The sequence below is a fragment of the Crinia signifera genome, chromosome 11 (genome assembly GCF_055691185.1).
Source record: "Crinia signifera chromosome 11, ASM5569118v1, whole genome shotgun sequence".
Taxonomy (NCBI): Eukaryota; Metazoa; Chordata; class Amphibia; order Anura; family Myobatrachidae; genus Crinia; species Crinia signifera.
This window is the reverse complement of record NC_139227.1, coordinates 110,005,107-110,077,195: the sequence shown is the minus strand read 5'-3', so window position 1 is coordinate 110,077,195 and position 72,089 is coordinate 110,005,107. Positions and strand designations below refer to the sequence as shown.

Here is a 72,089-nt window from a genome sequence, read left to right as displayed (position 1 = left end):
ATTGATTAATGTCTTAAAGTGATGCCTCTAATGTGTTGGGCAGTGAGGCATTAAACACACATTAGTTAAAACAGCAGGCAAAGGGTTACAGGGTCTCTCATATACTTCTTCTTGCGATTGTTTGGACGGGAGTACATCGGACGTCGCAAGTAAAATTGTACATATGTGTACGCGCAGAACGGTCGTATGTTTTGGACGGTCGAACGTGTATTCGGTCGAACGAACGGTCGCAAGAAAAATGAAATTGTACATATGTGTACCCAGCTTAACACCAAGACATGTCTCACTTAACATAAGGTTGGTCCCACAGTCATGTACCGTCTGTACAGAGTCTCTATCCCCGAGCCGTACATTCTCTGCACTTCAGCTGTTGTTGAACACATTGGGAAATGTAGTTGGCTGAAGAGATTAGATTCACACAGTTTTAGAAGTTTGCAAAGAAAATAGTTAGGAACTTAATGTACCTCCTTTGGCATCCAACCCCCTCCACACACGCTTTCAATTTATCTGTCTAGGACCGTTCGCTTCCAGTAATTCCTTAGTATCAGAGGATGACTCTTCTGGAGAACAGCCAGTCTTACTTCCTACCTGTCAGGCTATGTTATTGCTGCCTTTTCCTGCTTCCATTATCACTTGTTGAAGAATTATGGAAACTTTATATCTTCTTTCGGACAAACAGTTACCACCTAAGTATGCACGAGCCAGACACTCAGTTATGAAATTGGATACACATGGCAGTAACCTCAGATGAGTCTAGGTCACCTTCCTGTACTCCTCTATGAAAGTCTGGTTTATTTTATTACTCGGAAATATGAAATGAATAAGGTAGATCAAAGTGATCACCCAAAATACCAGGCGGCCATGTTCCGATGGACATTCTGTAGTTTCATAGGGCTATGTGCAATGTCTGATGGTACAACTGCGTCGTATGATCAGAGGCGGTATAACACTGCAGTAGGAAGAACATTGGCTGTGGCATTATCAGAGGGATGCGTTCCACTGCTCGGCAATACATTCTGGAGCTTGTCGTAAGCGCGTAACTGGCAGTGTCCTGAGCACATCTACTGAAGGTGAGAATTGCCTTGGAATATCCCAGACTCTGTACTGAATTTACTGCTTATTAATCCGATTTTATCTACCAGTAATTGAGCCTGGGCCAATTTATATCACACACGGGGCTTTCCCAGATGTATTGGAAACATCGTCCTTATTATAACCGCATCTAGGTATGGCCACCTAAAGAGGTCTTATCCACTAAACATAACATCAGATTGCGAAACCAATAGCAACACTGCCGGGAGGAAGACTACTTGCCGGTTGATCTACTAACAGAAAGAATAGGAATACGTGCTTCATTGTGCCAAGAATCCACTTACCATCCCACTAAGGATTGTTTCCTCTTGTGAAAGTTGCCTTTATATATTCTTGTGATTCGCAAACCCCTGATGAAGTCCCATTAAGGGACGAAACGCGTTGGGTATATTCTTCTGCTGTTACCAAGTATCTGAAATGTCTCAATGATAACCATAAAGATGTCAATTGTCACCTTTGTTTGGAAAAAGAGACTTTTTAATAAACATTTTAAATTACATGGACTTTTTACTGTATGCTAAAGTGAATTAGCCTAAGGCTTAATTGATCTAATTGTGAATATCAACACTAGGGCGCCAACCCACAATTGTATTCTATATTTCCCCTTATCCCCCACCCAACAAGGGATCTTGTGAGTAAAGCAGCCCTCACATAATTACTTCAATTCCGGTGGCGCGATACAAGAGTCTCTCTCTCTCTCTCTCTCTCTCTCTCTCTCTATATATATATAGTTGCTGTTAGACTGCTGCAGTACTGTAAGTGGGTCTCGGTAATATTGATTGCAGAGCTCTTGGAAGAGGTAAAACGCATTTGGCAAAGGGAAGGCAAACAATGGAACTAGATAAATGGCATCTCTGCAAAATGACTAATTAGTGCCATGAACTAAGCAAATTCCTCTGTCAAATATTGTTTTACAGTCATTTTTTAATAATCACATAAGGAAATTCAAATTGAAAGCTGTAGGGCTGAAATTCCCCAAACACCAGTTTTTAAAGGTGGCAGATTTCTAGATTTTACAGTTAATGCCTCTCCGCCGAGCACATAAATTAGTTCTGATTTCCACTGTCTTCTGTGCTGCTGGCACCAAATTACCAAACAGCAAAGACCTTGTCTTATACTAAATCATTATATCCTGAAATGTACATCTGACGCCGACACAGAAAGCTCCAGAGGCCCATAATGATATCACATGTGTGATAGTATGGCTGCTTATTGCATCGGGAAACATTCCAGGCTAGCCATTACCAGTATATTACCCATAAGAAGAATGACTGCAAGTACCATAGCCACGGAAGACAAGTCACGAACTAGGACTCGTATAAAATATGATGTTAACTCAGATAAAAAAAATTGATGCAGTATATTTCACCCTTTATTCAGTGGTGTAGCTAAGTTTTGGGCGCCCCCCCCCCCCCACGTCGCCGCCCTGCCAAGCACCCCTACCCTGCCGGTGCTATAGTTACGCCGCTGCCTTTATTTATTTCCCAACAAGCATGAATCACATAGATGAGGCCATTTGCCCTATTCCATGTGCACGTGTGTGATCTGAAACCTCTACTGTCTCCTTTGTAGCTGAAAGTTCATAATCAATTAGTGTATTTAGTAATTAGTGTAGTTCTTTCACTGTTTTAATTACGCATGGCAGAATCATTTGCAGCCTGTATCAGCGTCGTCAAAATGGTCATACTGCATACTTGAAAGTAGATGTGAATTTTCAAATCACATTCTATCTATTATCTTCTAGAACAGTGGTCAGGGAACAGGGTTAAATGACCCCAAACCGGGTAAAAAATGTAATTACTGGGCGTAATGGATGGTCGCACTGCCGAGACACAGCCGGGCATGCATATTAATCTATATGAATGCCCAGCTGTGTCTTGGTCACGTGACCGTCCATTACCCCAGGAATTTAATTTCATTGCATATAGGACCTATATATAGGTTCTATATGCATGCCTGACTGTGTGTGTTACAGTACTGTAGTGTACAAGGACCTGACGCAGTACAGTGTGGGCTATGTGTGTTACAGTACTGTAGTGTACAAGGACCTGACGCAGCACAGTGTGGGCTGTGTGTGTTACAATACTGTAGTGTACAAGGACCTGGCGCAGTGCAGTGCGGGCTGTGTGTGTTACAGTACTGTAGTGTACAAGGACCTGGCGCAGCACAGTGTGGGCTGTGTGTGTTACAATACTGTAGTGTACAAGGACCTGGCGCAGTACAGTGTGGGCTGTGTGTGTTACAGTACTGTAGTGTACAAGGACCTGACGCAGCACAGTGTGGGCTGTGTGTGTTACAATACTGTAGTGTACAAGGACCTGACGCAGTACAGTGTGGGCTGTGTGTGTTACAGTAATGTAGTGTACAAGGACCTGGCACAGTGCGGGCTGTGTGTGTTACAGTACTGTAGTGTACAAGGACCTGACGAAGTGCAGTGCGGGCTGTGTGTGTTACAGTACTGTAGTGTACAAGGACCTGACGCAGTATAGTGTAGGCTGTGTGTGTTACAGTACTGTAGTGTACAAGGACCTGACGCAGTGCAGTGCAGGCTGTGTGTGGTATAGTACTGTAGTGTACAAGGACCTGGTGCAGTGCAGTGTGGGCTGTGTGTGTTACAGTACTGTAGTGTACAAGGACCTGACGCAGTATAGTGTAGGCTGTGTGTGTTACAGTACTGTAGTGTACAAGGACCTGACGCAGTGCGGTGCGGGCTGTGTGTGGTATCGTACTGTAGTGTACAAGGACCTGACGAGGTGCAGTGTGGGCTGTGTGTGTATTACAGTACTGTAGTGTACAAGGACCTGACGCAGTGCAGTGCGGGCTGTGTGTGTGTTACAGTACTGTAGTGTACAAGGACCTGACGCAGTGCAGTGCGGGCTGTGTGTGTGTTACAGTACTGTAGTGTACAAGGAAGTGACGCAGTGCATCAGGCCCTTGTATATAACACGCTTCCCTGCGTGATGCCCTGGGTACCACCTCCAAGTCGGCCTGCTTCTTCAGTAGAGTTGACTAGTTGCTGCGCCCTCTCTGCAGCGCGCAGTCTGTACTGCCGCTGCTGCGCTGTTTCTTTGCCTGGTTATAGGCTCCTTTTCAGGGTACAGTATACCCATCTGTAGTCTAGGGGAAAACATTGCACAGACTGTCACTATATCATCTTGTAATACTGACACTAATAGTGGCCTGGACGTCACATTATCAGTGGTTATACCACACACAGCCTGGCAGCCATGCATAGTCATCATCATCATCAATGTCTGCCAGGCTGTGTACCATACTAGCAGGACATATCATCAATTTATGTGGTTACAGTGCGTATTACAATTATATGATTTCCTTCCTCCTTTCAAATCAAGGGGGTAACGTCGGTGTATCGAAATATATTTTGGGGTAAAAGGTAAAAAATTTCCCTGACCATTGTTCAGGTGCTAAATAAGGGGGGAGATTCAGACTTGATTGCTCAGATCCCTCCCCCAGCAGATGGTGTGGGTTTGTCAGACTCGCTGGGGCATTAGCTCAATGGTGGTCAGAAATGGGCGGGCAGGGGACCGGAGAGATCATTGTATGGTGAGTGGCCATTGGATAATTTCTCCTCTGTGCATCCTAATGAGAGCGAATATGTAAGCGTACATGCTAGTGTGGGAATTCGCTTGGCGGGGGTGGGGCGTTCGGCAGCGCTTACTTTTTCGCTAAGGAAGTTAATATACGCTACCAAGTAAGCAAATCTGAATCAGACCCTAAATAAGAAGTAGACTCTGATTGGTTGCTATGGGAAACACCCCATCTTCAATAAAACTCCCATCTTAGTAAATTTACCTTGGAGAATTCACAGTGGAAGACAAAAATGGGGTAAAAAAAAACACACAACCTTTCTAGAGTTTGCCTGAAAAAAAGTTTAAAAATAATAAAAATATAAACAATAACCTACTAAGTAACATTCATACATGAAATGAAACAAGGTCACATAAGTAACAAACGGTAATATTTTCTGAGGCTCTCTCTTGGTTTCTTGGCTCTTTTACCATCGGAACTGCGATGGAGGACAAGTAATTCAGACTAAAGTAGCAGAACTATTTACACCTGTCCTGTTTTCAAGTAGCGCTTAATCTCAAGGAAATTGCACGGAACTTCCAAGGATTCCCTAATGAGGCCTCCTGCCTGGGCTTAATCTCCTAAACACATTTGATCTCCTTCTCAAGAGTTATACTTAACTGCAAGACGCTGAATCCCCTGTAATTGCGGCCATGGTCTATCAGAACAGAATCTAGCGAAATTAAGCCATTTTGTAGAGTAATTAGCCATAGACATACTAAGCAGATGATGTAAGGGTGTAACGTTCTACTTACAGAATCAACCCTTCTTGGGCCAAATTACTTTTTCGAAACGTATCACACAAATGAAAAACAAATCTCCTGACCTTTTCTGCGGAGTGAACAAATATCTATGATCTTGGCATTAATTTACTGATATTATAGCAGCTATTTGTGCCTCTTCTGGATGCACCAAACAACAGCGAAGCTGCATTAGTGGGATGCCGGACGCGGTCCCGACTGTCGGAACCCTATACCACACCTGCTTTAGTGACTGCAGGCTGCTATTTCAGGCATAATGCTAGCAAGATGCAGGGGCCATGGGGGTGCTGTTCCCAGGCCCCTGAATCTGGGCCACGGATTCTCTATGACCTCTGCACTGTGCTCAGTGGCAGGAGTTGGCACTGCAGTCAGAGCAATCTTCGGGAGCAGCTTGCATCCGATGAACTGGGAGTACGGGTCACAAGGCACGGCACAAGGCACATGAGACCATGCCCCCTACCCAGGGTTGCCTACCCTCCTGAAATTACCAGGAGGGTCCCAGAATTGCATAATTTTAGCCCCGCCCACTGCTGTGCAATGTCTGGCACCGGCCCCCCCAAAGAGTGAGAATGCTCGCCGGGATTTTATGGAGGTACGGGGTAGGGATGGGACATCGAAAGAAAACATCGGTCAAATGATGTTTTTCAACATTGGTAGCAAAACATCATTTAGACCTAAACATTGATACTGTGAACCCGATGTTAACCGATGTTAATGGATGTTTCGATATTTTTTCAAATAAACTGGTTACCAAAGCATATAATACACTAATAAGCTTCTGAAATGATAAATAATCCCTCTATTAAGTTTATCTTGTTGGAGGCTTACAGTTTATACACACACAATGGATATATGATTCATGTTTTGTGGTAAATCAAATTTGTTACGGAAGGAAAAAAACATGAAGCGTTAACTATCAAACCTTTATTGCAACAACTCACAATCTGCTATTTTTACCTAGATTTTTAACTGTAGCAACAGGCTAATAACTTATGTTGATCATAGAAAATAACAAAAAAACTGTACACACAGTGCAACATAGAACATACTACATTGTTGCTTAGAATAACCATCAGAACAAAGACGCTGGAGCCAGTGCAACTGCAAATTAAGGTTTGAAACACATCTACATTTGACAAACCAGCCCCCATTCCCTCCCTCAAATAGAAACTACTGTACCTGTCACTCAGTATCTGCGTCCGCTGTTACTAATAAATCGCTGCACATGTGCAGTGTGACTGACATTGCATTTCAAAGAAATAAACTGTGCAAATGTCTGCGTCCACAACTGAATCAGGCCCTTTGTAAGGTGCTGTGATATGCTTGCTGCATAATAATAAATCAATTGATAGATTGTAAGCTTGCGAGCAGGGCCCTCATACCTTTGACTGACTGTAAATACCCAGTTTGTTGTATCACTGTCTCCTATTGTAAAGCGCAAGTGAATATGCTGCGCTATATAAGAAATGATTAATAAATAAATAAATATGAAGGGAGTTCACCACAATGTCACTACTAGTGACTATCGTATTATACTGTTCATTCTAGCACCCACTATCTTTGAAAACCCATGCAGTTCCTCTTGCCTGCCTGGAGTGTCGCTGTCTGCTGTAGTGCTTCTAGCACAGTGTGGTCTGTATATCAGCACTGATATGCAAACCAGACCTGTGCTAGAAACACCACAGCAGACAGCGACAGTGACTCACTAACAGCACCAGTTGCAGTGAGGCAGGGGTGGGGCTGTCCTGTGTGCTGCTGCTGAATGGATGGCCAGACTGTCTTTCACTGTCAGCTACCACCCACAGCAGCAGCACACAGCCACACACACATATGAAAGCCCAGCCAGCAGTGATACTGTCATGTTTGTTAATGTTTTTTTTTTTTATCAGTCTCTTAAGTTTTTAATGAATATAAATCACGGAGAGAATGAGCTGGCTGCAAAGCATTAAAAGCAGCACACATTGACACACAAAAGAAAAAACATTGGAAGATTGAGAAAAACATCGGGGGAGAAATCTAGCGATGTTGATGAAACATTGGATCCTCAACATCGCAGGGTTAAACATCGAACATTGGAACCATAAATCCGATGTTACCGATGAAACATCATATGATTACCCATCCCTAGTACGGGGTACTGATGCCGGGCACAGCAGGGAGCGGGGACTGGGCAAACAGGGCCGGGGAGCCGGCGGCAGAGTGCATGGCTCCGGCGCCCGGTGACATGTTGGCACCTGGAGCTTGTGCTCCGCCCTGGCTACCCCTCTGTTAAGAACTTTACCCCCCACAGTACATTGGGACATTGATATTTAACAAGCATAGAATAAATTAGGCCTTAATTTATTCCTCAGCTGTCACCTGCAAACCGCCCCCCCCCCCCCCCCCCCCCCCCCAAGCATCAGCTTGCTCAGAATGACTACACAAATGCCGCAGCCAAGGTCAGTAAATTTGCCTCAGAAGACTGATATGTCAACACTCTCATAAGGTTGACACCAGACTGTAGGGTTAGTATTAGGCTGCGGTAAGGGTTAGGCATTCGCAATGTCGACATTCTAGCAATGTTGATATTTGATGCTGTCAACACTCATTTATGACATTGAAGTCATAAGTCTACATTTGGATGCTACAAATTTTGGGCAATAATATCCCTTTAATGGAACTTTCATTCTCTGCTGAAAAGATAAACAACTTAAAATGTGTAACTGTCTGCAAGTTCCACCTCTGCAGTTCTGGATTCCTAGTCCCATTAGCACCTCCTTGGAATGCAGCAATGGATTAAGTTGTGTATTACTTTTTATGGACCATCCCTATTTCCCACACAAGGAATCTTTCAGCAAATGATATAAACATGGGATTCCGTGAATTCCTCTCATGAAATGTTAAGGTACGGGGTGGTGTATTTATATATATATACTATTCCATTCACAGTTTAAATATGAAAGAATGGAGGTTACGTCATACCCTCCGCCTCCCTACCATGTCCACAGCTTCCTTTTACAGCACATAACTTATAAATATTGCATGTTTTCTGCAGGAAGACAGAACGGTAATTCAATGCTCTTGTACTCCAAGAGAAAGCTGGTTATTTCCTCACTGCTGACTGATGGAGAGCAGAGTGCAAGGTGCTTTCTTGGGTATAACTTCCTTCGTAATGCATGGAAATTGAGCTACCGTTTACTAGGCTGCAAATTAACCACATGTTATAAGTCCAATGATCCTCAACATATAGTTTACTCTCTTTGTGCTTACACTGCTGTAGCTGACATCCTGCAGAATTAAATACTGAATGCTTCAATCTCTGGCGTAGAATGAAACATTGGACAGGCGGATTGCAAGAAGATTGTAAGATGTAAATCACACGTCTATAATAGGTAATGGCCAACACAAAGCGCCGTTGAAATTGACGCACACTAGGCTATACTGATCTACTTTTTATACTCTTCTCCAGGAGAATCCCAGAGATGAGAAGCTCAATTGCACTTTTCTGTGCAGGGACGGAGTCAGATGTCATCAAAATGAGGCAAAATGATGCATCGCCCCCCTCCCCAAGAGTTGGGATTGCTGGGATTTGAGGAAGAGGGCGATTCGGAGGGGAATGGGGTGGTCTGGGGGCATGTCGGAGGCTTGCCCACTATGTACAGTTCTCTCTAAACATGTGTAGATCTAAACAGTGTCTAGGTCAACAGGTCAATCCCAAAAGGTAGACCGGTACAGGGTGGCCATGGAGAAAAGGTTGAGATGGAAAAAGGTTGACACTGACAAAAAAGGTTGACAGGAAAAAGGTAGACATATAAAAAGATCGACATGAGTTTTTAAAGTTTTTTTTTTTTATTCAAATGAATAGGATTCTCCAAACTGAACAGTAACCTCTGATCACACCCAATTACGTGAAGAAGAAAATAACAATGCGAGGACGTCATGCTGCTCTGGAACTCATCTGGTCATTCCCGGTTTGTTCCGTCACTTCCCTCCACCTCTGCACATGTTGTCGGATGTCCTGCTTCGTCCTCTATTAATGGTCACTTAAAGTCTTTTAGACATGATGATGTCACTGTGGCCAAAATGTAGACCAGTCAATGTAAAACCCACTCCAACATTAGGCTTCAGCAAAGTCTTTGTCTACTGAACTTTTATGTGCTCACCCAGCTTGCTTCCAAATGTGCTTCTATCAGACCTCTTTGGCTGCATAGTGGTCCTTATTCAGGTCCTTTCGCTGGCCCGCGTGCGTTCGCACGGGGGCCGATGTTTGGGCTTTGAGCATTTCTGTGTATGTGCATGCGCTGGGTGTGCGCGCTCACAGCGAACAAACTGTGGGTGGAGGGCAGGGGGCGTCGGGCTGCCCATTAGCAAATGGGAACGTCCAGCATTCCACGGGCGTTCCTATGAGAACACTGGGCGTTCTTGTGCTAATGCGGCCATGACGGAAATGCAGGGGGTGGGCAGCTGACATCACCAGATGTCAGCTGCCCGCCCACTTCCCCCCGAGCATCCACGCATATGTAAGGTTGCTCAGAGCCACAGCAGGTAATGACCAATGATGCTTGAGATCGATGGTGGAACACCGATGATGCTTGAGATCGATGGTGGAACACCGATGATGCTTGAGATCGATGGGAGAACATTGGTTAGGCAATTAGCAGGACAGGAGGACACTCAGGATTGGCTGTGAACAAACAGGTGACTGGAACGGACATGGCTGCTCCCATGCCCAAGGAAGGAGGGAAACAGTGTTTGTACACCACATGGTTGGGGCCTATGATAATGGTGGCACCATGGAAGCCACAGGAGACTGGAGCTGACAGGCAGACATGACAGGCAGGGATTGCTGGAGCGCCAAGTGACCTCTGGAGAGACACTTTAGAGGTAGGAATATACGTCTTATTGCCTGGATCGGGACACATTGTACGGTTCATGTGCTGGAAGAGCAGCTACTTACTTATGTGGGCAAACTGATCAATGGGCGATCAACATCTGTTGTGTGGTCAAAGCAGCATCAGAATACATTCTACCATCAATTCTCCAAAACCCCATCCAGATCCATTTTACCCTAAACCCATTCTCAAGAAGCTATTTTCGCCCTGTCCAATAGGCCATGGGTGTCACTAAACGGGAGTTGGTATTCAGATCCGTTAGGGTGTTAATGGTGAGAACACAGAAGTCCAAGACAGGAACTCGGCATTAAATGCGAACATGGTGGGCAGTGACATATCTCATATAAACATATACATAATACATATGCATCAAATATACACTATATGCACTTCCAAATTCCATATTCTGGGTTTTACTATCTGTATCATCCTTGATACGTCCTAAAGAAGAATTCCAAACTGGGCTAAATTACGAAGCAACAAGAATAACCTTCGGGTTTTTCTTAGAAAATGTAGGGTTTCAGAATAAAACCAATAATGAAATACAATATTGGATATTTGATATTAATCTTGTCTTACCATATATTTGTTATGGAAGGCCCCATAGCATTCTATTCATGAGAAGACAGTAAATGACCAGTGTGATTAATGCTAATTGTCAGTTCTAAGCCACTAATCAAAATAAAAATTTGAATTTAATAATGCAAATTTAAAAAACCCTCCTCTTCATTTACCCATGAAGTTCCATAAACTAACCCATATATTACATAAAATAGCGCAAGCGATTTGCATACAATTTGCATGCAATTTGCATACAATTAGATCTACGATGCGATTTAGCACACCCCCACTATCCACGTCAGCCCGAAGCTTGGCAAGCGCAGCGGAACGCGTCCTCGTGACCTGTTCATACGCCCACTATCCACGTCGACGTGGAGTTGATATTATAAAGTGTGGTGAGCGCAGCGAGCCACCGAGCCAGAAGCGTGGCGAGCGCAAAGAGCCTCACAAGGGGACTTGGAAAACGGGCCCAAAACGTGGCGAGCGCAGCGAGCCCCGCGAGGGGACATGGATTACTTGACGTGTATTCCACGTCCGCTCACCACACTTTATGAAATAAACTCCACGCGGACGTGGATAGTGGGGGTATGAACAGGTCATGAGGACACGTACTGTGTCCCCTTGCGGGGCTTGCTGCGCTCGCCACGCTTCGGGCTGACGTGGATAGTGTGCTAAATCGCATCGCAGGTCAACTCATATGCAAATCTTATGCAAATCGTATACAAATCGCACGCAATATTTGCATATGATTTGCATATGATTTGACCTGCGATACGATCTGCTGGGAAGTGCCGCCGTGAAACTACACAAGTACCAAAATCTCTTATTTAATTAATGGAACACAGGAAAATTGCATTTAATGTTAGTCGATGTATGGATTGGTTGATCGACCTAAAGATGGTCAACAGTCATTAGGTCGACACCACTAGGTCGACATACTGCAAGGTCGACATGGATCTAGGTCGAAATGGGACAAGCTCATTAGGTCGACACAAGCATTAGGTCGACATGGTCTAGGTCTACAGTCAAAAGGTCAACATGGGGTTTTCCACAGTTTTTTCCCCGAATGTTGACACAGACGACATGGACATAGGATTAAGTGCACCTCATCCCCTCGCATGGCCCTAGTGGATGGTAAGGCATGAAATACCGCCTGTCGGCACATGTTGGCTCAAGAAACTGTTAAAAACCCCATGTCAACCTTTTGACTGTCGACCTAATGACCTGTCAACCTTGTCCCATGTTGACCTAGATCCATGTCGACCTTGCAGTATGTCAACCTAGTGGTGTCGACCTAATGACTGTTGACCATCTTTAGGTCGACCACCCTTTGATTTACTGGATCCTAGGAAGAGGACCCATTAACCCCCCGGGAGGGACATATAATTACGCATTGGCATTTCGCATAGATACCTTTCAAGACAAAGGGGTACATTTTCTGAAGCTTCAATATTACCCATAGCAACCAATCAGATTCTGTCTATTATTTCTCTATTGCATAATAAAAAATGATGGACAGAATCTGACCGGTTGCTAGGGGCAACATCACCTCTTTTCATTTTTAAAAGCTTTAGTAAATTTACCTTAAAGTCTATTTAGAGATGAAAGGTGTCAGTGAGCTGCTGTATAGTTATATATATGTATATATATATATATATATATATATATATATATGCTGTTTAGACACGTTCTCTATTTCTACCTACTCCGCATTTGACATTTGTAAATGATAAAAGAGCCTCAAATAAGCAAGCGGAGGATATACAAAATGATCTTAATAATATTTATTTATTACCAGTTTCTTATATAGTGCACACATATTCCACAGCGCTGTACAGAGATTATTATTACCAGTTATATTATATAGCGCACACATATTCCGCAGCGCTGTACATAGTATAGTTGAACACTCACATCAGTCCCTGCCCCAGTGGAGCTTACAATCTATATTACCTACCACATGTACACGCACACACAGACATTGTAGGGTTCATTTTGTTGGGAGTCAATTAACCTACCTGTATATTTTTGTATTGGGGGAGGAAACCGGAGTACCCAGAGGAAACCCACGCAAGCACAAGGAGAATATACAAACTCCACACAGTTCTGACTATGGTGGAAATCAAACCCATGACCTCAGCATTGTAAGGCAGTAATGCTAACCATTACACCGTCCGTACTGCCCCGTATATATAACACATGGTGGGGATAGAACCCATGACCTCAGTGCTGTGAGGCTGTAATATAACCATTACACCATCCTTACTGCCCCGTATATATAACACATGGTGGGGATAGAACCCATGACGTCAGTGCTGTGAGGCAGTAATGCTAACCATTACACCATCCTTACTGCCCCGTATATATAACACATGGTGGGGATAGAACCCATGACCTCAGCGCTGTGAGGCAGTAATACTAACCATTACACCGTCCGTACTGCCCCGTATATATAACACATGGTGGGGATAGAACCCATGACCTCAGCGCTGTGAGGCAGTAATGCTATAACCATTACACCATCCGTACTGCCCCGTATATATAACACATGGTGGGGATAGAACCCATGACGTCAGTGCTGTGAGGCAGTAATGCTAACCATTACACCATCCGTACTGCCCCGTATATATAACACATGGTGGGGATAGAACCCATGACCTCAGCGCTGTGAGGCAGTAATGCCAACCATTACACCGTCCGTACTGCCCCGTATATATAACACATGGTGGGGATAGAACCCATGACCTCAGCGCTGTGAGGCAGTAATGCCAACCATTACACCGTCCGTACTGCCCTGTATATATAACACATGGTGGGGATAGAACCCATGACCTCAGCGCTGTGAGGCAGTAATGCCAACCATTACACCGTCCGTACTGCCCTGTATATATAACACATGGTGGGGATAGAACACATGACCTCAGTGCTGTGAGGCTGAAATGCTAACCATTACACCATCCATACTGCCCTGTATATATAACACATGGTGGGGATAGAACCCATGACGTCAGTGCTGTGAGGCAGTAATGCTAACCATTACACCATCCTTACTGCCCCATATATATCACATGGTGGGGATAGAACCCATGACCTCAGCGCTGTGAGGCAGTAATACTAACCATTACACCGTCCGTACTGCCCCGTATATATAACACATGGTGGGGATAGAACCCATGACCTCAGCGCTGTGAGGCAGTAATGCTATAACCATTACACCATCCGTACTGCCCCGTATATATAACACATGGTGGGGATAGAACCCATGACGTCAGTGCTGTGAGGCAGTAATGCTAACCATTACACCATCCGTACTGCCCCGTATATATAACACATGGTGGGGATAGAACACATGACCTCAGTGCTGTGAGGCAGAAATGCTAACCATTACACCGTCCGTACTGCCCCGTATATATAACACATGGTGGGGATAGAACACATGACCTCAGTGCTGTGAGGCAGAAATGCTAGCCATTACACCATCCGTACTGCCCCGTATATATAACACATGGTGGGGATAGAACCCATGACCTCAGTGCTGTGAGGCAGTAATGCTAACCATTACACCATCCGTACTGCCCCGTATATATAACACATGGTGGGGATAGAACACATGACCTCAGTGCTGTGAGGCAGAAATGCTAACCATTACACCGTCCGTACTGCCCCGTATATATAACACATGGTGGGGATAGAACACATGACCTCAGTGCTGTGAGGGAGTAATGCTAACCATTACACCATCCGTACTGCCCCGTATATATAACACATGGTGGGGATAGAACACATGACCTCAGTGCTGTGAGGCAGAAATGCTGCCTCCCTGCTGCAGAGGGCTGGATCCCAAAGCTGGAGAAAGAAGACACTGCTGCAGAAGGGGAGTAATTCCAGATGAATTAAGCTAATTGGAAACTTCCAATTGCTTAATTAGTCCTCATGGTTGCCACAAGGATCCCACAACAAGTCTCGTGGGGGTTCCACTTTATCACTCTCCAAAACGTAATACCTCTCCATCATACATCTGTTACCCTGCTATGTTTATTATGGTATTTGTAGATTATGTAGAAGAATGTATTGCTTTATGTTGTACATTGTCTCTGTTCCCTGCCCTCGGGTTTGCTCTGTGCCTGCATAGCAAATATAAGTCATGTACTTATTAATGTATACTGCCATCTAGTGGAGACCAAAAGTGTACAATGTATAAAGACTGGGCACTCCACCTACTCATTATACGCTATGGGGCTCATGTGGATTTAGGCACATAGGTGCAGATTTATGTTTTTGCTGGTGGGTGCTCAAGCCAAAAATATAGGGGAGTGGCTTCATGGGAAAGGGGCGTGGCCACAAAATAATACTGATTTATATTACGCAGCACAGTTGTCTCCAATATTCAAATTATGGCAACAGTGCCAAATACATAAATGCCCCCACAGTGCAGGTACAAACATCCCCCCCCCCCCTCAGTGCCAAATACATAAATGCCCCCACAGTGCCAAATACATAAATGCCCCCACAGTGCAGGTACAAACCCCCCCCCCCCCCCCCACAGTGCCAAATACATAAATACCCCCACAGTGCCAAATACATAAATGCCCCCACAGTGCAGGTACAAAAATCTCCCCCCCACAGTGCCAAATACATAAATGCCCCCACAGTGCCAAATACATAAATGCCCCCACAGTGTCAAATACATAAATGCCCCCACAGTGTCAAATACATAAATGCCCCCACAGTGCAGGTACATAAATCCCCCCCCCCCCCACAGTGCCAAATACATAAATGCCCCCACAGTGCCAAACACATAAATGCCCCCACAGTGCAGGTACATAAATTCCCACACAGTACCTGTGCCAGCGACAAGGGAGGGGAGTGCAGTGGGACACGGGCGGGTGGGCCGCTGCTGAGCGGGTGGGTGCTCATCAATTTCCGTGGGTGCTCATCAATTTCCTTGGGTGCTCGGGCCCTCAAGCACAGAATCGGCACCTATGTTTAGGCATATGTCCAACTCCTAAGCACAAACTCTAATAACAGTGTCTAAGGCTGTATGTAGACGTACTGTAGATGTACCTACCTGTGGCTACTATACATGCTTAGAGAGGCAGAAGGCTGGCTAGTGTAGCCTAAATACACAATGGCCATACCTTGCATTCTATGTCAGGGTGGAGAAGGTGGAGATGCGCATCTTAGGCTGCTTCAGCCCCAGATGCAGGAGATGGGCTGATGCTAAATCAAATTAGTAACCAAAAAACCAATCACTGTACTATGGTGTGCCAGCCAGAGATGGTACACCTATAGCGCAGAAACCCAGAGTGTGTGGTCCTCCTGCATTAGTTCCAACCTTTCCTAGTGTGGTCAGAACAGAGGTGTATTGGCAGGTTGGAGAGCCACCCTCAAAGAGGCTTAATAAATACACAAAGTGGGATTGAACCCGTGACTACAGAAGACTCTGGAGTCTTATTTAGGGATGTGCAAGTTCAGTTTGGGGGAATCCGGACACCCCAATCCAAACCCGCACTCCGAGCATGTTCAGGAATTCCTGCCCTGACTCAGAGCATCGGTCTCCAGACCTCACGAGATCCTGCCGTCAGATCTTGAGAGATCCAGACCCAGGGCTGGATTAAGGTGTGTGGGGGCCCTGGACAAAAAGGTCTGTTCCCCCCCTTCAGCGGACGGAGCCATCATCTCCCCCCCCCCCCTTACCCGTACCTGGGCAGCGTGAGGGTGGTCAGTCAGGCAGCGAGATCTGACACTCGCCACATGGGGCTGGACACTCTGCGACGCAGAGAACTTGTGTGCTGTTAACTGACAGGACACTACCAGGCTCTGGCTGTACCTGTACACCTCGTCCAGCCCCTGCTCCAGAAACATCAATGCTTCGTCACGGTCCTGGTGCAACTACAGCAACATTCTGTCTCTGTTGCTGCTGAAGGGCCCGCCTCCCACCACCAGTGTCCGGGCACAGTGCTGCTGCTGCTCTCCTCCTCCTGCCGCCGCCACCCGCTGTCTAGCTCACAGGTATGGCCGGGCGTTAATGCAGACAGTTGGAGGAGTACGCCCGGCAGCCAGCGGCATTATGTATCATGCTGATCCTAGGGTGGCGATCGCCCCCTCCCCCCCCCCTCTGTATCTACGGCTGGTGGGTAACGCTGGCGGGCAGGGGATCCCTGCGGCGTATGTGAAGTGAGCGGCGGAGTCCCTGCAGCAGATGGGAACTAGTAACTAGTTCAGACTAGTGACCAGCGGGTCTGGGGTGGCGGGTTTGGGGGCCCACAGATGTGTGGGGGAACCGGGGCGACCGCCCCTATCGCCCCGTGGCTAATCCGCCACTGTCCAGACCCTTTAAAAGGGCGGGCAGCTGCATGCCATCTTCACTCCAGTCTAGGAGAGTGAAGAGGCAGAATGTCCTGGCCGCCTGCCTAACTGCTCGTCTGCTGTCCTGCTGTCCAGTCCAGTGATAGTGTGGTGCTGTCTTGTCCAGAGTTCAGTGACTCTAGTGCTGTCCTGTCCAGTCCAGTGATAGTGTGGTGCTGTCTTGTCCAGAGTTCAGTGACTCTAGTGCTGTCCTGTCCAGTCCAGTGATAGTACTGTCTGCTGTACTAGTCCAGTCCAGTGATAGTACTGTCTGCTGTACTAGTCCAGTCCAGTGATAGTACTGTCTGCTGTACTAGTCCAGTCCAGTGAAACTTAAAAGTGCTTTATAGTCCACCAGTCCAGTGCCAGTGATACTGCTCTATAGTCCAGTCCAGTGAAACTTAAAATTGCTGTATAGTCCAGTCCAGTGAAAGTGCTGTATATTCCAGTCCAGTAATACTGCCGTTAAAGTCCACTAATTTTGCTGCATAAGTCCAGTGGCACTGACGTTAAAGTCCATTGGTACTGCTGCATAAGTCCAGTAATACTGCTGTTAAAGTCCAGTGATATTGCTGCAAAAGTACAGTGGCACTGCTGCATAAGTCCAGTAATATTGCCATTAAAGTCCACTGATTTTGCTGCATAAGTCCAGCGGCACTGACGTTAAAGTCCATTGGTAGTGCTGCATAAGTCCAGGAATACTGCCGTTAAAGTCCAGTGATTTTGCTGCATAAGTCCAGTGGCACTGATGTTAAAATCCATTGGTACTGCTGCATAAGTCCAGGAATACTATGGAGTATGCAAGATGACTGATACAATGACGGACAGATGGTATATGGTGCAGTGCAGAGCACTGATAAGGTCCTCGAGACAATAAAGTGAATACTGTAGGAGCAACACTTTACTGTAGCTTGCCTTTGGATGAGATGTGGAATGATGGCTGGAACATCGAATGCTGGGGAACTATGGCTGGAACATCGAATGCTGCTGAACGATGGTAAGAACATCGAATGCACTGGAACAATGGTTAAAACATTGAATGCTAATGAACGATGGCTGGAACATCGAATGCACCGGAGCTAGGCTGAGAACTGCTGAGGTGAAGGCCCAAGGCTAGACACTGGATCACAGGAGCTGGAATACCTGGAGTAAATCACACTGCAGCAGAGAAAGAGAGAGAGAGACAAGCGCACCAACAGGAGACAATTGACAACTGAAGCACTAGCCTCAGTCTGTGGGCTCCCAGCATACTTATAGCCACTGGAAGGCCAGGATGGCCAGGTATGTATGACAGGGAGCTTAGACTGCACAGGAATGGTTCAGACTGGGTCAGTGACTGAAAGAAGCATGGCAGCCCCCATGTCAGGCTAAGGCGGGAAAGCTTGTTTGCATCCACCATGCTTGTGGCCGGGAGCAATGGCGGTGGACTGGAGGATTGCCGGGCACTGGACACTGTCACTCAACGTGAGGGGAGCGAGACGCTGCTCAGCCGCGGACTCAGCAGCACTGCGGGAACCGGGAGATGACTACCGGAGAGACGCATAGCACCCAGGATGCATCTGGATCTGAAATGCAAGCTCAGCCTGTGCAGACACGTTGCCGGTAAGAGCACTTGCTTTATGGTTTAAATATGGTTTGAGGTAACATGTTTAAAAAAGGGGCAGACTAGACGCTCCAAGTGGTTCTTATCTGCTGTCACATTCTATGTTTCTATGTTTAATACTCGGATCGTGACATATACAACTCACAAATTTAATAGGATGCAATTTTGTAAAAAGTTACCAAAAATCAGACCAGATTCTGACAGACAATTTTGACAGAACCATGCACAGACCAATGCGATCTGTGCATGGTTCTGTCTTAAAAAATGTGTAACGTTAAAATAAAATAAAAAATGGTGTGGGGTCCCCCTCCTGAGCATAACCAGCCCCTGGTTCCAAAAATACGGGGGACAAAAAAACTAGGGGCCCCCCATATTTTGGAACCAGGTCCGGCTCAATGAGCCCAGGGCTGGTTATTCTTGGGAGGTGGGACTCCACGCCATTTCTTTTTTACTAAATACCGCAGATTTTCATGTCCCAAAAAAATCGCACATGCCTAAAAAATCACACATGTTCACTAATTTGCATATTTTCATAACTAAAATGTGCACATTTTTATGACTAAAAATCGCACCATACCGCACTTTTCACCCGCAAATCCACATTCCAGAAATAGTAAAAAAAAATACTGATACTGATATCAGAAAATGCAATAATGTATGATTTTAGAACCTTTATAATGATCGCATCCTGTTAAATTTCACCAATGGTATCACAAATCCCCAAGGAGAGTCCAAGGGTGTTAGTGGTTGTGATGCCTCACCTTCCCATCACTGTACGTGAAGAGGTGGCTCCTTCCACCATTTGTCTTCTGCATATGCTGGAAGGATCACCCACAGTCCAGTTCCTGATTTTGAGATTGAAGGTGTCAATGTTGTACACCAGGAGGAGGACAGTGATGTAGCTGGTGCTGAGGAGGAAGTTGACTAGAAGGATGCTGCTGATGGTGATGGGGTTTGCATAAATGAGGCACTAGGCAGAGACATTTGTTGTCCTTGGGATGCAAATGGCCATCGCCATGCCTGTGCAGAAGACCAAATAATCCACCTCTTTGGTCTGGTATTAGTTTTATCCAGATCCGGACAACAATTGTCTCTCCATATGTAGCTTATGTAAAGCTGCAATAAGCAGTGGTAAGGCTGTTGGCCACCTAGGGACATCCTCGCTTATGAGTCACGAGAAGTTCATTCATAAGTCACTGTTTAGTTCAGGAACTGTGGCTAGGACCCTAAGCAGTCCAGGGACACCTAAATCCCTTGATCCTGTTGTATCCAAGCGCACCAGCAAGTCATTCCTTATCAATTTCCTCCTCGATCCGGATTGGATGTAGTCCGGGAGGCCATGTCATCAGCATGACTGACTCCTCTTCTATCGGCGATTCCTCTGGAGGATCCTGCAATGCTACGCCTAATACTGCTGCTGCTGCTGGAAGTCGTTCATCATCCCAGAGGAGAAGTCGTAAGACCGCTACATATTTCATGAACCAACTAACTGCCCAACAGTCATTTGCGGTGAGGACGAAATACAACAGCAGTCATCCTATGGCAAAGCGGATAACTGCGGCCTTGAAGTCTATGTTGGTGTTAGACGTGCGTCCAGTGTCCACCATCAACGGAGTGGGATTTAAGGTCACCATACACACGCAGATTTATCTGCAGATCTGTCTGGTTGGAACAAAAACATGGTTATGGATGAGAGCAAATGACAGTTGACCATTTGCTTGGAAATGCTGGAAAACTGTCAAACTGTCACTCATCCATAACCATGTTTTTGTTCCAACCAGCCAGATCTGAAGATAAATCTTACTATGGGCACCTTTAGACAATTTATGGAGGTATTGTGTACCCGTTACCAAATCCCATCTAGATTCCACTTCACTAGGCAGGCAATTTCTAGGATGTATAGAGATGTTCGAAAAAGTGTCCTCAGTGCACTGAAAAATGCAGTTGTACCTACTTTCCTGACATGTGGACAAGTGGTACAGGGCAAACTAAGGACTATATGATTGTGACAACCCACTGAGAAGATGCATCGCCTTCCACAGCAACAGCAGCAGCATCTCCAACTCCACCCTCTATATGCTGCAGAGGATGGAGGAGCAGCAAAAGGCCATTCAAGCCTACACAGCCACCTATGACATAAGCAAAGGAGTGGGATGCACCTATATCAAGAGCAGTGGAGACTGATTTCCGTGTTGTGCAAGGTTCTCCAGCCATTTGAACTTGCCACACGTGAAGTCAGGGTCATTCCCCTGATCAAGCTGTTGCAGAAGCAGATGGAGAAAGTGAAGGAGGAGCTAAAGAGTTGCGATTCTGCAAAGCAGGTTGCTCTTGTGGATGAAGCCCTTCATACACTTTGCCAAGATACGAGGGTGGTCAGTCTATTAAAGTCAAAGAAATGCATTCTAGTCACTGTGCTCGATCCCCGGTTAACGAGTATGTTGTGTTTCTGTCTCCAGCGGACACAAGTCTACAGTGGTGCAAAGACCTGCTGGTCAGGAGGTTGTCATCTGAAGCGGACCGTGACACGGCCACAGCTCCTCCTTCATTTTCTCCCACACCTGTGGCTCAGGAAGCTGGAAGCTGATTTGACTGTGGTGTGGGTGTGGGTATGGTGTGGGTGTATTAGAAGGTAGAGGGTGGCAGACTGGTGGTAAGGGTGTATTAGGAGGTAGAGTGTGGCAGGCTGGAGGTGTGGGTGTATTAGGAGGTAGAGGGTGGCAGGCTGGAGGTGTGGATGTATTAGGAGGTAGAGGGTGGCAGGCTGGAGGTGTGGATGTATTAGGAGGTAGAGGGTGGCAGGCTGGTGGTGTGGGTGTATTAGGAGGTAGAGGGTGGCAGGCTGGTGGTGTGGGTGTATTAGGAGATAGAGGGTGGCAGGCTGGTGGTGTGGGTGTATTAGGAGGTATAGGGTGGTAGGCTGGTGGTGTGGGTGTATTAGGAGGTAGAGGGTGCTAGGCTGGTGGTGTGGGTGTATTAGGAGGTAGAGGGTGGCAGGCTGGAGGTGTAGGTGGATTAGGAGGTAGAGGGTGGCAGCCTGGTGGTGTGGGTGTATTAGGAGGTATAAGGTGGCAGGCTGGTGGTGTGGGTGTATTAGGAGGTAGAGGGTGCTAGGCTGGTGGTGTGGGTGTATTAGGAGGTAGAGGGTGGCAGGCTGGAGGTGTGGGTGTATTAGGAGGTACAGGGTTGCAGGCTGGAGGTGTGGGTGTATTCGGAGGTAGAAAGCTGGTGGTGTGGGTGCTAGAGGGTAGAGGGTGGCATGCTGGATTGAGTGTGTTCGGGGTATAAGGTGGCAGGCTGGTGGTGTGGGGGTATTAGGAGGTAGAGGGTGGCAAGCTAGTGATGTGGGTGTATTAGGAGGTAGAGGGTGGCAGGTTGGTGGTGTGGGTGTATTAGGAGGTAGAGGGTGGCAGGTTGGTGGTGTGGGTGTTTTAGGGGGCTGTAGGTGTGGGTGTATTATGGAATGGGTGTGTTCAGGGTATAATCTGGCAGGCTAAAGGTGTGAAAATGTAAGGACATTTTAGGGTAACCTTAAATTCCCAATCCTGCAATGGCTGAGGGTGTGGCCTAACGTGTCCTGATTTTCCAATCAGGAAAAGCGAAAGGACAAATGGTGTCTTGGCGGTAGAGCCTCAACCTTTGTGCTTCTGCAGATGACAGTGATTTCCCAATAGAATAATGTGACTGCAGCAGTATTCGGTTGATGGGGGGCAGGGGGGAGTATATTGAATTGTACAGTCTTGGTAAGCCGGCTCTTCTCTTTTGGGAGGGTGTCTCCTTGCACAAAAAACAAATGCCCCTATGGAGTTGCTGTTTAAGGGCCCTTTATGTTGTCTAGGGTCGCTGTCATTTGTAGTTGGTATTACTGAGCATCTGTGTTCCGAAAAATGACTCTAGTGTAAATTTTGCATGATGCCAATATTAACAACATAACAAATTCAGCCCTTAACATTCCAAAACAACTACTTTATCCTCCTGACACAAAGGAGATGCCACTTCTTGAGTAGCTGAAAATCAGCATGAAAGACAAGAATAAAACTGAGCATTCCAAAGGCAAGCCATATAATTAACAATTAAATCTTGGTATGCAAGTTTCCAGCCGACGGAAACTGATCTGTTACTTACACAGTGCTTCTTCAAAGTGGGAAGGAAAGCAGTGCTTCTCAAAGTGTGGACAGTTTTCATTTCTATTATTTCAAAGTGTAAAAATATTATTTTAAATATTTCATTTTCCTCTTAAAGCTGCATAAAATGAAGAATTATTTCGGGAGACGAAGATCCTTGGAGAGAGACTTATCTTACGTATCTTTGATCAGAACATTGTCTTTCCTAGTCTTGCCTGCTAAAATAGGTTAGCCAATGGAAACATAACATATAGTTAAAATGCAGTCAGATACTGACATAATGGGCGAAATTTTTCACCCAGCTGCCTGAGTGTTCCGACCGGCACGCCCAGCATGGAGGTGCCCGGAAAAACGGTGGGAACACCCACAGAATGCTGGGTGGGCCTGTCAGAATGCAGGATGCTGATGTCACATGACGTCAGCGCCTGCCTCCATTTTTGCGGAAAGCAGCTATATGAAAAATAAGTATAAACTTTTCATACAGAAGGCTAGAAAAATCATTGAACGATGAGCAACCATCGAGTTATATGGTACTTGTGTAATAGCACGGCGCCCGGCTACGCTACATTGTCAGCGTAGGCTAAGCTACGCTGTGAGCGTAGCCCAATGGCTGCCTAGCGTAGTTAGCGCAGTGACTCTGCGGCAGGCCAACGGCTACCTAGCATAGTTAGCGTACTTATCGTAGTGACTCCGGCGCCATGGCTCTGTCCCCGGCGTCTATGGCTCTGTCCCCGGCAGGGCCTACGCCACCACTAGGCAGGACTAGGCATTTGCCTAGGGCGCCGGCCGCTGGAGGGCGGTACTGAGCCGCTGAGGTACCATAAAGAGGTACCCGAAAGCAGTTAGTGGGGAGCAGGTAAGTCTGTGTGATCATCCTTCCTCTCCCCTCTCCTATCCCGCCCGTGGCATGGTCCCTGCTCCCCTCGTGCCGCCCGCTCCCCGCTGGGGGGATTTCAGCGCGGCACCACCTATGCTCCGGGGGGGGAGGGGGGTAGTATCGGCCGCCGCAGTATCGCCCGCCGCACCCCCTCCCCCCACCCCCGTGCCGCAGTATCGTCCGCACCCGTGCCCCCCCCCCGGCGGGCGGACGGGCGGCGCGGGTTTTTTTGCCTGGGGCGGGCGGGGGGCTTGCACCGGCCCTGGTCCCCGGCATCGATAGAAAGCCTAGTGAGCGCCTCTCACACAGCGCCGGCGGAGAGGGGATCATGTAGGCGCCGGTGGAGAGGCGCTCCAGCTGTCTGAGGCGCAGGTGCATTTACCCTAGAATGTCTGTGTGTACATGTGGTAGGGAATATACTGTAGATTGTAAGCTCCATTGGAGCAGGGGCTGATGTGAATGTTCGCTGTAAAGAGCTGCGGAATATGTGTGCACTATATAAATTACTGCTAATAATATTCTCTGTACAGCGCTGTGGAATATGTGTGCGCTGGAGGTGAATGTGGACTTAGATGATTTTGCTTCTTCTGATTATCCCTATTATTAACCAATGGCGTATGTAGAAATATTGCACCCACCCTTGCCATACATTAATAATCATTTTACTTACATGCTCATTACCAGGGGTTATAAGCTCGATGACAGGGCCCATGCCAGAAATTGCATGCTTGTTGCCAGGGGATACTTGCTCATTTCTAGAAGGGTTACATGCTAGTTGACAGGGGTTTAGTACTGATAGCACACTAGCGCTCCCAGAATCTGGCACTTCCGAGTATCACTGTACATACTGCATTTTGCCGCACCAGTAGGACCCCTCGTCAGGTGGCAGCTAATCAGTGATTGAGAGAGACTGAAGTAAGCTCATCTATCCAACATGGCGGCACTCATGCAAAGCAGAACCCAGGACAGGAGTAGACCCAAATCACCACCAGACTCAATGAAGTTTGATTTACTAAGATGGGAGTTCTCCTTCAAAATATTATCTTCACTGTTAAGGTGCCCATACACTTATACGATTTGAGCCGATTTCGCCCAATTCCGTCAGATCGGGCCAAGAAATTGGGCCAAATCCGATGTGTTTGACATCCCATCCCATCCGACCCAGATTGAACCTGCTGCAGGTTCAATCTGTCAGATCGGACCCATCAGCGGCATATCGCATTAGCACCCACGATGTGTTGGTCCGATCCGCACTACTAGCACACACGTATGTGAAGGGGGCTGGCAGCTGGAAGAGGCTTCGTTTTGGGGAAGCCCCCATGACAGACAGCCGCATCAATTATCGGGTCCTTGGACGGGGGGGAGGGGCTAAAATGATGCAAAATGGCACGAATCTCGTCATTTTAGCCCCGCCCCCTCCCGGCCATTCTGGAAGGTTAGGCAAGTATGGCATAGGGTCCGGGCTGCGTGAAGCGCCCGGGGCTGTGGGTGCACAAGTTGGCCTAATGTATGTGGGCCTTTACATACTATACACTTCTATTTGTTTGTAACTAAATAGAATTTGGTAGGCAGACAGGCAACAACATTGCTGCATTCAGTAAAACATTTAAATGGCAGATTTATTTAGAAGTAAGCAATTATTATTATGTTTGAAATAACTGCTGTGAATATACAATGCATTGTATATTTGAGGACTTTAGCAAAGATGCACACAACAAAAATAGTTATCTCCAGGAGACTCTCTGCAGCTTTTCAGGGGGCGGGGCTTGCCATAATTAAGCCCCGCCCCATTCCTGTAAAAGCGATGATTCTTACATAACTTCATACAAAACCCAGAGGGGAGGGAGGAGGAGGAGGGAGCTGGAGGCGCCGCAGAGGGGAGGGAGCCAGGCAGCGCGAAGCTACCTGAGTTCAGTGATTGAACTCAGCAGCGCTGCCCGGCTGTTAACAGTGGCAATCCCAAGAATTTTCCGGGCTTGCCAGACTGGGCACTGAGGGGGTTATTTTGGTTCACTCTTTCTGACAAATTCCTTCTTAGAAGGACACAACCATGTGCACTGCAGGGGGGCAGATGTAAAATGTGCAGAGAGAATTAGATTTGGGAGAGTTATTCTGTTTCTGTGCAGGGAAAATACTGACTGATTTATTCTTACACTGCAATATAGATCTAACTTTGAAGTAAAGCCCCACCCAAATCTAACTCTCTCTGCACAAGTAACATCTGCCCCACCTGCAGTGCACATGGTTTTGTCCTTATAAGAAGGAATTTGTCAGAAAGAGTGAACCAAAATAACCCCCCGAGGCACAGCCCGGAAAATTCTCGGGATTGCCACTGAAGGGGTTAAACAGACACTAATATTGTGGGGTTTATGTTTGTTTGGACAAGTATAAGGATCCAGTGTTCTCTCTAATTAGTAGCGCTCTGTATTTTGCAGTCTGTGAGCAATAATTGGGATGCATTGGTGGGATGATTTGTTAACGTTTTTCCACTGCTATGCTCTCAATAAATTCATGTTTGCTAAAGATTCAAAATACATTTGATTTACCCAAAATCCCCCTATTAGCCAGACTTGTTTAGATGTAATGTGTGGTTGATCACAAATTTGGGCTCTTGGGAACTCATTATAACAGAATCTATTCTGTCATTTTGGCCAGAATAATCATTCCTATAATAAGATATGATACCTGAAAAAAGAAATAATATATTGATAAATTAAATAGGTTAATTAATACATTTTTCAGTTTTTTTTTTTCCAGGCATTATTACGTAGGAGCCTATGGGGGCCTGCAATTGAATAGAGACGGGTCAAATTATTCCTTTTTTTGGCTAACCGAAAAACAGGACTACTTTGACCGTTACTATACCATTGTGGATGTTTTTGGACGGGTTTTAGTCATTTTTGCGATGCAGTATTACTGGGTTTTTTCGTCGAAATGGCATTGGCGAAAAATGACTATAAACCTGTGGAAAATTACCACAATTTCATCAAAAATAAGTGGATTGGCAAATTACTTGTATGACATTTACTTATGACTCCGATCCGATGAGCATTCTGTGCACATTACATCCAGAGATTGCCAGTGCTGCAACAAGGATTTCTTATCCCTGGGAGGTGAATGGAATGATGCAAAGTGACCACATACGATGTATCACATGTGATCCAGTCACTTGGCCATTGGAAGAGGTTTGTCATCTGAGGCTCACAAGTGATACCTCATATTAGTGCATGGGGGCCTTAAAGGGGGTATCCTGTTACAGGGGCGGATCCAGGATAAAATTACAGGGGGGGGGCACCATGATAAAAGAGGGTTTGGTTGGGGGAGGGGCAGTGTTAGTGGTGCCAGTGTACATGCTAAGAGAGCGGCAGTGAGAGGGTGGGAATGGGATTAAAAATAGGCCCTGGCATTTAAAGTATGCAGGCCCACCATGGCGACAAAAGTGAAGAATGAAGTTGTGCGCGCGCCGAAGGCGCGCTCTGGAAAAGGGGGTGTGGCCACTCAACAGGGGGCGTATCCTTGAGTGTAGTGTACCACATCATATACAACTTCTACACATTATGCAACAAAATACTAGACCCCATTATACTTGTCCCTTACACATGATGCCAAATGGATTGAGCCAAAATGCAAATAATGCCACATGGATTGTGTCAAAATTCACATAATAACACATGGATTGTGTCAAAATTCAGAACCGGGTGGGGTCGGAATTAATGGGTCCCATATTATCCTATGGGGAAAACGTTACAGCTTTGCCAGGCGATATCTCCAGTTCCCGGGTGGCTAGAGACACGGGGCTGTGCTTGTTGGAAAGCCCTGGTCCTCAGCTACAAATGACATGGGGGGCACGTGCCTGGGTGCCCCCCCCCCCCCCCTGAATCCGCCAATGTCCTGTTAGCACTGGTACTGTAACACTGCTAATAGGTTTTCCAGGGACTATCCTATTAGCTCCGATAACCACCAATACCTTCACTTATGGCAGGGTTGCCTACTTTTAAAGTCTCCTCTCCGGGAGAACACTGTCAGCAGCACTTCGGGGGGCGGGGCCTGATGTAGACATCATAAAGCCCCACCCCCAGTACTGCAAATCCCGCAATCCAGGTTTGCTCACCTTTTCAGGGGGCCGGGAGGGGGAGCCGATTTTCGGGAGCCTCGCGGCCATTCCCAGAGGGTAGGCAATCCTGATAATGGAGTATTACTCACACACCAAGAATATAATCTGCCCTGTGGAGGCCCCACCTGCTGTCAACTCAATTTTAACATGCACAATTTGGGATTATGAAGTACTGCTGCTCCCATAGAGGAACACACTGAGGCACACCAACATATGACACATGGGGTTAAACATTTACTAAAGTTTCTAAAAATGAAAAAAAGTGGTGCTGTCCATTGAAACCAATCAGGTTCTGTCTATTCCTAGCAAATGATAGACATAATCTGATTGGTTGCTATGGGCAACAGCACATCTTTTCCTTTTTGGAACCTTTAGTAAATTTGCCCCACGGTGAGCAGACATTCCGATAAGTGGGTGGTCCTACAACTACTGGCAGACGAATAAGCTGCATAAGGCAGAGTGAGGCCACCCATCTCTCCCTCCTGCCCACACCAGCCCGGTCCTCACACGTCACTTCCGCCAGTGCCAGAGCTGCTGCTGCCGGGGACAAGATGGCGGTGTCCGGGGAACCTGTGCGGCTGGACAGAGGTGAGACTTGCTGAGGTGTCCTACAGCCCGTGCAGGCAGAGGAGAGGCGCGGGATACGTGCACGGGCCGGGGTTTGGTCCGTGCTGTGAGTCTCTGTCCGCCATGACAGTTAGGGGAAAGGTGCCAGTACTGCTCCGGGGAGCTGTCATTCTGCTGTCACCGAGCCTGCCGTGCCCTCTGGCTGCAGGCTAACACCGGTGTAAGTGAGCCTGCCTTATGGGAGTGTGAGTAGGATTATAGTAAGCCTCACTTATGTGGGGAGGGTCCTGCAGTTGCCCTTGTAATGACTGTGTGTCCATTGCATGTTTCTGTCCCAGGTCCGCATATATATGTTCTCTCCTTTCTCTGTTGTTGTCTCTTGTTTGTTTTCTTTTATTGTGTTTTTTTTCCTGCAAGTTTTGGGCTCCCCAGCTACTATCGCATTGCATCTGATGTATCCTCAGTCATGGCTGCGGGATCCAATCCGATGCACAGGGGATCTAAAGGTCCCCATACGTGGGTCCGACTTGTCTGTGGGACAACTCCCCCGGGAAGGTTGCATGCGGTTTGGCACTTGATGTGTTAGTTTGTTACATTGCGATAAATCGCATGCGATTTATAAAGGACTGACGGGTAAAGGACTCCCGGGTAGCTGCCGGCGGGGAGGACATTTTGAAAACTCCCATTCAAAAAGGATTGAGCTGCTGATTGGCTGAGAGAGCTCTCTCGGCCAATCAGTGGGCCCCATTCGTTTGAATGGGAGATTTCCAATATCCTGTACGCCCGCCGCTTCCCACTACTACGGCGGCAGGGGAAGGAAAGGAGGAGCTTCCCCACTCTGCAGGCTGGCACCTGCCTACAGATAGGATGGGATACTTTGCAGGTGCTAAAAAGCACCTGCGATGTATCACTGATCAGATGTGCACGGGAACGTGTATCGGATGGGATGTCAAACGCATCCAATTTGGTCTATTTTATCCGATAAATCTGATGAAAAAAGGTCAAATTGGACCTGTGTATGAAGGCCGTAAGGGTTGAAATCGTGTGTAAGAAGGGTATATCGTACTAGTGTATGGGGACCTCATGATGTAGAACAAAAACATTCACATCAGGGGCATATTAAGTGAGATGTGGCATGCTTTTGTGTCTAGCAGTCTGCACATGCGCTGGTCTGTGGGAACATGGCGTCTGCACCGGTGATTTCTCTACTGCACCTGGGCAAAACACTGGCAAAATGTCTGCTCGCCATTTTCCCCATGATTTGTGCTGCGCTACCGATGCGGGACTCTGGATAGTTAAGTATTAAGCAAGATTGTTCGGTGGACCCCGCAGTGCAGTGCAAACATTATCGATACGCCACTGATTCACATAAATCCAGGGGGGAAATGTAATAGAATGAGAGATTCAGAAAGTGAGAGATTTGGTAAGAAATCTCCAGTTTTTTTAAAGCGGCAATCATTTACACTGCAAAATCAAACTGGTTTTGCAGTGTAAATAATTGCCGCTTTAAAAAAAACTGGAGATTTCTACCAAATCTCTCATTTTCTGAATCTCTCATCCTATTACATTTCACCCCAGATATATTATATTGCAGGCATGGCCAAACTATGGCCGTCCAACTGTTGTGAAACCACAAGTCCCATCATGTCTTGCCACAGTAATGCTATTAGGGAATGCTAAAACTGTGGCAAGGCATGCAGGGATATGTAGTTTCACAACAGCTGGAGGGCCACAGTTTGGCCATGCCTGGTATAAGGAATCCAAGCACCAAATCATGCGATGTGTATAAGTAGCCAGAGTTTTGTACATGCCCACAGAGCTTCTGGGTCTTTCCAGCTAAATATATACCCCTGCCACCCCAAGTGTTTTGCAGGACGCAGCATCCTATGGATGTCGTCTATTAAACCGTTGTGCTATAAATTAGATAAAGTATTTCATTAGGTTCTATGATATTGCTGGTTGGGTTTCCAGTGTCCGCAATGAGAAGATATTTATTGGGTATATTGGAAGATGATCTCTGCATTTTTGCCCAGCGTGTCGTCGTCAGAAAATCGCTTATGCATACACACTGAGCGATTTTTGCTCGGCCAAGCGATTTTCTCCAGGCTGGACAGGTTTTCGCAGCAGGACGCTATGGAAAGCCATTGAGATGAGCGGTTGCAACCGCCAATAATGCGGAAGAACGCATCAGCGCTTCTCGCCGGACAATACAGACTGGGCGGCTTTTGAGCCGAAAGCAGCTCAAACGGTTAAAGTGAAAAGCTCAGAATTGCCCAGTGTGTATGGGCCTTTAGGTTGGGTGCGTGATCAACTTCCAAACTGCACAAAGCGTTACCTGGGACCAGTTTGTTAATGGGAGAAAAACCCTAATGCTGGCTACACGCTGGCCGATATATTGTGATCCTGTCAGCGGGTGTGTACCCCCAATAGTCTTGGAACAATGTAATTCACATCATATCAACTGTGCCGCACATATGATGGCCTGTATATCTGCAGAAATATAGTGTCGGTACTTGTGTATTTTAGCGGCGCCCCCGATGTTGGTTGCGCAATGTTTTAATCGCATTGCATCGCATGCCATGTACCAGATGGCATGCGATGCGATGCAATGCGATTTTGGCCCCCTATACGATTAAAAATTGTATAAGCACCCAAATGGGTGCTTACGATGTTAAATGCAGCCCCACGCCAACCCCCCACTATAAACATGAACCCAAAGCGTGGCGAGCGCAGCGACCCCGCGAGGGGCGGCAGTACGCGTCCTACGACCTTTTCATACCCCCACTATCCATGTCGCCATGGAGTTGAGAATAGAAAGTGTGACGAGCCACCGAGCCCGAAGCGTGGCGAGCGGACGCGGATACCGTCACAGGTATCCGCGTCCCCTCGCGGGCTTCACAGTTATCCGCGTCCCCTCGCGGGGCTCGCTGCGCTCGCCACGCTTCGGGCTCGGTGGCTCGCTGCGCTCACCACACTTTCTATTCTCAACTCCACGCCGACTTGGATAGTGGGGGTATGAAAAGGTCGTAGGACGCGTACCCCCCACGTTTATAGTGGGGGGGTGACGTAGGGGTTGCATTTAACATTGTAAGCACCCATTAGGGTGCTTATACAATGTTGCATCGCATTGTATGCCATATACCATGTCATACAATTTTAAAATTGTATGACATTGTACAACATCGCGCGATATCGCATCGCCTACCATCGCATGCCTTTTGGTATGCGATGCGATGGGCGCCGCTAAAATACACAAGTACCATAGTTTCTTCTGGCTGTACATACAGGCGGCTGACATCACAGGCAAATTCAAATGCCCGCCTAGCTGGAAATCCTGACCAATACAACGGTGGTACGACCGTTGCACCAACCCAGTGGCCGGTCAAGGTAAAGTTGCACACTGATGCGGCAGTGGAACAGGTATGTACCCAGACTTAATTGAAAATACTGCCTGTGCTGAGCAATTGTGTGGCCTGGCAGTGCCAGTTCATGTGTGGTCAGAAGGGTCACTAGGTCGACACTATGAAGGTTGACAAACATTAGGTCAACATGGCTTGGGTTGACCGGGACGAAAGGTTGACACAAGCATTAGGTCGACAATGGGAAGGGTGACATTCAAAAGATTGACACCCGTTTTTCACATTTTTTTGAGCCGACCTGTGTCGACAGGTGGTATTTCCTACCCTACCATCCAGTAGGGTGTGGAGGGAGAATATGGCAGTTTTGCTGTTGCAAGGCATGCTGGGATGTGTAGTTTCACAACAGCTGGAGGGCCACAGTTTGGATATGCCTGTCTTAAGCGGACAACTGTAATTTATAGCTGAGAGCCACTACAGGGGAGAGCCACTACAGGGGAGAGCCACTACTAAGTCAGTGGCTGCGGTCAGTGTAGAGTTAATTCCATCACATAATAAGAGAGAACGGTAATCTAGAGCTTTGTGGAGCGTCTCTGTGAGCGGCAGATGGCTGTGAAGTGAACAGATACTATGTGGGAGCCGTGTCGTTTTGGCCTGTGTACATGGAGATAACATTATTGCATATTTGTACTGAGAAAACATAAATGATCCAAAAGCGAGCTTGGTGTCCCGCAGAGAGTTGTTGAAAAGGGCAACACTAACTGTTGCCAGCTTTGGAACTGTTGCTTTTTGACCAGAATACTCGATTATCTGCAGTTGTATTTGGCATTCGCTCCCGTCACAATGTTAAAGATTAGTGTCATTCTTTTTTTTTAATTGTGTATTTTATATAAACAATTTTTTTTTTCTTCCTTTGCATGTTTGACGCTAAAAAGTTGCAGATAGTATTCATCCGGGGAACCCGTTCACACTAGGGAGGTGATTCTGGTTGACACGCAGCGCTGCAGGTATTTTTTTATGCTTGTCTGCAGGCTGCTGCCCCCAAATTTGCCTGCACGGTTGCGAATGGATGTCTGCAGCCTATGAGGTGACGCCTACGTCATTCAATGGTCGCTGACCATCGAATGATGTGGTGCGCACACACAAAGGCTTGCCTGTGTCCTGGAGGGGAACATGGCGGGCACCTGGCATCCAGTGATGTCAGCTGCTCGCCCCTGGCACCAGTGTCATCAGGCCATTTGGATGAGCCCCCGCCTGCACTGGTGGGTGTGAGCACCCGCTGGCATCCAGCACATGCACATCAAGGAAACATTGTGCACCGTTGCAAATTCGCAATGGTGCGCATGCACAAGAATAAGGTCCAAAAGCCGAACCAGGTTGAACCCGTGTTCAACCACGGTCGCTATCCTTGATGAAATGCTAGGTTGCGTGTCCCTTCCAGAATGGGGCAATGTTCAATCTCTGACTATTTCCACCAGTGGCGATATCAGTGTCAGATCAGTATTCAGTCCCGCTCAGGACTCTCCTGCTCGCCTCCCTGTTGTAGTGTCTGAAAGGGCCGTGGTTTTTCAATATGCAGAATTTCCGACAGCCGGAACATTGAAGACCCTAAAGCTGGCTGGGATTCCGACTGTCGGGATGTTCCATCAGTCCGAGTCCCGAATGGGATACCCTCCCACCCCTTAAGGGGTATACACACAGAGCGATTTCAGCCATAGTCTGATTGCTTACACATGCACAGATCACTCCATGGCCCTTATTCAGATCTGGTCGCCGTACAAATATGTTCTCAAAATGGGCAAAACCATGTGCACTGCAGGTGGGGCAGATGTGACGTGCAGAGAGAGTTAAATTTGGGTGGGGTGTGCTGAAACTGAAATCTAAATTGCAGTGTAAAAATAATGCAACCAGTATTTACCCTGCACAGAAACAAAATAACTCACACAAATCTAACTCTCTGCACATGTTACATCTGCCCCACCAGCAGTGCAGCATGGTTTTGCCCAAATTTGTACTGCAATCAGATCTGAATAAGTGCCCATGTGTATACCCCCCGAGCGATGGCAGTGTACTTACTGTACCACACAAGAGCTCTCTTAGACAATCAGTGTCTGCCCGTTAATTTGAATGGGAATTTTCTCCTTCGGGAGACATCAGGGGCCACAGCTTTACTTTGGGTAATAGGAGTGGGAGTGAGCTCCAGCACCCTAGAGGATAACTTTAACTGCCTCCCAGGCAGTCAGGCTCCTCCCCTCCTATACCCCGCCTCCAGGCCACGGACCTCAGTTTTTCTAGGGTGCTGGCAGGAGCCAGATGCACCCAAAAGAGGGGCTGCTATTTAGCAGCCATAACTTTTTTTTTTTTTATCAGAGCAGCAGCGCTGGAGGTCTGAATAGACCCCTGCACTGCTGGCTCCAACACCCGGGTCCGGCGCTGCCTCGCCACCCGCGGGTGGGGACCAGCAGCGGCCCCCGGGCACTGGGGAGCCTGCAGCCACAGCCGGACGCCGGGGACCACAGGCGCCCGCTTCAGAAGAACCGGGACGGCACTGTGAGTAATACACGCTCCCCGCCGGGAGCGTGTGCGATAGCGCAGCGAGGCGCATAGAGATGGCTGCTACAGCCGGCGAGGGGTGACCGCCGGCTGTGCTAGCAAGCGGTCGGCCGGCTCGCCGCCCGTCCCGCTGGACCACCAGGGAAACTAGTTTGTGGGCAGCAGCGCTGGTATGCGGGGCCGCCCGGCGCGCGCCGGATCCCCGCCATTTTACCAGCGCTGCATGTGGACACCTTCCCTATGGTCATTTGTTAGCAGGGGGAGGAGGCTCCCCCCACATCAGCCCCTCCCCCGGGGACAGTAGGCAGGGAACTGTGCTTGGCGCACAGAGAGTTCCCGCCACTGACATCCCTTCCTGTCTGCCTGGCTGCACGTGAGGAGGGACACGGAGAAGCTCCAGTGCCACCCGAGGTTCCACTCTTTCACTGCCAGGAGGCTTGGGCAAGTCCCCCCTGTACCTCTCCTGTGGGACACAGGTCACAGTTATTGAGTGCTCCAGTCAGCCATAGCTGCTGCAAGAGCCTAGTGCCATTGACTTTCTATTTGCATTGTATGCCTCTGTATGCTTGCTGTATATGTGTACTTATTAACCCAATAGCTGCTGCAGTGTATTTGGTGTCTTTTTGTACTCAGCCCTCCTGTACTTACAGTAGTTATGCCGAAGAGCAAGTCCAAAAAGGGGGACGCCCCAGCATTGCTGTCATGCACAGCCTGTAATGCGGGCCTATCTCCCCTGGACTATGTACAGGACGGCGTATGCGCAGGCTGCTACAATGCGCAGGCGCTGCCCACGCCTACGGCCTCCTCTCAGGAGCCTGCTTGGGCCTCATCCCTTGTGCAGATGATGGCGCAGCTAGTTGATAAAGTCTCGGCTGCGCTGCCCCAGCGGTCCATGCCGTCCTCATCGGCAGCGAGTGCAGCCCCCCCAGCATTGGATGCCCAGGGGGAGGGTCCACTGCCCGCAGATACACGCAGGCTTTTAGTTAGAAGACCGTCGCCACTCCGCCCCCTCCTCGGGCAGGATACTGACGATGAGGAGGAGGAGGAGCAAGACGATGTCGATGATGATGACTATGTTGAGGAGGCAGTCGATGACGCCATTGACGTCGCCGCTGACATAGGGGATACCTGTGTTGGAGAGGACCCCCCGTCTCGCCTTGATGTACCAGGCCTGATTACAGCGGTTAAGAAGGTCCTGCTAGTAGACGACCAGGCTGACCCGCCTGCGGAGTCGGGCCCTATCTTTAAGCGCCCTAAACGCTCCTTCAGTCGCTTTCCCAAGTCCGATAACCTGGACTCGGTCATTAAGGAAGCTTGGGAGGTCCCTAATAGGAAGTTTATCATTCACAAACGTTTCTCCTTCCTCTATCCTCTCCCCCAGGAGGACAGGATCCCCTGGGAGACAGCCCCCAGGGTAGACGCTCATGTGGCAAAACTGGTTAAAGCCTCCTTGTTGCCCATACCTACAGCGTCTCTTAAGGATACGGCGGATAGGAAGTTGGAAAACTTCCTGAAGCTGATATACACCACGGCAGGGGCAGCGGGCAGGCCGGCCCTGGCGTCAGCCTGGGTGGCTATGGCTCTAACTAAATGGACCGCTGCCCTCAAATCAGGGGTGTCTGAGGGGGCCCCAGCAGATACCCTTCTGCCGACTATAGAATTGATACATCAGGCTGCCCTCTACTTAGGCGAAGCGGCGCTTGATTCCGCTACTCTCTCCTCCAGGGTGTCCGCTTCAGCAGTGGCTGCTCGCAGATCACTTTGGTTGCGCTCCTGGAAGGCGGACACGGATTCGAAGAGGGCCTTGGAAGCCCTTCCATTCGATGGTTCCCTCTTGTTTGGTCCTGAGCTGGACAGGATGGTGGCTACGGTGGCAGCATCAAAGACTGCCTTCCTACCATCCACCCCGACTACACGGCCCCGGCCGGCCTTTCAGTCCTTTCGGTTTCAGGGCCGTGGTAGAGGACAGTCCTTCTCCTCCAGATCTTCCCAGGGAGGCAGATCCTCCCGTGCTAGGGGCAGACGTCCCTGGGCCACAAGACGCCCTGACCCAAAGCCGGCGGACAAGCCCGCTGCATGACAGGGGGGGCCCCCACCGGGAGGACCCCAGGGTGGGCGGTCGCCTGTTGGAGTTTTCCCCCATCTGGTTGGAATCCACCACAGACGCGTGGGTTCAGGAGGTGGTCTCTCGGGGCTACTCCTTAACTTTTTGGCATCGCCCACCAACATCGTTCTTTTCCACGAGTCTTCCATCAGACCCGGAAAAGCGCAAAGCGCTAGAACTGGCAGTCCAACGTTTGCTTCAAACAGGGGTCATCATACCTGTCCCCTTGTCCCAAAGGGGTTCGGGGTTTTACGCCAGCCTCTTCTTGGTCAGGAAACCAAACGGTTCCTACAGGCCCATTCTCAACCTAAAGAAGCTAAACAAGTTTGTACGGGTCCCAAAATTCAGGATGGAGACTCTGCGCTCCATTGTCCTGGCCCTTCAGCCAGGAGACTTCATGGCATCCCTGGACATTCAGGATGCGTACTTACACATCCCCATTCGCCCAGAACACCAGCGGTTCCTGCGCTTTGCCATCCTGGACCAACATTTCCAGTTCCGAGCCCTACCATTTGGTCTATCCACTGCTCCCCGGGTGTTCACAAAGGTGATGGCAGTAATGGGCAGCAGTCTGCGCAACCAGGGGATCCGGATAATCCCATATCTGGACGACCTGTTGATTCTTGCTCCGTCTGCAGAACTTCTCCAGGACCACCTGAGGGTGGTAATACAGCTTCTGGAGCGACACGGCTGGATCATCAATTGGGACAAGTCCTCATTGATTCCGGCACAGTCGATGGTTCACCTAGGAGCCAGGTTGGACACTATCCATCAGAGGATCTACCTGCCGGAGGACCGTCGTCTGATTCTACAGTCCAGAGTCCGTCGGCTCCTCCATCCTCGACGGGTGTCCATACATGCCTGCATGAAGGTACTGGGTTCCATGGTGTCGACTTTCGACATGGCAGAATATGCCCAGTTCCATTCCCGCCCCCTTCAGAAGGAGATCCTCTCCAAGTGGTCGGGATCCTACCTCTCTCTCCGATCTCAGGTGATAACCTTATCACCGACAACCCGTCTCTCTCTTTCGTGGTGGCTCCTAGACCAGAACCTCACGTTGGGACGCCCATTCTGGATCCATCAGTGGACCCTTCTCACTACGGACGCCAGTCTCCGCGGGTGGGGAGCGGTCACTTGCCAGAGGTCTTTCCAGGGCCTTTGGTCTACATCGGAGGCCAAGCTCCAAATCAATGTCCTCGAACTGAGGGCGGTCTTCCGAGCCCTTTGCCTGGCAGAACCCTGGCTGAGGGGTCGTCCGGTGCAGGTCCAGTCGGACAATTCCACCACAGTGGCTTATATCAACCACCAGGGGGGCACCCGCAGCAGGGCGGCAATGATGGAAACATCCCGCATCTTTCAGTGGGCGGAAAAGAAGATTCCAGCTCTATCGGCGGTCTTTATTCCGGGAGTCCAGAATTGGGAAGCGGACTACCTAAGCCGTCAAACACTGAATGCCGGCGAATGGTCCCTCCATCAGGAGGTTTTCCAGATGCTGGTACATCGGTGGGGCTTACCCGAGGTGGACTTGATGGCCTCTCAACACAACCACAAGGTTCCCTCTTACGGAGCCAGGGCCCGCGACCCGGCCGCCATCTTGGTGGACGCTCTGTCCGCTCCGTGGCCGTTCAGGCTGATGTATGCCTTCCCGCCATTCTCCCTCCTCTTGCGACTGATTCGCAAGCTGAAGGCGGAGGGAGGCACATTGATCCTCGTGGCCCCGTATTGGCCCAGGCGAGTCTGGTTCTCAGACCTCCAGGCTCTGTCGGTGGCCCCCCCGATCCGCTTGCCTCTGCGTCGGGACCTTCTCTCTCAGGGTCCGTGTCTGCATCCAGACCTGAGGCGTCTGGCTTTGACGGGGTGGCTGTTGAGACCTCCCTCTTGAGATCTAGGGGGTTTAATGCTCGAGTAATTTCCACTATGCTTAGAGCAAGAAAGGCTTCCTCTGCGAGAGCTTATCATCGGGTTTGGAGGGCTTACTTCGTTTGGTGTAGGACTCGCCACTTCAATCCTAAGTCTTACCGCCTGGCTCGGATTTTATCCTTCTTGCAGAAGGGCCTGGAGGCTGGATTGCGCTTATCTACCTTGAAGGTTCAAGTCTCGGCTTTGTCCATCTTGTTTCGCCGACGATTAGCACTGTTGCGGGATGTCCGCACATTCATGCAGGGGGTTCTGCGTATCCAGCCTCCCTTTGTCCCCCCGGTTGCTCCGTGGGACCTTTCCCTTGTGCTATCTGCACTCCAGAAACCACCGTTTGAGCCTTTGCGGTCAGTGGACCTGTGTTGGCTCACCTGGAAAACGGTTTTCTTATTGGCAATAGCATCAGCTCGGAGGGTGTCCGATCTGTCTGCCCTGTCTTGTAAGTCCCCCTTCCTGGTCTTACACAATGACCGGGCGGTTCTTCGTACTGTCCCTTCTCACTTACCAAAAGTGGTGTCCAGTTTCCACGTTAACCAGGAAATCGTGGTTCCGGCCTTTCAAGGGCCAGATGCATCTTTGGATCAATCATCCTTGGATGTTGTACGGGCACTGCGCATCTATGTGCGCCGCTCCCGGTCCTTTCGCAAGACGGACTCCCTCTTTGTGCTGTATGGCTTTCAAAAGAGGGGATGGCCGGCCACTAAACAGACTATTGCCCGCTGGCTTCGTTCTGTCATCCGGCAGGCATACCTGGGTGCCTCTCTCCCGGTTCCGGCTGGTATCCGGGCACATTCCACTAGGTCTGTGGGAGCGTCTTGGGCTGTTCGGGGCGGTGCTACAGCTGAGCAAGTTTGCAGAGCTGCGACATGGTCGTCAGCTGCTACTTTTGTGCGTTTTTACGCTTTTGATACTTTTGCCTCCCAGGACTCTGCCTTCGGGCAGAGCGTGTTGGCTGCGGCGCAGGCGCGTCCCCACCCATAGGTGGCTGCTTTAGGACGTCCCAAAGTAAAGCTGTGGCCCCTGATGTCTCCCGAAGGAGAAAATGAGATTTATGTCTTACCTGGTAAATCTCTTTCTTCGAGGACATCAGGGGCCACAGGGATCCCTCCCTGCCGCGCCTGCTTCAGTTACGTTACAAGTTACGTTTCACTGGTTATATATATTACTCCTCTGTTGAGGGTACTAACATGTTTCAGAATGTGTCTCTGTGTGGTGCTTCTCTTCCTTCTCTCCTGTCTCCTGCCATGGCTTGTTAAAAAAACTGAGGTCCGTGGCCTGGAGGCGGGGTATAGGAGGGGAGGAGCCTGACTGCCTGGGAGGCAGTTAAAGTTATCCTCTAGGGTGCTGGAGCTCACTCCCACTCCTATTACCCAAAGTAAAGCTGTGGCCCCTGATGTCCTCGAAGAAAGAGATTTACCAGGTAAGACATAAATCTCATTTTTAAATCTCCTTCCTGGACACAGCTACTAAAACTCTCATTCAAACCAATGGATGACCGCTGATTGGCTGCTATGGGCAACCAACTTTTTAGAAGATTTTCTAAATTTACCCATAGAGTCCGGGTCTCTAGCCTATGATTAAATAGATTTGCACTTTGGATCTTCTAGTTGTACTTTTTTTTTACCTCAGTGCTGTGAGGCAGTAATACTAACCATTACACCATGGGTCCTCAAACTGCGGCCCTCCAGATGTTGTGAAACTACAAATCCCAGCATGCCTTGCCACAGTTTAACACTCCCTTACAGCAAAACTATGGCAAGGCATGCTGGGATTTGTAGTTTCACAACATCTGGAGGGCCGCAGTTTGAGGACCCATGCATTACACCATCCGTACTGCCCCGTATATATAACACATGGTGGAAGATAGAACCCATGACCTCAGCGCTGTGAGGCGGTAATACTAATTATTAGACTGTCCCTACTGCCCGGCATATATAACACATGGTGGGAATAGAACCCGTGACCTCAGCACTGAGAGGCAGTAATACTAACCATTACACTGTCCGTACTGCCCCGTATATATAACACATGGTGGGGATAGAACCCATGACCTCAGTGCTGTGAGGCAGTAATGCTAACCATTACACCGTCCGTACTGCCCTGTATATATAACACATGGTGGGGATAGAACCCATGACCTCAGTGCTGTGAGCCAGGGAAACTGTACAGTATAGACTAGGCTATAACCTTCGTGCCAGAGCATGCTAAGCGTGTTTCGCCTCATTGCCCGAAGTATATCTGCAGAAATGCTTTCTGGTAAAATGCGCCTTCAACGTACAATTTGTGTCCTCAGTGGTGGTGAAAGAAGCCTTTTGTGGAAAACCACCCTCCTCCTGTTAGACAAAGCTTGTCCCCCAATTCCTTGAGCCCTTGCGTGCAGCCATTTTTTGTTTTCTTTGATCACAATCACGTACCAACAATTGTGTTTTTTTTTTTTTTCTTCCAGACATCTCGAGAGCCATTGAACTACTGGAGAAGCTCCAGAGAAGCGGGGAGGTTCCTCCACACAAGCTGCACGCGTTGCAGAGAGTCCTACAGAGCGATTTCTGTAATGCTGTAAGAGAGGTGAGGAGAACGAGTCCAGGTGCTGTACATGGACGGCATGAGGCGGAGGAACAATTCTCAGACAGTCGCGCTTGGACAGAAAATAGCTGCTGCAGCAGATAGCACTGACCCCCATGGGTCCAGTATGGTTTAACAAGAGGGTTGGCTTTAATACGCCTTGAATGGAAATTCATTAAGTTACCGTTAAGGGCTCATTTGTACATGAAGTTCTTGAGTTTTCCTCCATTTGCATTCTGACCGAAGATGGAAACTGCAATGAATATTCAATAGTTCTAAGAACCATTGATCCCTATGACGACACGCTTCTATTTATATGGCCAAGCAGTGACACTTCTACGTATGGTTCTAAATATTCATTACTTTCCCACTGTGAGCTCTTTGCAGAGGAAAGAACCATTAATTGTAACTTTTATTATACTCCAATGCTTTGTTTGTCTGTTTGGCCAATTATTTTCCAGACTTTGGCCCTTATTCTGGTCGACTTGCAGGCATGCGAGTGGATGATTGGCATAATCATCCATTCGCAGCCTTGGGTGCGGGGGAAATCGTTCGATGGTCGGCGCCCATCGAATTATTTATTCAGCGCTCGCGGAGCTGAGACACCTCTATGGTGTCTCAGACCTGCGGGCGCCCTGTGCGAGGACCGGGTGGGTAGCTGACATCCGCTGCCCGCATCCCAATTTGCATGGGAATGCCCAGCGTTCTCATATGCAGATTGGCAGGCCTGCCGCCCCATGCCTCCCCACCCGGACTTCTGTGTGAGTATGCGCAGTCGCAAACAATTGGTCCCCCGTGCGAATGCGCAGGGGACCGATTGAATCTGAATAACCCCCTATGACTGACAGGAAACCAGCGTTTGGGGGTGGACACCTGCCATTTTCTGGGTAGATCTGAGAAACCGCAGGAGTGCCCAGGCATTTTTAAAGGGACGGACTCTGATGTCAACGATGGTCACTTCCACCCTGTCTTGGTCGCAGATAAGTGGAAGCCTTGGAGTTACGAAGTTGCACAGATGACCAAAACTGTTCGATGGTTGGAGAATTGCCTTTGGATTTACGAGAGGATTGCGATTATCGATCTAGCGGTTTTTCTATTTCTGTGTGGGTGGCGGCTCGCTACTCTCAGTCCCCTGTGAATTCACACATTAGCGTTCAGGCCCGTGGGTAAAGGTGGTAGCCGTAAGCTTTAACACCCAAAGCTATTCAGTTACAGACCCTTTTTTAGCTTTAAATTTGGCGCTGGTGCAGGCTGATCATGGCCTGAGCTGACGTCACACGACTTACCCTAAAACGCCAGGGGACACATTACTGCATTACTCCCAGAAAACGGCCGGTTAACACCCACAAACGCCGACTTCCTGTCAATCACACTGCATTCAGCCAGCGATCCAAAAAAGTAGCAGGATTTTATTGCAGGGTGGACTCACACATGTTATCGATAATCACCCGCGTGTTAATGCGCAGCAGTTCGATCAGGTCTGAACAAGGCCCTATAAATCAATATCTCAATCAATTATCGGGTGGTTAATCTATCATCCATATTTAATGATAGCTATTTAGTTTTTATTTTATTTTTTTTAAGCCATATTTTTTTTTTTATTATTAATATTTTTTGGAAAAAGTCATAAATTAAATTGAGCAAAAACAGTAGCATAAAAATACATCATGTACAAAAACAATAGACACTGGGTACGGAGAACATTATTAGTGAAAACTAATCAAATACCGGCAAAGAGAGACCCAGCTAAATGTCCCTTTGGTTAGATATTTATCCGCCCCTTATTATTCTCTCCCGTGTTTGTGTGGTGTTGGTGGCACATTCACCCGGGCACTTTCAAACTTGTTTGACATTCCTTTCAGGGCAAGTAATGTGAACATGATGGCTTAGCACCTACTGTATGTCAGAATCCATGTGGGCTTGGCACTGCCCTGTGATCTGACCATCTGTCCGTAGAGATGGCTTTGCTGCCCCAAGGGATTGTTGATCCTGTTGTAAAGTCTTGTTGTCCCATGAGTCTAGAACTTACACTTGATCAGGTAGGCAACAACAACCTGATGCCAAACAGGCAGGGCAGCCATCGGTGGCAGACTGCCAGGACTGGGCCATGATGGGACCTGGTTTGCAGCAGTGTAAATTGTTGTGCACCGCAGGCAGTTATAGAAGGACCGCTCCAGCGGCATTTTGAAATTGGCGGAAGCCATGAGCCAGTCAGAACTCTTGAACCAGGAGCCAGTCTGGAGCTATCACAGAGTTTAGCTCGTGGTGCAAGCCTGGCCATGCGCTGCACCCCTACCGTTTGCTGCTGCTGTGGTCCGGCATGGCGCATTTATTCCTAGGAGCATCACCTGATGTCCTGCATCTGGCTACCGGAACAGTAAGGTGTGGGGGCCAAAGGTGGAATGGAATGAGATGACATCCCTGCATACAGGGATAGAGGGATGTAATGTGTTAATGTCTCACTGTTAGTGGTGTATAGAATGCGTACTGAGAGACAACAAATTCCCACAGTCTTTTCTGCTAGCAGAGAAAGGGTAAATACCGCTTTCAGACCGCACTCGAGACCCGGGTTATTGCCGTGTCCTTGCGGCCCCAACAAGGGTCGAGGTGCAGTCTGAAAGGGCCACCTTGGGTAGAGCAACACGGAGTTCAACCCTGGTAATGACCAGGGTTGAACACTGCTCTGACCCGTGTCAAGTGCAGTGTGAACGGGTGTCTTGGTCGAGCGACCTGGGTTCCGTTCACAGTATGGAGGAGGCAGGGCTGTCCGCTTCAAGCGCTGCTTCCTCCCCAGCACCCGCTCAGGTCCGCCCTGTGTGACGTCCGGGTCATTAGAAATCATAATAATTTAATATAGGGGATCAGTTAAAATGCAAAAAGTCCTGGAATATTACACAACCGAGGAACCTATTTACTCGGAGGCTGTAGGTATAAATTTGGCTGCAGCTCCTGATGAAGACGTGGACAGGCGGTGAAACGCGTTGAGAATTCCTGCACCTCATCCATTGCCAGACTGCATGCTTTCCATCTGTCCGGGCCAGTTTCTTTTCATCCAAGGAGGACCACCAGCGCAAACTCCGTACTCAGCACCGCTACCAAGCAAGGTACAGTATATCCATACCAGCGGTGACTGGCTAATCTGTGCCTACAGCCTCTGCTGAGTAATAATTACGGGACTTTCTGCATTTACCGTCTACTATGAGGATATCCTCCTATTGCATTTCCATACATCTACCTCCAGTCAGGTAATTATGCTCTACATCGATTGAGGTGCATCAAACTGCCATATTCGTCATTATATATCTACTGGAGAAATGGAACCAGTGATTTTTTTATTATGAGAATTCTCTCTTACGCCCTCCCCTATACAGCAGCTATAACTGTACCATCGGTTCTATATTCTCGTACTTTTTCCATCTTCCAGCAGAGAAAGTTCATTAAGTTGTTGACTTGGGTACATGGGATGAGTTTCACAGAAACATGGCAGCATCCAGTGAGCAACTTCTGAATTACATCCACAGAAGGGTCACGTGATCAAGCCTTTGCTAAAATATGAGACTTGTCCTGCAAATTTAGTTCTATATTAAATAGCAAAAAAAATTGTTGCGCTTCTGAATTATGAAGATTTGTTTTACTTTTCCTGTATTCATTTCATCAAGGTCTATGAACATGTCTACGAGACGGTGGATATCAACAGTAGCCCGGAAGTGCGCGCCAATGCCACTGCCAAGGTAAAATTCTCATACAGCAATGCCGCCTAGGTGTTGTTCCTCCCTACATGCTCTGCTCCCAGAAGCCTGTCTCAATAACATTTCCTCTGTATGTTATGGCGACCCCTATCCGCTTACCTACTGTTTCACTAACATAGGATAGAAAATGGTACAAGTCCCTGCGCTACAGTCAGGTGCAGCTTGGTACCTGCAGGAATCACCCCCTGCTAGTATAACAATGAACAACAAATATAGATGGCACACGCGGGTCTTATTGGAGTCAACAATAAATCAATAGGCTGATAGGTGGTTTGTCCTCCTCCGCCTTTTATTGCTTCCGATTGGATTACTTTTATTCAATGTGATGTACAGTAGGCCCCAGTACCGCAAAGACCTAAACGGATATCTCGTGTTGGGCACACCTGTGTATTCTCACTGTGAGCTTAAACGCCAGACAGAGACCATAGCCTGAGAACCATGCCCTTCACCCGCCTCTGCCAGGACAGGTTAGACAGGAAGAAATCTACGCTGCCAGTGTCTTCACCGGTTTCCCAATAGTTCCTCAAAAAACGTAAAAGCCGCTCCTTTTGAAAGCCAGGCTTAGTGTTGAGTTGTTCTCAAAATGGGCAAACAATGCTGCACTGCAGGTGGGGCAGATGTAACATGTGAGTTAGATTTGGGTGTTCTATTGTTTCTGTGCAGGGTAAATACTGGCTGCTTTATTCCCACACTGTAATTTTAGATTTCAGTTTCAACACACCGCACCCAAATCTAATGGGGCCTACACATTGGGAGATGTGCTGAGTGTACTGCTAGATCTCTCAGCTATGTGTCAGCGCTGTGTGCTGAAAGATCCACTGGCTGTGACACCGGTGAATGAGGAGATCTATCCAGCATGCTGGATATAAATAGGGCCGCGTGGGGCTGTGCATCGCTATTGCCATGGCCCCTATGCATGGAGCGATTTAGGGGCATTTTCTAAGCGATCCAGTGAGATTGGTTAGAAAATGCCCGGAACTTGCCCCATTACTCTCTCTGCACATGTTACATCTGCCCCACCCCAGTGCAGCATGGTTTTGCCCATTTTGAGAACAAGTTTGCCCTGTGATCTGGTCTGAATTAGGCCCTAAGTAACAATCAGCACAATTACTTTTATTCAGTATAATGTAACTTACAGATGTTTATGAGAAGTGTCTGTCCTCCGACTGTGTCAGATCTATAGAAGGATCACAAACATCAGCAACTTTTGCCCCTCCAGCTGTTGTTGAACTATGCATTCCAGCATGCCCTGCAACCGTTTTAGCATAGCCAAATAGCAACACTGTAGCAGTGCATGCTGGGATGTGTAGTTCAACAACAGCTGGAGGACCAAAGGTTCCCCATATCTGATTTAGAGGATGACTGGGAAGTGCAGAGCATGATGGTGTTTATGCAAATAATAATGGCACGCCACATATTGGCACCACCGTTGGCTCGTGTGGGGGATTAAAGCCCACTGTATGCCAGTAGTGTTCTTATAGTGGGGCGATCTGTTTATGCCGGTACTGTTCTTATAGTGGGGCGATCTGTTTATGCCGGTACTGTTCTTATAGTGGGGCGATCTGTTTATGCCGGTACTGTTCTTATAGTGGGGCAATCTGTTTATGCCGGTAGTGTTCTTATAGTGGGGCGATCTGTTTATGCCGGTAGTGTTCTTATAGTGGGGCGATCTGTTTATGCCAGTAGTGTTCTTATAGTGGGGCGATCTGTTTATGCCGGTACTGTTCTTACAGTGGGGCGATCTGTTTATGCCGGTACTGTTCTTATAGTGGGGCGATCTGTTTATGCCGGTAGTGTTCTTATAGTGCGGTGATCTGTTTATGCCAGTAGTGTTCTTACAGTGGGGCGATCTGTTTATGCCGGTACTGTTCTTATAGTGGGGCGATCTGTTTATGCCGGTACTGTTCTTACAGTGGGGCGATCTGTTTATGCCGGTACTTTTCTTACAGTGGGGCGATCTGTTTATGCCGGTACTGTTCTGACAGTGGGGCGATCTGTTTATGCCGGTACTGTTCTTATAGTGGGGCGATCTGTTTATGCCGGTACTGTTCTTATAGTGGGGCGATCTGTTTATGCCGGTAGTGTTCTTATAGTGGGGTGATCTGTTTATGCCGATACTGTTCTTATAGTGGGGCGATCTGTTTATGCCGATACTGTTCTTATAGTGGGGCGATCTGTTTATGCCGATACTGTTCTTATAGTGGGTCGATCTGTTTATGCCGATACTGTTCTTATAGTGGGACGATCTGTTTATGCCGATACTGTTCTTATAGTGGGGCGATCTGTTTATGCCGGTACTGTTCTTATAGTGGGGCGATCTGTTTATGCCGGTACTGTTCTTATAGTGGGGCGATCTGTTTATGCCGGTACTGTTCTTATAGTGGGGCGATCTGTTTATGCCGGTACTGTTCTTATAGTGGGGCGATCTGTTTTTGCCGGTACTGTTCTTATAGTGGGGCGATCTGTTTATGCCGGTACTGTTCTTACAGTGGGGCGATCTGTTTATGCCGGTACTGTTCTTATAGTGGGGCGATCTGTTTATGCCGGTACTGTTCTTATAGTGGGGCGATCTGTTTATGCCGGTAGTGTTCTTATAGTGGGGCGATATAAGAATATAAGAGTGTACCGTGCCCGAAGCATGGCGAGTGCAGTGGTACACTTAGACGTGTCCATGTCGACAGTGTCAACATTCGGGACAAATGTGAAAAAAAACGTATGTCAACATTTTGACTGTAGACCTTCCCATTACGCCGTGTCGACCTAATGTATGTCGACCTTCATTGCGTAGACCCATACCCCGGTAAACAGCGTAGTAATCTCACTCTCTGGAAGACTTTCTCCATTTCAAGTTTATTCTCTCCTCCTACAGCGCTGCTCTCTCCTATACCAAACAATCTTTCTTCAAATCTCTCATCTCTTCCCATTCCTCCAATCCCCGACGTCTCTTTGATACTTTCAACACTCTACTTCGCCCTGCACCACCCCTCCTCCCTTCATCCCTCACTGCCACTGACTTTGCCTCCTTCTTCCTCTCTAAAATTGAGGTAATCCGACATGATATCTCCTTCCATACCCCCTCTGCTGCCCACCCACCCCAATCATCCTCCCCTACCAACTACCCCACTCTGTCATCCTTCTGCCCTACTACAGCTGAGGAAGTCCGCTCCCTCATCTCATCCTCTCCCCCCTCTACCTGTCCCTTGAACCCTCTCCCCTCCCGTCTCCTCAGTTCCCTCTCCCCCACTGGCTGCTCCCACCTTGCTCACCTCTTTAACCTATCTCTTTCTACTGGCATCTTTCCCTCACCCTTCAAACACGCTCTGGTCTCGCCTATTCTTAAAAAACCTAACCTGGACCCTTTATCTCCCACAAGCTACCGCCCTATCTCTCTTCTCCCATTTGCCTCTAAAATACTAGAACGGCTGGTTTACAGGCGTCTCACCAGCTACCTGTCTGACCACTCCATCCTAGATCCCCTTCAATCTGGCTTTCGCCCACTTCACTCCACTGAGACTGCCCTAGTGAAAGTCACCAATGACCTGCTGTCAGCCAAATCCAAGTGTCACTTCTCCCTGCTTATCCTTTTGGACCTATCTGCTGCTTTTGACACTGTGGATCACCCTCTCCTCCTCCACACACTCCAAAACATTGGCCTCTCTGGCACAGTCTTCAACTGGTTTTCCTCTTACCTATTCAACCGTTCCTTCTCAGTCTCTGCCTCTGGCTCTACCTCACCACCTTCTATCCTTCCTGTCGGGGTCCCTCAGGGTTCCGTCCTTGGCCCCATTCTGTTCTCTCTGTACACCTCCTCTCTGGGTGCACTCATTAACTCCTTTGGCTTCCAATATCACCTCTATGCAGATGACACCCAAATCTACCTCTCCTCTCCTGATCTGTCCCCCACTGTTTTCTCTCAAGTTTCCAACTGCCTCGCCGCCATCTCTACCTGGATGTCTGAGCGATTTCTGAAGCTGAATATGGACAAAACCGAACTTATTATTTTCCCCCCACCCAGAGCTATGCCCCCTACTAATATCTCTATCACTGTTAACAATACCATCATCTCCCCTGTTCCCCAACTCCTCTGCCTGGGTGTCACTCTTGACTCCTCCCTCTCCTTTGCACCCCACATCCAAGCCCTGCCCATTCTTGCCGGTTCCAGTTACGCAACATTGCTCGCATCAGGCCCTTTCTCTCACAGAATGCAACTAAGCTTATCATCCACTCATTAGTCATCTCACGGCTCGACTACTGCAATGCTCTCCTAACCAGCCTCGCTCAATCCCAACTGGCTCCTCTCCAATCTGTCCTCAATGCTGCAGCCAGGCTTATCTTCCTCTCCCGCCGCTCTAACTCCCCTTCAACAAAATCTGCACTGGCTTCCATTCCCCTACAGAATCCTCTTCAAACACCTCACACTCATATACAGGGCCATCTCTAATTCCATTGCTCCATATATCTCTAACCTCCTCTCCATTCATACACCCTCCCGCCCTCTACGGTCAGCTGGCGACTCTCCTCCACCCTGATCACTGCTTCCCATGCTAGAGTACAGGACTTTGCCCGTGCTGCACCCCTTCAGTGGAACGCACTCCCTCGCTCCATTAGACTCTCCCCGACCTTGCAAAGCTTCAAACGGGCACTGAAAACTCACCTATTCATCAAAGCGTACCCTTCCACTGCATAAACCAGCTGGTTCTCCGACCCCTTGCCTGTTTACATCCTGCTATCTAACCACCACCCCCTCGCTTGCACCTCTTGTAATCTGTCTGTCTCCCCTTCCTACTAGATTGTAAGCTCCTCCGAGTAGGGCCCTCTTCCCTCCTGTTGTCAAAGCCCACTTCTCTTCACATTTCACTCACAGCTCTCCTATACTCAGTGACCATCTTCGTCCGCATACTCATCTCCATCATTGGCATCAAGCCTCTAGTTGTATGTTGATTGGGTCCTCACTACTTACATTTAAGCTGTAATGTGTATTGAACTGTGGTGCTCTTTATTTGTACTGTATTTTTGTTATTTATTCAATGTTATGCCAAGTTTTGTCTCCCTGTATTGTTCCTTTGTACGGCGCTGCAAAACACTTGTGGCGCCTTATAAATAAAATTATAATAAAAATAAATAAGTAGTAAGAGGACAAGAAAAACTACGGTCATATTGTTAAGTCACCACTGGGTGGCAGTATGTATTCATTTTATTGTTCTGACTGGCAGAACATTTTAAGGCTGCATTGATTCAATAGGTAATAAATCTTTAGTAGGAGTTGATCTAAAATAGAAAAATACCTTTTTTTGACTTTTACAAATGAGGGCCTATAAAACCTCCCGAGATCTTATATTGTAGATACAATCTTCACCGAAGAATTGTCCTTTGCCAGCTATTGTACCTCCGCTGGCAGTTTAAGATCTGAAGGCAAAAAAGCCGGCGTTCACTGCAGTGAACAAGCCCCCAGGAGTCTGATACGTGTCACCCAAACAACTCCTCCTGATAAGATCTTCGTACATTGGCCTGACTAGTCCTTGAGTTCAGCGACGCCTTAATAAGCATTTCTGTTTCTTAAACAATACCGTGATCAGTTTTTCTGCAGGCGACAGTGTTCTCACCTCAGGAGACCTGCAATTCCTCAATAGATTTACGGTTTCCAGCCGAACAGCAGTTTGTGTTGCAATAATGGGTGCAGCTACACGTGTAGCACCTTGCGGTTGACAGGAGAAAGTCTTTAAAAACCGCATGAGCACCACCAGCATTTCATTAAAGTTGGCTTTAATGCAATCCAAAGGTGTGGTTATTGTAAATGTAGATGCCCTAAGCTTCAAAAGTGATACAATGGAGAGTGATCAACAACCAGCCAATCAGCTCCTGCCTGCCATGTCACAGACTGTGTTTGAAAGATGTCAGGCAGGAGCTGATTGGTTGGTGGTTTATCACTCTCCATTTTATCACTATTGAAGCTTAGTGCATCTGGCCCCAGGTCTCTGTTTTTCCCCAGAGATGAAAAAACTGTGATCTGACGCAGCGGTTAACCACTTTTTATTTTTCCTCTCCCGTACACCTTGATTAGACTTTTCATTTAGGAGTTCCTCCTCCTCTCAATTTGAAATATCCACAAGTGAATGTGTGTCCATATATTAATGAGTAGGGGAGGAGTAGCGTGCCGTCAGGAATCGGGTCCCTCTGTGTCTGGCCGCTGGCTGTGTACTGTCTCCGGTAGCGGAGGAGTAGTGTGAGGTCAGGAATCAGGCCCCTCTGTGTCTGGCCACTGGATGTGTACGGTCTCCGGTAGTGGAGGAGTAGTGTGAGGTCAGGAATCAGGCCCCTCTGTGTCTGGCCACTGGCTGTGTACTGTCTCCGGTATTGGAGGAGTAGTGTGCGGTCAGGAATCAGGTCTCTCTGTGTCTGGCCGCTGGCTGTGTACTGTCTCAGGTAGCGGAGGAGTAGTGTGAGGTCAGGAATCGGGTCCCTCTGTGTCTGGTCGCTGGCTGTGTACTGTCTCAGGTAGCGGAGGAGTAGTGTGAGGTCAGGAATCAGGTCCCTCTGTGTCTGGCCGCTGGCTGTGTACTGTCTCTGGTATTGGCGGAGTAGTGTGCGGTCAGGAATCGGGCCCCTCTGTGTCTGGCCGCTGGCTGTGTACTGTCTCAGGTAGCGGAGGAGTAGTGTGAGGTCAGGAATCGGGTCCCTCTGTGTCTGGCTGCTGGCTGTGTACTGTCTCCGGTAGCGGAGGAGTAGTGTGCAGTCAGGAATCGGTTCCCTCTGTGTCTGGCCGCTGGCTGTGTACTGTCTCTGGTAGTGGAGGAGTAGTGTGTGGTCAGGAATCGGGTCCCTCTGTGTCTGGCCGCTGGCTGTGGGCTGTCTCCGGTAGCGGAGGAGTAGTGTGCGGTCAGGAATCGGGTCCCTCTGTGTCTGGCCGCTGGCTGTGTACTGTCTTCGGTAGCGGAGGAGTAGTGTGCGGTCAGGAATCGGGTCCCTCTGTGTCTGGCCGCTGGCTGTGTACTGTCTCTGGTAGTGGAGGAGTAGTGTGCGATCTGGAATCTGGTCCCTCTGTGTCTGGCCGCTGGCTGTGTAATGTCTCCGGTAGGGGAGGAGTAGTGTGTGGTCAGGAATCAGGTCCCTCTGTGTCTGGCTGCTGGCTGTGTACTGTCTCCGGTAGCGGAGTAGTGTGTGGTCAGGAATCGGGCCCCTCTGTGTCTGGCCGCTGGCTGTGTACTGTCTCCGGTAGTGGAGGAGTAGTGTGCGGCCAGGAATCGGGTCCCCTGTGTCTGGTCGCTGGCTGTGTACTGTGTCCGGTAGCGGAGGAGTAGTGTGCAGTCAGGAATCGGGTCCCTCTGTGTATGGCCGCTGGCTTTGTACTGTCTCCGGTAGCGGAGGAGTAGTGTGCGGTCAGGAATCGGGTCCCTCTGTGTCTGGCCGCTGGCTGTGTACTTTCTCCGGTAGCGGAGGAGTAGTGTGCGGTCAGGAATCGGGTCCCTCTGTGTCTGGCTGCTGGCTGTGTACTTTCTCCGGTAGCGGAGGAGTAGTGTGCAGTCAGGAATCGGGTCCCTCTGTGTCTGGCCGCTGGCTGTGTACTGTCTCCGGTAGCGGAGGAGTAGTGTTAGGTCAGGAATCAGGCCCCTCTGTGTCTGGTCACTGGATGTGTACGGTCTCCGGTAGCGGAGGAGTAGTGTGAGGTCAGGAATCAGGTCCCTCTGTGTCTGGCCACTGGATGTGTACGGTCTCCGGTAGCGGAGGAGTAGTGTGAGGTCAGGAATCAGGACCCTCTGGGTCTGGCCGCTGGATGTGTACGGTCTCCGGTAGCGGAGGAGTAGTGTGCGGTCAGGAATCGGGTCCCTCTGTGTCTGGCCGCTGGCTGTGTACTGTCTCCGGTAGCGGAGGAGTAGTGTGCAGTCAGGAATCGGGTCCCTCTGTGTCTGGCTGCTGGCTGTGTACTGTCTCCGGTAGTGTGCGGTCAGGAATCGGGCCCCTCTGTGTCTGGCCGCTGGCTGTGTACTGTCTCCGGTAGCGGAGGAGTAGTGTGCGGTCAGGAATCGGGCCCCTCTGTGTCTGGCCGCTGGCTGTGTACTGTCTCTGGTATTGGCGGAGTAGTGTGCGGTCAGGAATCGGGCCCCTCTGTGTCTGGCCGCTGGCTGTGTACTGTCTCCGGTAGTGGAGGAGTAGTGTGCGGTCAGGAATCGGGCCCCTCTGTGTCTGGCCGCTGGCTGTGTACTGTCTCTGGGGTTCTCGCTAGCGCCTGTAGGATTATTGCTGCTGCTTCTTCCACAAGTATCAGCGTGGGGCAGATGAGCGCTGATGTCTGAGAGCAGCGCAGGTAGCTCCCAGTGGGTTACCGGTCAGGCAGAAACACAAGGAGACGCTGATGATGGATCAAAGACATTACTGGAATTTTATTTCATTGTATGGGGGACAGGGGAGGAATTTTCCAGGAGTGAACCAGAATAAACCCCCCCAGTGTGACACACTGTGAAGGGGTTAAAGAGCCGGGACTTCAGTGTAGTGACTGTCATTGGTGGTAAGTAAGAAAGTTCAGCAGAGAAGCGGGGGGTGAGATGTGGAGTAACGCAGACGTTGCGGCTATCTCCAGTAAGCACCTGCTACCGGTTACTACAATACAGTTATGGAGTGACCTCATCCATTATAATGTAGTGTTATTGTACCGAACACAATGGAGTAATAAGGTCCAGTACTAATGGGTCCCCTACAGGTGTCGGCATTAGTGGCCGCGTGTCCTGCTGATCACATGGGATGCGGCCATTCCATCCACATGCATTGGGTCAACCACTGAAGGTAGGCCTAAGGTCGACACCTGAAATAGGTCAGCAGGGTTGAAAGGTCGACACAAGCATTAGGTCAACAATAGCACGGTCGACATGAGTTTTTTTGAGCCGACAGGCGGTATTTCACGCTCTGCCATCCGTGTAGAGAGAATAGAATAGTGTGCCAAGGGCAGCGTGGCACTGTGCCCGAAGCATGGCGATCGCAGCGGTACATTTTGTCTATGTCAACATTGGGGACAAGAAAAAACAGTGAAAACCCCAAGTCGACTTTTTGACTGTCGACCTTGCCATTGTCGACCTAATGCTTGTTTCGAACTTCTAACCCAGTCGACCAAAGCCAAGTCGACCTATTTTAGGTGTTGACCCAATGACCAATCGCATGCCTGGTAGCTTGCACACGTTAATCTGCTCATTAGAAGGGCGAAGGTGCGTTACTCTGCGTCCCACTGTAACTGATAGCCGCGGCACGTCGTCTGCTGGCAGCCAATGAGTGTGTCCTATGTATGGGCCCGATGCAGTCTCACCCTAGGTAGATTGCTCCATTGCTTTATTATTATTATTATTATTCTTAATATTATTATTATAATTTTATTTATAAGGCACCACAAGTGTTTTGCAGCGCCTTACAAAGGAACAATACAGGGAGACAAAGCTTGGCATAACATTGAATAAATAACAAAAATACAGTACAAATAAAGAGCGCCACAGTACAATACACATTACAGCTTAAATGTAAGTAGTTAGGACTCAATCAACATACAACTAGAGGCTAGATGCCAATGATGGAGATGAGTATGCGGACAAAGATGGTCCCTGAGTGTTGGAGTAAAGGAGAGCTGTGAGTGACATGTGAAGAGAAGAGGGCTTTGACAACAGGAGGGAAGAGGGCCCTACTCGGAGGAGCTTACAATCTAGTAGGAAGGGGAGACAGACAGATTACAAGAGGTGCACGTGAGTGGGTGGTGGTTAGATAGCAGGATGTAAACAGGCAAGGGGTCGGAGAATCAGCTGGTTTATGCAGTGGAAGGGTATGCTTTGATGAATAGGTGAGTTTTCAGTGCATGTTTGAAGCTTTGCAAGGTCAGGGAGAGTCTAATGGAGCGAGGGAGTGCGTTCCACTGAAGGGGTGCAGCACGGGCAAAGTCCTGTACTCTAGCATGGGAAGCAGTGATCAGGGTGGAGGAGAGACGACAGTCGTCAGCTGACCGTAGAGGGCGGGAGGGTGTATGAATGGAGATGAGGTTAGAGATATATTGGCTTTCAGGCCTAGGCTGGTACAGTGCTCTAAGTCTGACTCTTCTCTTCTAGGCTACCGTGGCTGCTTTTGCTGCAAGCGAAGGTCATTCCCATCCCAGAGTTGTGGAACTCCCTAAGACAGAAGAAGGACTCGGGTTCAACATAATGGGTGGGAAAGAACAAAACTCTCCCATCTATATCTCTCGCATTATCCCAGGCGGGATAGCAGACCGACACGGAGGACTGAAGCGTGGAGACCAACTGCTGTCTGTGAATGGGGTGGTAAGGGAGCGTCTCGTTCTCACTTCCTCTTCCCTTGAAATCTTTGATTTATGGAAACTACCATAAGCCTACTAACAAGCCTGCCAAAAGACCTGGCTAGCCTCCTGCAGGCGTGTGTGCTGGGGATGCGTTCCGCATCTCAAAGTGCGGGATGTCGGAATACAAACAGCGGAATTCCAACGCTAACCAGGAATGGCATGCTTATGTTTGGAATGATAACAGCAAGTCCCGGCCAGTGTTGGGATTCCGTTGTCTGTATTCTGAGTTACAGCGTCCCATACATCGGGATGTGGAACGCATCCCTACAAACATACATGTATGAGGTTTGGTTTAGACTGTATAGGGGAGGTTAAGGTTCGCCACTAAGGACTGAGGGTTAGCAGGCAGTGAGGTCACTAGGGGGGGTGCGGCCCGCACTGAGGTGACACCAGGGTCATCGGAATAGGGGGGGAGGGGAGTGGCGGGGCATGCTGGGTTTGAAGGTTGTCCTAAGCATCAGGTCGACAATGGCAAGTTCAACAGACAAAATGCTGACATGAGTTTTTCATGTTTTTGTCCCAAAGGTCGACATTGACACTATCAGTGTGTACCTCGTCCCCTCGCAGGACTCGGTACACTAATCTGTTCTCCCCTCTGGATATTAGGGTATGAGATACCACCTGTTGGCACATGCTGGCTCAATAAAAGGTAAACTTTGCCATTGTCGACCTAATTCCTGTGTCGACCTTCCAAGCCTGTCAACCTTAACCATGTCAAACTATTTCAGTTGTTGACCTAAGACCTGTCGACCTTCAGCGGTCAACTGAATGACCGTATCCTGTCGCACAAGTGTGTACTTGGCTGGAGTCACGCATCACTCATGTATATTGTGCTGTCTCTTGTACAGAGCGTTGAGGGGGAGCATCACGAGAAAGCGGTGGAACTACTGAAAGCTGCCCAGGGGAAGGTAAAGCTGGTGGTCCGATACACTCCGCGAGTCTTGGAAGAAATGGAATCCCGCTTTGAGAAGATGAGATCGGCGAAACGCAGGCAGCAGAACTGAGGGCGCGTTGTGGATACATTACACAAACGTTCAGTCTTACTGTAGGATAAATGACGTTCCCCCTGTGAACTACCAATACAATGCTCTTTCTAGATTGACCTACACCGCTGAGAATCCAATACCGTTACAGGTCGTTCTCGCAGGAATGTTCAAAAGTTTACAGGGCAGTTTTCAATTACCCTCTTTTTTTAATCTCAGAAGAAGTAAAAAAAAAATATATAAAAAATAATGGTTAGTAATCTGATCTAGTTCTACATTTGTGAAATAATTTTTTTTTTTTCTTCAAACCGTATTCTGCATCCCATCTTATTTAAGGTTCTTTGGAATTGGCGCTGTCTTGTTATTTAAACCGTGAGCAGGATGTATTTGGATACGTAGGATTTAAACCGTAGTTTTTATTTGGGGTTCTGTATTGGTGGATTTGTAGAGCGTCATTCCTAGATTAAAGGGTGACTCCGGAAATATCAAATTTGCATATAAAAAACCCAAAGTGATGTTTAAATGCCATATTTTACCGCTAGCCAGCAATCTGTACTGGAAAGGGTATTTTTTTTTTTTTTTTTTTTTTTTTTTTAAACGGTTCCAGGTATGGCTCGCCATCGGTAGTTGTAAAAGTGGAATGCTGGGTAAAGTATGGTTTTGGCTTGAGTCTCCCTTTAGGACCTGGGGATGGATGTATTACAGTGCATGTCCAAGCAGCCGCACGGGATGCCGGACAACTTTTTTTTAAAAAGGGCAATCCTTTACGAGATATGGTTTTGCTTTGTAAATGACTGCCCCTTTAAAAAAAAAAAAAAGCCTTGGCGTTCGGCCTGCACCCCACACAGCCATCTGACTCCACCGCAATACATCCGGCCCCCCCGGCTTGTACCGTATTGTTATGTTTTCATAGGTAGCTGTTGCTGTATTCTTTCCTGTTTAGTGGTACTGTACTTTGCATTGAGCATTTTTAAATGTTTTGTAAATTAAATTGAACCAGAACGGAGTCTTTTGTTTTGTTGAAACGATCAGTAAAATATTTGTCAAAGAATGTTTTCGTATCAAATGCTAAAAATATATGCGTGCTTTGTATCCTTGCCAGACGTGTGCAATTGTTTCCGCTCTTAAACCTCTTCAATGCTTCCTGCAAGCCTCTCCGCAGACGTCTGGCCTTATAGTCATTATGACTAGGTTAGAAAACACTATAATTTTAATGCAGTGATTCTCAACCTCAGTCCTCCAGACCCCTCAACAGTGCACGTTTTCTAGGTCACCCAGCAGGTGCACTCATTACTGACTGACACATTTTAAAAGATCCACAGGTGGAGCTAATTATGTCACTTGTGATTCTGTGTGGAGACATGGAAAACATGCATTGTGTGGGGGTCTTGAGGACCGAGGTTGAGAATCACTGTTATAGGGCCAAAGCGGACACACAGGCTGATACAGTTTTTGGAATAAATCATGATGAAGAATGACTTTTTCCTGGTTCGTGCCTCTGTTTTGCACTGAGAGGGCTTGTTGAAGGGTACATGATAAGGGCGGCCCTACTCTGGTGCATCCCCTGACATTCCGCAGTGATCCAAGTACTCCAGAAAAAAATACCAGTCAAGACAACACACAGTGACACGTTGAATTGCCCTAAAAGGGACACGTTTGAATGCTCAAACTGGACTTTTGCGTCTCACTTACTAGTATGGTCGGGTTTAGTTGCTAAGCCACTTAACCATACCATAATAAGCGCGATATAATAATAATAATTGTATTTATATATCGCTCTATCTCCAAGAGGACTCAAGGTGCTTAAAGGATAGAATGAATGTAATACAGTACAGAAACAATGAAGGACAGAAAAATTTTTCATAAACAATACTTAATGGAATTTATGGAAATGTTTGAGTAAACAGGAAAGTTTTGAGGCATTCTAGAGTGGGGGCTTCTCGAACTGTGTGGGGAAGTGAGTTTTATAAAGTCGGAGCTGAATAGCTAAAATCTCGACCCCCAGATGAATTACAGGAGATCCTAGGTACTGCTAAATGTCCTTCATCTACAGATGTCAGTATACGGCTGGGACAGTATGGAATCAGAAGCTGCTGCAGGTACCTGGGGCCTTGGTCATGTCGGGCTTTGTAACTCAGTAAGTTGATCTTGAAAATGATTCTCCACACTGGTTGGTTAGCAGCCTGGCAGCTGTGTTTTGTACCAGCTGTAATCGGTGCAGTTCTTTTGCTGGGAGACCAAGGTAAAGGGCATTGCAGTAATCCAAATGAGATGAGACAAATGCATGTATGACTATTGGCAGATCTTCAGAGGGGATTAAGTGTTTGATTCTAGTTATGTTCCTCCGATGAAAGAATAAGGATTCAATTGTGAATGTTTAAGTGTCAAGCCACCATCCAGCACCACGCCAAGATTCTGCACATGATCAGAGTTTTGTAATTCTGTACCCCCAAGTGTCAGTCCAGTTGGGTGGCTGTGCTGCAGTCTTGTCCTTTGATGTTGAGGTCCAATCATAAGGACCTCTGTATTATCAGGATTCAGTCTCAGCCAACTGGCATCATCCATTCCTGGAGCTCAGTTAGATGCTATTGGGTTCTCAGTGCCCGGAGCAAAGGACAAGTACAGCTGTGTGTCATCTGCATAGCAGTGGTAGACCAGGCCATGGCACCTAATTATTTCACCCAGTGGCAGCATGTACACTGCAAAAAGCATGGGGGATAATATAGAACATTGTGGGGCACCGCATGGCAATGGCACGGATGAAGATAAGTATACTCTAGATGAAACTCTCTGTGACCTGCCAGCGAGAAATTACTTGAACCAGCTTAGTACTGTGCCGTCCAGTCCACAGAAATGATTCAGGCGCTCAATCAGAAGTCCATGGTCCACAGTAACAAATGCTGCAGAGAGATCCAGAAGGATTAGGATTGAGCTGTCACCTCTGTCTCTTGCCATCAGAAGATCATTGAGCACATATACCAGGGCTGGTTCAGTGCTATGTCCTCTCCTGAATCCCGATTGGAATGGATCACACATATCATGAGTTGTCAGGCTGGTTTCCAGTTGATCTGCAACCACTTTTTCAATGACTTTTCCTAGAAAAGGAAGGTTTGATACCGGTCTGTAGTTGGTCATTCAGTCTGGAACTATATTAGGTTTTTAAGTAGAGGTCTAACTATTGCTTCCTTTAGAGGTTGAGGAAAAATTCCTGTCTGCAAAGACAGGGCCAAATATATCCATGCACCCTATTAGGAGCTTGGTTGGGGCAGGGTCCAGATCACAGGAAGTGGGACGCAAAATCTGGACAATTTCAGCAATGTCCTTTACATCCATTGGGTCAAAGCTGGTCCATGAGGATAGGTGGCTTACATTGTCAGGCTTGGTAGTGTGGCACTAATCTGGCGGATATTTTATCTGAAAATAATTTTGCAAACTCATTACATCTTGCCTGGGAGAGTGTTTCATCAGGCTGCAGGCATGCTGGCTTGCAAAGCATGTCCACTCTGCGGAGATCCATTAAATATCGCCCCCTGATCTCCTGTCAGCTGATTAGGGAAATTCGATTTCCCCCATTAGACCGCATGACCATGTATTATTTGCCCAGTTACCACACAGGACCTATCCTAGCCACACACTTCAACTACTTCCAAGTGTCCCGTTACTATCTGTACACAACAGCATCTGTCAGAAACATTGCTGGCTGTAGGCAGCACGTCCCCGCCTCGCTGGTGGCAGCACTAGTTTCTGAACGGAAAACACACACACTCATCCAGTGACACTTTTATTCATTGAAATAATTTACATAAAACGGACGATTCTGAATGATTTTTTTCCTCCTATTCTGTATCCGTTTCACCTTCTCAACCTGTTTTAACAGAAGTCCTTTTATAAGATTAGATTTACCGCTCTTGAGTTTAGGGTCTGTTATATGTACACCGTGGGAGGATTAGTGCACTTGACCTTTGGCCTCGCGTGTCACAGTGCACACCTTGGACTACATATATCCGAGCGTATCCGCACACTCGAGTAGTATATCTCTTACATAAAAAGTGTTTTGAAATATCTTTTTTTGCATTTATATTCTTTTATGCCGCAGTTCATGTTTTATCCACAAGATGTCACACTTACATCAGTTTTATTAATACCCTTGGAATGGTAATACAGATGCTATGCTTAAATACTTATTCTGATGTTTGCAACTAGTTTCAACGCTCTGGAAACATTTAACATTTCATTGATGTGTAGTCAAGTTTGTTTTATGTGTAACTCCAGGTGCTATGAATTTATAGGAAAAGGTTATTGTAAATGTGCTGTACCTAGCAATGTTAATGGATAAGCCAGTATATGTGTAGCCTTAAGGGGCCTCCACATCGCTTAGAAAATGCCCCTACATCACTCAGTGTGTAAGGGCCACAGTGATAGCAAAGCATCACTATCGCCACGACGATTAATATCCAACATGCTGGATATATCTAGTTAATGGCTGGTCAGGGGTCACGAGAGAACACTGTCCCTGACAGATCGCTCTGCAGCACATCGCTGTGCAGCACTGTGCTGAGCGAGCTGGGCTCCATTACAAATATATTTGTATATACTTTTATATCTGCCAGGAATGAGGCGTTTCCTGTCTCTCATATCTCTATATTTACCACATGTATTGCCAACTTCATCAGCCCGGTAAATGGAAATCTTCACTGCGCACATGAGAGCCAATATACACAGGGGGTCACTGAATTGAATATGTCATCTAGCCACTTAACGCTTAATTTTTATTAAATTTGTTTAAAAATAAGTCACTTTATGCAAAATATCCCTGTTTGAAGATCGGTGATCACTGAATTGACTGTCTTCTGGTGCATGTAATGGGGGAAGTATTAAATATAGCAAATGGTTAACGTTTTGATGCTGAAACCCATTTAATCTTGATGGTTGGGGGAATAAAAATTAAAGTGCAACCTTTGTAAAAATCATTCAAGTGTTTTTGTGGGTTGGGTGTATTACCTCTTCTCTCCAGGCAGGGGGCAGCAGTGCTTTCCTTATATGGTGTTGCTCTCCTACAGTCCAAAATCTGTCTTCTGCACTGTACAATTACACACCTTTATCCTTCATTATACGGTTACACACCAAATTTTATCTAACTTTCTGCAACCTATTGCGTCAATAGAACATTAATGACCTCATCGTGACATAACAAATGCACAAGATACAGGTAACCAGCACTTGCAATTACAGATCAGTCCAAATGCATCTAGTTTCCTTGCCTGTTAAACAGCCCTTCCAGTGACCCCATGCCATCACGTGACTCGCTAGCGACGAGATTCTGTGCAATGTGTCTCATTCACAAAGCAACGCAAATAGGATGCTCAAGCAGCTTCTGTTGATTAAAATGATATGCTAAGTTGGAGTTATCCAGGAAAACATTGGGTACTTATGTACTAACTGGGCTGCCGATTTTGAAATCGGGTCCATCGCATCGCATCGCATCCGACCATATCGCATGCGATGCGATGGACCCGATTTTTCCATAGGATTCAATGTTAAAATGGACTGAGTCCATTTTAACATGGAATTCAATGGGAAAAAGGGGTCCTTTTCATACCCCTACTATCCAAGTGGGCATGGAGTTGGATATAAACCTGTGGTGAGCGTAGCGAGCCACCGAGCCCGAAGCGTGGCGAGCGGACACAGAATACCGTCCCCTCGCGGGGCTCGCTTCGCTCGCCTCGCTACGCTCGCCACAGGTTTATATCCAACTCCATGCCCACTTGGATAGTAGGGGTATGAAAAGGACCCCTTTTTCCCATTGAATTCCATGTTAAAATGGACTCAGTCCATTTTAACATTGAATCCTATGGAAAAATCGGGTCATCCCATCGCATCGCATGCAATATGGTCGTATGCGATGCGATATCGCATCGCATCGCATCTGATTGTATGCCTTAAGTTAAGGCATACAATCAAAAAATCGGCAGCCCAGATACTACATAAGTACCTTTTAATCAACAAAAGCTGCTTGTGCGTCCTATTAACATCAATTTGAGAATAAGACACAATGTAATGGAAGAAGTTGCACGCAGAGGCTTACGCCTTATGTATAGCGCTACTTGTAGCACATGATGTATGTGGACAACTCTAAGGGCCTAATTCAGACCCATTCAGATGAGGTTGAATTCTGCCCCATTTCCGATGTTGGGGTTCAGCGCATGCTCAAACCTCCTGTGCGAACGCCTTCAACGAGTATCGCACTCACCAAGGCATTTTGCACTGTTAGGGGAGGGCAGGAGGATGGAGCAGAGGAACCCCCAGAGTTTATGGGTAAACAGGCCTGTCAATGCCTGATTGGGGCAAGCAGCTGATACATGATGTCAGCGTCCACACTGAATTACGAGATCAGCGGCCATCAGCGACTTACTTTTCAGACCGAAGGCTGCAGAAATCAGCGATCATGGAACGATTTCTCTCCCATTCAGCGGCATGCGAGGGGATGTGTAACCGGGACCTAAGTGCGCCCTCCGGCTCAGCTCATATTAGACCTGTTTAGGAAGCCATTTTAGCTAGGCTTGTGACTTTCTTAAAGAGCTCATTGTATTGTTGAATATATATCGTGTCAAAAACAAACTATTAACACTTGTAATTTTTTTAATGCATTGTTAGGTCTATTTAACACTCCGGCTCCTGCTGGGCGGCGAAACCCTGCACGGCCAACATCCGTGCCGCACACAGTAGTTAATAATGGACACGATTGTGTCCATTCACACGGGACGGCCACGGCCCGGTTACAGCCGGATCCCACCACTGGAAGGGACAGCTGCTGGGTTGTGGCCATCCCCACCACTGAAAACTTCTGAGTGCGGCACGGCTTCTTGGCCGTGCGGGGATTCGCTGCCCAGCAGGAGCCGGAGCGTGTGAAATAACCCTTACTTTGCAGCATTTTTTCACACACCTGCCTAAAACTTTTACACAATACTTAGGGGTGAATTCAATGTGGTTGGCGAGGGGGTTAAACGGCAGCGATTGCTGAAAACAAACGATCTTGCTGTTTAACCCCTGCGCCGGCCGCTTACCCTATTCAAACGCCGGGGAAATCCTCACTGTCAGAGGACAGCAAGGATTCCCCTAAACAGCGAGGCTCTCGTGGCTAATGCAGGAGCTCGCTGCATTTAGCTGTGAGCCTCGTTATTTTAGTGGCTGCATACACAGTTTCCCCCTCGCTCCAAAAACCCAGCAAGGGGGAAACGGCGTGTGCAGCGGGGTCAGTTGAATACTGACCCTGCGAGCTGTGACAGTGATCAGGCAGCAATGCTCACTGTCACAGCTCGCAGAAAGCATTGAATACACCCCTATATATGTGTGTGCCAGCATTTGGAGTCAACAGCTGGGATATAGAACAACAATTAGCTAGATCACTGTAATGCAAACTAATAGTTGAATAATTTACTGAAACACATTAAATAACATGTCCCGGGACTGGAAACACAGACAAGTTGTATAATACAAATAACATGAATTCCCAGCCGTGGGTTGGGCAGAGGAGTAAAACTCTGAATAATTGCAATATATCCAACTGCCAATGGAAAGTTTTATCAGTATTATAAATCAGTGAGGAGCCTTAGATCTCTCTGAGTATCACAAGAAAATAGATTGGTGTTTTATGTAAATGTTCCATAAATAAATGATGACGATAGGTGAAACCGGCCGATTATTGACGGTGTGTTCAGTTTAATTGGGGATAGATATCACTCCAAACAAACAGCTGGCACACGGCTAGACTTAGATACTATCCAAGGGCACTTAAGGTAAATAATAAGCCAGGACAGAGAGTATTGGGCAAATAGGATCACCATTCCAAAGAGCAAACCGATGCCCTGGTGTAAGAATGACCGATTCCATTACTAACGCGTTTCACAGTCCTACAGAACCACTTACATCTGGGAACGGGTAGAGATTACATCAGCTAGTGATTCAGGGCCTTATACTAGTCCAGTGATGGCTAACCTTGACACTCCAGCTGTTGTTGAACTACACATCCCAACATGCCCTGCTACAGTTTCACTATTTGGCTATGCTATTTCTGATGCAGGGCATGCTGGGATGTGTAGTTCAACCACAGGTGGAGTATCAAGGTTAGCCATCATTGTACTAGTCCATTTGTTCCCTTGCGCATTCATACAGGGTAGCAATGTTTCGTGACTGCGCATGTGCAGCTGCACCCATGGGAACGCCCAGCGTTTCATGGGTGTTCCCGTGTAAATGCGCCAGTGACGCGGGATCGGGTTTGTAGCAGCTCGCACACTTCCCGTGCAGGGCGCCTGCAGATGTAAGACACCAGAGAGGTCTTACATCTGCGAGTACCTGCAAAATCATTCGACGGTCGGCGGCCATTGAATGAGTTTGTCCCCGCAGAAATCGACGAGTGAATTTTGCATCTTTGTGTCAACCAGATTATAGGTCCTCAGTTTGCACTTTGAGGTTTCGTATATATCATGGCGTTTGTTCTGGTACATGTATTTGGAGATTCCCTCTAGCTAATCTCTTGTGCCCTGGAAGGATGCCCACTGGTCCGAAGGTTTCCCATTCATTGTATCTCAGCAATGTATGGACCATCCGGCCCCCCTGAGCAGTGGCGTAACAATAGCCCCAATAGCAGGGCAGAGCAGAGCATCAATAGCCCCGCAGACCCCCGGCACCCACACCGGTACTTGTGGACAATTGCAGCTCCCACGATGTGCATCGTATAGCAAAAAATCGCATGCGATCGTTAACAGAAATGCGTCCAAATGCATTGAAATTTGTATCAAACATGTTCAATGGCCCCCAAATGTCATTTTTCAGGCTGTACCACCCCCACTATCAACGCAAACCCGAAGCGTGGTGAGCGCAGCGAGCCAGCGAGGGGCGGCGGTACGCGTCCTACGACCTTTTCATACCCCCACTATCCACGTCGGCGTGGAGTTGAGAATAGAAAGTGTGGCGAGCGCAGCGAGCCGACACGGATACCTTTACAGGTATCCGCGTCCCCTCGCGGGGCTCGCTGCGCTTGCCTCGCTGCGCTCGCCACACTTTCTATTCTCAACTCCACGCCGACGTGGATAGTGGGGGTATAAAAAGGTCGTAGGATGCATACCGCCGCCCCTCGCGGGCTCGCTGCGCTCGCCACGCTTCGGGTTTGCGTTGATAGTGGGGGTGGTACAGCCTGAAAAATGACATTTGGGAGCCATTGAACATGTTTGATACAAATTTCAATGCATTTGGATGCATTTCTGTTAAAAATCGCATGCGATCAAATCGCATGCGATCAAATCGCATGCGATGCGATTGCATGCGATTTTTGCAAAAAATGCCTAAAAACTGCAAAAATCGTATCCAATCGCATGCCACTACATATGGCATGCAATGGCATGCGATGGGAGCCGTGATAATCCACAAGTACCCCCACACCTACTCAGCGCCTCCCCGCGGGGTTTGTGGGGCTATTGATGCTCTGCTCTGCCCTGCTGTTGGGGCTATTGTTACACGACTGCTCAGGGGCGTCGGATGGTCCATACAGATCTGAGCTCAGTACAAATTTGTTTTGAAAATGGGCAAAACCATGTGCACTGCAGGTGGGGCAGATGTAACATGTGCAGAGAGAGTTAGATTTGGGTGGGGTGTGTTGAAGCTGAAATCTAAATTGGGTACTTGTGTATTATCTGGGCTCCCGATTTTTTCATTGCATGCCACTACTTAAGGCATGCAATGCAATGTAATGCAATTTTTCATTGTAAAGACCCGATTTTTTATTGTATAGTCAACCATGGGTGATTTCATATCCCCACTATCCAACTACGCGGATTACTTTACATGTATTCTGCGCTCGCCACGCTATACAAAATCAACTCCATGCGTAGTTGGATAGTGGGGGTATGAAATCACCCATGGGTGACTATACAATTAAAAATCTGGTCTTTACAATGAAAAATCGCATTGCATGAATTGTATGCCACTATATTGCATGCAATGCAATGCAATGTGATGCAATGCAATACAATGAAAAATCAGGCGCCCAGATATTACACAAGTACCCTAAATTGCAGTGTAAAAAAAATGCAGCCGGTATTTACCCTGCACAGACACAAAATAACTCACCCAAATCTAACTCTTTCTGCACATGTTACATCTGCCCCCCTGCAATGCACATGGTTTTGCCCATTTTCCAAACAAATTTGTACTGCGATCAGATCTGAATAAGGGCCATTATCCGGTGGTCACTATTCTGCTCAATCATAGGGGTACATTTAATAAGATGGAAGTTCTATTGAATATGGTATGTTGCCCACAGCAACCAATCAGATTGTATCTATTATCTTCTAGAACAGGGATGGGGAACCTTTGCCCTCCAGCTGTTGTTGAACTACACATCCCAGCACGCCCTGCAACAGTTTTAGCATTGCCAAATTGCAAAACTGTTGCAGGGCATGCTGGGATGTGTAGTTTAAAAATCCTATTAAGGTCGACATGCATTGGGTGGACCACTGAAGGGTTAGAAGGTCGACCCAAGCATTAGGTCAACAATGGCACGGTTGAAATGAGTTTTTACAATTTTTTTTGTGAGCCGACATGTGCCGACAGGTGGTATTTCATGTACTATGATTCACTAAGGTGTGGAAGGAGAATAGAATTCCAGAGCGAAGCAAGGCATCATGCGTGAAGCATAACGAGTCGGCGCGGTCCACTTTGACAGTGTCCATGTCGACTATGTCTACATTCGGGACAAAAAAAACGTGAAAAGCTAATGTCAAACTTTTGACTATTAACCTTGCCATTGTCAACCTTCCAAACCCGTCAGCCTTAGCCATGTCAACATATTTCAGGTGTCTACCTAAGGCCTGTCGACCTTTAATGGTCGGCCCAATAAATGTCGACATAAATTGGGTCAATCTAATGACCCATACCCATAGGTGGACTGCAAAGCCTGTGCTGCGATATTGATTCTAAATATGCTGTATGTACGACATAGTCCCTCAATTTTATATACGCTATATGATATGCGTCACCGAGCGATAACGCAATGCGGCTGCACCAACGATCTAGCGCTAAAACACTGAACGATATATAGACATTCCCCGAACATGCAGTCACTGATGATGTTACCTGGACATTCCCCGAACATGCAGTCACTGATGATGTTACCTGGACACTCCCCGAACATGCAGTCACTGATGATGTTACCTGGACACTCCCCGAACCTGCAGACGCTGATGATGTCACCCGGATACTCCCCGAACATGCAGTCACTGATGATGTTACCTGGACACTCCCAGAACCTGCAGTCGCTGATGATGTCACCCGGACACTCCCCGAACATGCAGTCGCTGATGATGTCACCCGGACACTCCCCGAACATGCAGTCGCTGATGATGTCACCCGGACACTCCCCGAACATGCAGTCGCTGATGATGTCACCCGGACACTCCCAGAACCTGCAGTCGCTGATGATGTCACCTGGACACTCCCCGAACCTGCAGACGCTGAGGATGTCACCCAGACACTCCCCAAACATGCAGTCGCTGATGATGTCACCCGGACACTCCCCGAACATGCAGTCGCTGATGATGTTACCTGGACACTCCCGGAACATGCAGTCGCTGATGATGTCACCCGGATACTCCCAGAACATGCAGTCACTGATGATGTCATCCGGACACTCCCCGAACATGCAGTCGCTGATGATGTCACCCGGATACTCCCAGAACCTGCAGTCGCTGATGATGTCACCCGGACACTCCCCAAACATGCAGTCACTGATGATGTCACCCAGACACTCCCCGAACATGCAGTCGCTGATGATGTCACCCGGATACTCCCCGAGCATGCAGTTGCTGAAGATGTCACCCGCATACTCCCCGAACATGTAGTCGCTGATGATGTCACCCGGATACTCCCAGACCATGCAGTCGCTGATGATGTCACCCGGACACTCCCAGAACATGCAGTCCCTGGTGATGTCACCCGGATACTCCCAGAACCTGCAGTCGCTGATGATGTCACCCGGATACTCCCAGAACATGCAGTCGCTGATGATGTCACTTGTATACTCACGAACATGCAGTCACTGATGATGTTACCTGGACACTCCCCGAACATGCAGTCACTGATGATGTTACCTGGACACTCCCCGAACATGCAGTCGCTGATGATGTTACCCGGACACTCCCAGAACCTGCAGTCGCTGATGATGTCACCCGGACACTCCCCGAACCTACAGTCACTGATGATGTCACCAGGACACTCCCAGAACATGCAGTCACTGATGATGTCACCAGGACACTCCCTGAACATGCAGTCACTGATGATGTCACCAGGACACTCCCCAAACATGCAGTCGCTGATGATGTCACCCGGATACTCCCAGAACATGCAGTCACTGATGATGTCACCCGGATACTCCCAGAACATGCAGTCACTGATGATGTCACCAGGACACTCCCCGAACATGCAGTCGCTGATGATGTCACCCGGATACTCCCAGAACCTGCAGTCGCTGATGATGTCACCCGGATACTCCCAGAACATGCAGTCACTGTTGATGTCACCCGGACACTCCCAGAACCTACAGTCACTGGGGATGTCACCCGGATACTCCCAGAACATGCAGTCACTGGAGATGTCGCCCGGATACTCCCCGAACATGCAGTCACTGGTGATGTCGCCCGGACACTCCTCGAACATGCAGTCGCTGATGATGTCACCCGGATACTCCCCGAACATGCAGTCACTGATAGTGTCACCCGGATACTCCCAGAACCTGCAGTCGATGATGATGTCACCAGGACACTCCCCGAACATGGAGTCACTGATGATGTCACCTGGACATTCCCCGAACATGCAGTCACTGATGATGTCACCCGGATACTCCCAGAACATGCAGTCGCTGATGATGTCACCAGGACCTTATTCTAGTTGATTCGGATGGATGCGTATTTCGGACGGCCACCGAGTGTACTTAGCCCCGCCTACCATACGAATCGCTCACACCGTCCTAATATGGTAAGACACCGAGCGTATGGACCGCAAGTGTATGTTTCATGTGAACAACTCCCCCATCTGTGGGAACCTCCCCCATCCTCTGATGGTCGCCGACCATCGAATGATGGACCGAGCGGTCAGGCAGCACCGAGTGCTCCAGACCACTCGGACATTTTTCAGTATGTAAGCAGGGATATGGGCGGGCAGCTGGCATCCGACTATGTCTTAAAATTTGTCTATAATTAAAAAAAATAATAATAATGTAAAAAAATGTCGCGGGGATCAGGAGCGTGACCAGCCCCGGGCTCTCTGAGTTTCTCAAATACCAGGGGAAAAAATAAATAAAAGGTACCCTATATTCAAAAAACCAGCACCGGGCTCTTGGGCCGGTCCTGGTTTCCAAAATACGGGGGACAAAGGAGTAGGGGTCCCCCGTATTTTGTAAACCAGCATCGGGCTCAAACAGCCACCAGGGTAATGCCACAGCTGGGGAACACTTATTACCTCTTTGGCTGGTCAGCCTGGGCCAGGTCCCTGGGGGAGTGGGGACCAACCCAACAAACGGGTCCTCCCCCTCCAGGCCTTATAAATAAACATTGGTGGCATAGTGCCCCCCTCACCCCAAACAAATAAACATTGGTGGCATAGTGCCACCCCTCACCCCAAATAAATAAACATTGGTGACATAGTGTGCCCACCTCCCCCCAACCAACTAAACATTGGTTGCATAGTGCCACCCCTCACCCCAAACAAATAAACATTGGTGGCATAGTGTGCCCCCCTCCCCAAACCAACTAAACATTGGTGGCATAGTGCCAACCCTCACCCCAAATAAATAAACATTGGTGACATAGTGTGCCCACCTCCCCCCAACCAACTAAACATTGGTGGCTAGTGCCCTCCCCCCCCCCCCCCCCCCAAAAAAAGAAAAAGTTCAACCATTGGTTACTAGTGGCCAGCCCCAGTCTCCCCCCCCCCCCCCCCACACCCTGCTCCACAAACAAAATTGTTGGTGGCACAGTGGGTAAAAAAGAAATACTTACCCAGTCCGGAGTCCAGCGTCGCATCCTCTCTCACTCCCGCAGCTTCCACCAAGTGAAGAGGGGGGCGCAGCGGACCAGGAGTCAGCATCAATGGGACTTCAGGTAGGCATCGGCGGGGCTCCTGGGCGGTGCTTCATTTCAGCGTTCTGTAGCATCTTCAGTCGCTCAGAAGGCCCTGTTCATCCCCGCGCCACACATGCGGAAGATGTGCAGGAGCTTCTGAGCAACTGCACTGAATTTACTGCCCAAGATTCAGAACGGCGGGCCCGCGCATGTAAATCGCTGTGTGGGCTAAGCACAGCTATTTACATGCGTTTTCAGGCATTTTCTGAGTGATTTAATAAAATCTCTCAGAAAATGCCTGCAAGTCGCCCAGTGTGTGTGGGGCCCATTAGGAGACAGGACTGATACCAAACTTGGGGTTTTATAAATGTTATTGTTTTACAGCCTTTAGATTACTTTACAAAGACTGAGATAAAAGTTTTTATGTGTTTGTTTTTGTTTCAACTAATTATAAAGGATTTGGGAATTATCTGAAAATAAAACACAATAATGCAAAACATACCAATAAACAATCGGGTACATTTTCTAAGTGGGGTATTCAATTTAGGATTCCAACTATCAGGATGATCCCAGGCCGCTTTTATCCTGCTCAACAAGACCTCAACAGTTGGAATTCAATGTTTTGACTGTCGACTGTCGGAAAGTGGGAAAAACAGCTGAAAAATCGACAATCTGCGACCATTTCCGGCAAAACAGATCTGACTGGTTTTCAATTTTTTTCGGTTTTGTTGGAATCTGCTTTCAAAGCAAGTCAGAAACAACAGCATTGAAAAGGCGACGGCTGCTATTTATCCTGGCGGCAATAACGGCTGGAATTGAATAAGCTCCTACAACTTTAAAGAGGTGATGTAACCCATAGCAACCATTCAAATTCTGTTTATCATTTCTAGAAAACTATAGATTATGTTTGGTTGACATGGGCAATATCACCTATTTTCATTTTCAGAAGCTTTAATAAATTTACCATTTAGTGTCTGAAGTCTAGGTAGAAAATGCTGTGAATTTTATTTTATTTTTATTGTGGAGTTTTTTTATTTATGTTTAATGCACAGAATAAATAGGTAAGCAGCTTTAGTACGTATGGAAAGACCACCTTTTACACATTTACTACTGACCAATCACGGTACATATTGAAATAACTGTTTTGAAACGTCGACATTTCATAATGAATGAATTTGAATGTTTGCAAGAAAAAAAAATTCCAATTGAACCAATTGGAAAAATGTAAATTTATTTTTATTGATTTGTTTTGTCAGATTTGATTGTATGTGTCATTATTTATTTTGCTTCTCATTCCAGTCATTGATCATTAGATGTTTTCCAATGTGATTATTTATTTGTATTTGAAGGAAATCTGCAACATTTGTTATCATAAAAGATTTACCCATTATTGTTGTCCAGAACAAAAGGATCTGGAATTTGGTTCTATTTACAAACCGCTGATAGCCCAGGGTTAATGAACACACACCACCTTATCCTAAATAATCTGTGCAGATAAAGGACAGAGTATGGTTATAGCAAAGTACTTTCAGCTCTGGGGCTAGAGAGGGGTGTAAGGTGATCCTCTGGGTTTTGTGTCCAAGAAGCCTTCGGTCAAGTAAACAAAACAAAACCTGCAGCTTCTCACAGATCTTCAAGACAGCAGAGCTGAACCCAACACTGCCCCAGTCACAAAAACATCCATGAAATGTGTGTGTGTGTGTGTGTGTGTGTGTGTGTGTGTGTGTGTGTGTGTGTGTGTGTGTGTGTGTGTGTGTGTGTGTGTGTGTGTGTGTGTGTGTGTGTGTGTGTGTGTGTGTGTGTGTGTACACAAATGATTCTGAGGAGACCAAAGTTCACAACAGGTGGGCCCACCATTATATATACAAGTAAAGAAACTAAAAGTCTGCTGTGTACGTAATATATTACTGCTAAAGCCAGAGCAATT

The 72,089-nt window shown here is 47.9% G+C and overlaps 1 protein-coding gene across 1 annotated transcript; it reads left to right on the top strand.

The window, feature by feature from the left end:
- The first annotated feature begins 28,371 nt into the window (after nt 1-28,371).
- LIN7C (lin-7 cell polarity scaffold C) lies at nt 28,372-57,149 on the top strand. Its single transcript, XM_083164216.1, has 5 exons — nt 28,372-28,524; nt 40,880-40,998; nt 44,655-44,726; nt 54,821-55,030; nt 55,917-57,149. Exons 1-5 carry the CDS (start codon nt 28,488-28,490, stop codon nt 56,070-56,072), a joined length of 594 nt encoding a protein of 197 aa, XP_083020342.1. The 5' UTR covers nt 28,372-28,487; the 3' UTR covers nt 56,073-57,149.
- Nucleotides 57,150-72,089: the final 14,940 nt, after the last annotated feature.

Bases quoted from the DNA above. Each gene is read 5' to 3' on its own strand.
- LIN7C (XM_083164216.1), top strand. From the start codon at position 28,488: ATGGCGGTGTCCGGGGAACCTGTGCGGCTGGACAGAG. The intron at 40,999-44,654 runs GTGAGGAGAACG...CATTTCATCAAG, and splicing joins TCTGTAATGCTGTAAGAGAG to GTCTATGAACATGTCTACGA. The intron at 55,031-55,916 runs GTAAGGGAGCGT...TCTCTTGTACAG, and splicing joins TGCTGTCTGTGAATGGGGTG to AGCGTTGAGGGGGAGCATCA.